The following is a 63587-nucleotide window of genomic DNA, read 5'->3' as shown; positions in this document are numbered from 1 at the left end:
TCTGGGCAAGCCCGGGTGAAGTGGCCCTTTTTACCGCAGTTATAGCAAAGGGGGTCCCTTGATTCAGAGCGGTCCCTGTACGGGGAAGATGATTTACGGGCGGGTCTAGTTTTAGAGGCCGAGCCTTTAGTTGCGACTTCCTCGTCCTGGGTCGGGGTGTTCTTGGCCTTGGCCCCCGCGGCCTTATCAGGGTCACGGGTGGAAGGTTCCTTAACCTTGGCAGGAGTATGCAACCGGGCGTAGGCCTCATGTTCTTTTATCTCATCCATTAACTCCTCCCAGGAAGGGGGATCCCCTCGCATCAGAGAGCGCTTCATCATGATTACAATATGATGTTCGGGTAGAGCTCCTCTCAGAAATTGTTTACGGCAATATTCATCCACTTCGGCAGCCGTAATACTTTTCCTTTTTCGCATCTCCCACAAGACTGCTTGAATCCGTTGTAGGAAATCAGATAGCTCCTCTCCGTCTTTCTGGCAAAGATTGTAATACCGCTTTATCAATTGCCCTATGTCCTCGGTTCGCCCATAGGCCCGCACAAGAGTCTCTAGCATTTCCTGTGCAGTGACGTCCGCGTGCTGATCCTTAGCCATCTGTATGGTGGTGGATGCGGTAGGGCGCAGGCACTCCATTATGCGTTGTCGCTTCACCAGCTCAGGGCACGTCCACTCTTCTAGGACCTGAGAAGTGTATTCTCTCCAGACGTCAAACGCTTCTTCGCCCACCGGGGTCGGCTTGGTTCCTGAAAAGATTTTTAGCTTACGATGACTGAGCTTCGGATCGGTACGACCCCATGTCTAGGAGAGCCTGGGCTAGCTTTCGGATCTCATCCCCAGGTTTTGATGCCGAGTGGACCATACTTAAGGGTGGACTATGGTCGGTGAGGGCGGCCCTGTCGGCCCCGCAATGACTTTCAGAGGGTGAAGGCAATGTATGCATAGCAACCTCTTGTAAATTTGTGCGGGAGCTGCCGGGTTCGGATTTTATGGACAGTTCAGGATAGACAACAATACAGCAAGAACCGGTTGACGTCGTGAGCCACAAGCTGGACGGCCCCTGATCTTCAGTTATATCCTTCCCTACACTCACTAGCACGGAGCAATACTCCCGGTCTGTAGCCTTACGTCGCTCTAACACTCTTATTTTGACAGCATCCCGGATATGTGGGTGCTGCCTCAAGGCCAGTTGTATGGAGGAGGACGGCGTATCAACAGGAACCTGGCTCACCGCGAGCGTGTGAAGCGGCGGCACTTTTAGCTCCACGGCCCAGTCGCGCACTTCGGAGCGAGACGAGGACGGTAATGGGGGTGACATTTTGAGAAAAAAAAATTGGAAAAGGGCACCCCAGGTCTAAGCTCTCAGCAGCGCCTCCAAATGTAACGGGTATTCCCCCACCTTATCGCAGATTATACTATAGGGCGGAGAACATATATTGTTACCATGTGTGCAGTGCGTTACCTGCTGGCTCACAGGAGGTCTGAGCTTCCGCCACGGGAAACCTGGGGCAATTATACTATGAGTGTTCACTTACGATGCAGCGCCTCCACCTGCGATGGCTCCCACCAGAGGGGGAGTGGTTCCTCGCAGGACAATCACAATAACCATGTACACGTATGTGAGATAACCAAAGAGCTTATAGTTGAGAACACAATAAACACAGATATATCACACGTCATATAACACGCGTCCCTCTCTAGAGAAGACACTAATCACAGCGTATCACACCACTCTACCCCTGCGCCACGGCGGACGCCAACACTTTATGCGTCACGGCGGACGCCAATACCTTATGTGCCACGGCGGACGCTAACGCTGGTACAAAGAGTGATCCCATCCCATGCCCAGTAACCCCAACCCAATGTCTCGCACTCCCAAGTCATATACCAATGTGTGTGTGTGACTGCGCAGCCACTATGTCTGGTGATAGGCCTTGTTGGTGCACGTGAGTTTTGTGGGTTACCTGCCCGGGCTCCAGCCACGGGTGCTGCTATACCACTGGGGTTGGATCCGCTGGGATATCCTCCTACGCGTGGGGTGAATTCCGGCGTGGATAATATCACCGCAGCTCTGCACCGTCTGTACCTTGGCGAGGATTTGTCTGCTGCCAGCAGGCCGCAGTCACTGCTTGCTCGGCCTCCGTGAAGGTAGTCCAGCTCTCTTTAAGGCTAGGGCTTGAGCCCAAGCCATGTGGCGGGAAACACAGCGTCCGCTGGATCCCTAACTAGCGAATAGCTAATGGGGCAGGGTCCCTAACCTAGGGCCTATCCCTACAACACTCAAATAGTGTGACTCAGGGCTATCTGGGGCCTAGGGGAATTACTGGCCTAGTGCAAAGAGTCACTGACTCCTGCACCCTACCTCCTTCCATTAGCTGCTCCAGTCACCAACTGTCTGTCTCCAAAACCCCGCGAACTGTATCAATTCAAGCAGGGAGCTCCTGCAGCCCTATTGGCTCCCTGGCGTCACCTGGGGTTCCCTAAGGGTCATGGGATCTGTAGTCCCTGGCCAATACCTTCCCTGGTAGGCTAGGGCTTCGCGGGCTTATTTAGCTCCCTTCTGCGCATGCGCGAGCTCCCTAGGGCTGCCTGACTGTTCCCTATTCTGCTCCGACACTCCAGTGCCTTCCCTGCGCATGCGCGAGTGCTGTGGAATGGCGGCGCCCTACTCACCGGCCGCCGGGACCCTAGCAACGCGATCGCGGCCTTAGCAACGGCCCGATCGCGTCCCCGGCAACCGGCCATAGGCAGGGAAGGACGCGCGGCTCCCTGCGCCTGCCCCCACCCTTGAAAGTAGCCGTCGCAATCTTCGGCGGTGCACGTGACCATGCAGCGCAACCAGGTAAGATGGGTGACCTGGCTACACAGTACATAAATAATAACAATAAAAATTTATCATTTACCCATGTGGATAATGAAAGGGAAATAAGCTTCTTAGATCAGAGTTTGGCGGTCTCAAATGAAGGGAAGCTTATAACTAGAACACATTTTAAGGATGTGGATTCCAATAATCTGTTACTGGCCACGAGTAACCACAAGAAAACGTGGATTAAAAATATACTGAGTGGCCAGTTTTACAGGTTAAGGAAGAACTGCAGCTTGGATAGGGACTTTGAAGAACAGGCAAAACAACTGACTTCTAGATTTTTAGAAAGAGGATACTCTTTGGATAACTTAAAAAATGATTTAGATAAAATAAGAAAACTTGACAGGAGTACAATGCTAATTCCTAAGGTAAAGAAACAAGAGGGCCGACAGGAAAATGAGGGAAAATGCAATGTGGCATTTATCACCAGTTATAGGGCCTCATGCAGAGAGCATCGTTATTTCGAAATTCGCCATTTTTTGTACAATTTCGCGCAGAAACCGGCAGAAAATGTCGAGTTACGAAAAACGCGCCATTTTGTTTTTTCTATTGCTAAAACTCGCCTCGCGGCTGGCGAGAACCTCCATCTCGCCATTTTTAAAACTCTCCGAATGCAGAGAGGTGCGAACGGCATGTAGCGGCTGTTCGCGCCAAGAAAATGGCGCGATTCTCGCATTTTTGCCGCGCCAGGAAAAGATGGCAAGATGGCGCTCGCCGCCTATAGTAAAGGGGAAAAAAAGGCGCAAATTTGTTTTTACACGTTTCTGAAGCGCGCATCTAGCCAATTTAAACTCGCCACACACATCCATGTTAAACATAGCAGAATTCGCACTTTTCTGCATATGGAGAATAAAACTCTCCAAAAAAGCTACTTTTTATGAAATTCGCCAATTTTTAAATTCTATGCTCTCTGCATGAGGCCCTTAATTCTATGACGATGCAAATAGAACAAATTGTAAAAAAAACACTGGGCCATTCTTTCTAATGATCCAATATTAGGTGCACACATTTCAAAGTTCCCTAAATTCATATACAGGACAGCAAAAAATGTAAAGAATATGCTATCCCCCAGTGATATAAAAATCAAAGAAAATCTGACTGGGGAAAAACGATGGCTAAATGCTAAACCTGTAGGGAACTTTAAATGTGGTAAGTGCTCAGTGTGCAAACACATGCACCCAAATAAAAAATCTTTTAAATGTAATTCCACAGGAGAAGACTATGAGATCACTGATTTTATGTTGTGCAACTCAGACCATATTGTTTATATAATTGAATGTCCGTGTGGCCTACAATATGTGGGGCGCACGAAGCGCCCACTTAAGGTGCGGATTCAGGAACACCTGCGAAATATTAAAATTGGGTATATGGAACATAGCTTGTCCAAACATTATGCACTACATCAGGGGAGCGCAAACTTTTTGAGCTGCGCCCCCCTGTCTCTCTGCCCTGGCTCTCGCGCCCCCCTGCCTTCCTTCAGCTGCGTCAGATGACGCTGCGTGGGCGTGTGACGTCAGGTCAAATGGTGCTGCGGCGTCTATTGACGCCGCATTGCCATGGTGACGCAACACAGACGGCTGAATCCCGGTAAGTAAACAGTTGCAGGGGCCTCACGCGATCCCCCGGCATTTAATTTAAATGCCTGGGGGAAGAGCGCGGGGCCTCTGCAACTGCCCGCGCCCCCCCAGCACAATCTCCCGCCCCCCCTGGGGGTCGCGCCCCCCACTTTGCGCACCGCTGCACTACATCATAATGGGGACCCCTCCTCTCTATTGTTTAAAGGTATTAAATATATACCAAGAAATAGAAGGGGGGGGGGGGACAGGGTTAAAGATCTTTCTATGCAAGAAACCTTTTGGATACATAAATTGAGCACTTTGTATCCGGGGGGTTTAAATGAGGACATCGATATTTGGTCCCTCTATTGAATGTCCTCTGAGACTTATAAGTGGTTATATTGGATTATACTTGATTCTTTTGTCCTTTTATATGTTTTTATATATATATTTTTATACTTTAAAAAAAAAATGTACCATGTTTTTTAGCTTAATACGGGACATTTGCTATTGGGTTTATTCTTAGGAGTGGCCCTTTACCCATGTCTATTTTTGCTTTCGTGCTTCTTCTATCAGATTTGTTGTTTACAACTCTCTTCAGGTCCTGTTGATTCTGGGTGTGTTAATTTATACCAATCTTTCATTGTTTTTATATATGATATTGTGATTCATTGCTATGAGAATGCACTAACATCTCTCTCTTTGTTTTAGAGTCACCACTTCTCTACATTTGTAATTTTGTTTTATGATGTTAAGAAAGTTGTTGTAGAAATGTTGCCAATGGCAACTGTATAGTGTTGTGCACTGGGTAATTGACTCCTCCATCCTATTGGCTGGAACGTCCGTCTGACGGGCCAATGGGGTACCGGCGAGGGGTATTTCAATGCCTGTTATATGACCATTCATTATTCCCTGATGAAGAAACCTTTACGGTTTCGAAACGCGTTGGAAGAGTGCTTCTGTTCTACCTTTACTTTCTGTCCCATTATTGTGGGCTAATCCGGCCACCGGAGGAGGATTGCGACGCGAGTCTCGGTGCAACCCTCCAGTGACGTCACTACCCGGAAGTACCGGAACGGAGGACAGCAAGAGGAATCCAGCCGTCGTGGAGATCTGCGGGATACGGCCGTTCTCACGTGAGCCGCGGGTGTGCTGGACTCTGATCTTATGCGAGTGGGGACTTCAAAGGACTCCATACTTACCCATCCGGAACCTGGAAATCACGGAACAGCTCCTAATACCTTCTGATGACATCTGATCCGGTCCACAGTCTGGTGTATGGGTAACTTACCCCTGACATGCTTATTTGAATTTTCCTTGATGTATGCACATAACTTATCTAACCAGTGTACTAACACTCCACGGGATAGCGCTATCTCCAGCACATTTGGGTGAGCCTTGACATTGGGACACGGACATCAGGGAATTGGTGCCTGGCACCCATGGTACTTTGGGACACTCACTGTGATATCAAGTGCGGAATATATATCTTACTGTGGGGTACAGAGTATCTATGTTACTGTGTATTAGTAAAGGTCATACAGGTTATTGTTATATTCTGTGTGGTATTATTATTTGTTCCTACACGGGGGTTATGCCGATCAGTTGGGATCCCGTGCAGGTGGAGGCGCTGTCATCTAGTATCGCAGGTATACCCCAGGCTCCCAGTGGTGGAGGCTCAGGTCTCTGTGAGCCAACAGGTAATGCCAGCACCAGTAGACTCTTCTCATAAAGGAAAAGAGGGCTATATATATGTAGCCAGGTCTCCCCAGCGCTACCGCACCCCCCTCACCTGACTGCCGATCGCGGGGGCCGCCGCGTCCAATGGCGGCTCCGTTCGGCAGTGGCAGGGGAGAGGGCGGTCAGGTCCCAGCTCGGGGGTTGCCGGGGACGCGTGCGGCCGGTTGCCAAGGCCGCACGCGCATCTCAGGGCTCCCGGCGCTCCCGGAGCCGGGCGGATAGGGCGCCGCCATTGCGCTTCAGTTCGCGCATGCGCAGTAGGCCCCCGGCGGCCCAGATAGCTCGCGCATGCGCAGGGAGAACTCTAGCGCCAGGGAGCAGTTGCGTGAGGGCAGGGAAAGCGCAGGAGAGTCGCGCGAGAGTAGGGATAGATAGGGGGATGTTGTGGCGGCCATTAGGAGCTAGTGCAGGCATAGGAAAGGCGCGCAGGCGGTCCCTATGTGCTGTTAGGCTCCATGGGACTACAACTCCCATGGGGCATAGCGAGGCAGGCACCAGGTGCCTGATAGGAGCCAATAGGGCTGTAGGACTGCCCTGGAGGGAGATAGATACATTTGGCGGGCTGGAGCTACGTGTCAGTCAGGAAGAAGCAGAGCAAGGAGGCAGACAAGGGAAGGAGGTAGGGTGCAGGAGAGAGGGACTCCCCTGTATTAGGCCAGCACCCCCTTGGTCAGAGATAGCTCAGCTCCCCAGTAAGGTGAGTGTTACCAGGGGCAGCCCTCAGGTTAGGGACCCTGCCACTTACATTAGTGGGAGCTGGGAGAAGGAAGTCTGCAGTTAAGACAGTTGGAGTCAGGGAGCTGTAGGGAAGGAAGGGTGCGGGGAGCGAGTGCAGCTCCTGCCCCACATAGGTACTGTGACAAACGCCCCTCTTTTGTAGTGCTGACGTCTGTCTGGGTTCTTCCCGACACAGTCTTCTAGGGTTAATTATACAACAAACAGGATCATGCAAAGTATTATGCTGCTTAACTCAGGCTTCTGCCTGCTTTATTTTCATCCAAGTAAGGTACTGCAGCTTTAACATGTGAAGGTTAGAGGTACTCAGATACTTTCATTCAGCAGTTCACATATTTCAGTGTTACAATATTTCCCACACTGTTATTTCAAGAAATAAAACCAAAATCATATAAGCAAAATCCTATCCCTTTCAGGGATCTAACTACACATCAGAATCAGTCTCTCTAACAGCTGCTGGCCAACTAAACTGGTTCCCCAGCTTAAAACAATGCTCTCTCATTTAGGGTCACAAGATACAGCACAGTCTTTTAGCAACAGCAGTAACCATTTGTTTTGTCTTATCTGCTTGTGGTGTCCAGGCAAATCCTCTGGTACTGTGATATGTGGAGGGGCCGTCAACCCCGACACTGGAAACAGGGGAGCAGCGATACCCCCAGCCTCCAGGCTCTAAGGAGAGAGAGTGAAAAGCAAAACCTCTCTGCTCTAAATACCTGTGCATGTGATTAGAAGAGCAGGTGAGGGAGAACTAGAGCCATTGTAATCTGTGGTCTGGATTTTCCATCCAGCTGCCTGAGTTAATGGGAAGCTGTGGAATGGATCATTTTTAACTATTCCTGCACTTTCTGCTCTAAAATGGGGCAGAAAGCTGCCTAACATCTTTGGACTATGTCACATATCCCCCTCCCCAGCTCACACCTACTGGGGTGAGCGGCCATGGACCTCACTGGGGTGAGCGTCCTACCTGAAATACTTGAGCTAACTCCTCAGTACAACATTAAGTATTCACATGATACGAATATGAACTTTTTCCATGGCAATTATGGACAATAGGTTTCGTCATAAGAGACTATACTTGGCAAACATATTTTGTTGCTCTCTATTAGGGAACTATTTTGAAAAATAAGTGTCTAGCACACATTCTTACAACCCAGGATATGCTAAATATATTCACAAAACCAAACAATTTCTATTATCTCCCTGGGTTTTTCTACTGTAGAATATGAACCTCATTATATATTTACCAACCGAAAGGGCCATCAACCCTGTATATTAATTTGTAGTTTAGCTACATTTTCAACACAGAGAACCAATATAACACTGTAACATTGACAAAATGCTTATTCTAGAGGCCTAATATACCTTAACTACAATAGCTTATTTGCATAGTTAAGTGTCCGTGACATAGTCCACACGTGTAATAACAAAAAAAATATCGGTCAATTCCCCAAACACATTTTTTTTTTCTTCTTTGACTTCCAGTCCATTACATTTCCTGACTTTATTTCATAGGCCGCTGCAAACTGCAAATGACTGGACTGTTTCTTTAGCTTCTGACGGAACTCTGGGGCCGGATAGTCTTTGTCTTTATATTGTGGCCCAGAGTGGCGAGATCCGGAAAAATTCAAGGCCAGCGTTGACCTTCGTCGCTTTTGATTTGCGACCTTTGAACCTTTATGGTACTTAGAAGATGAAGCACTGATTACCTGGAGCACCTTCACCTTGATGGGGCTCTCACTACCTCCGGCTGTACCCTGTGGTATTTTATCTTTGCAGCCGGCAGGCATGTAGTCTTGGACCTCTCTTTCCTGAGGTCTACATTTATTCAGGCGGAAGTACCGCTGGATAACCAGTGACGCATTTCTCAGGGTTTGATAGCGAATCCTGTTCTGTGTCATCCTAGTCAGAGACTGGATTTTTATAGTTGCTCCTTTCATAATGAGGAACCTGTTTCGTACCATGCGGGCACGGTAGAATGATTGAAGAACACAGGCTGCTTTATTCCGGTGATTGAACCGACGAATTTTCATCCCTCTGTAGGCAGCCTGTAGGATGATAGTTGCGGCGCGTTTCCGCCGATAATTTTCTCTTTCCCTTCTTCCTTGGACAAGAGCTTTGCAGTGCTTCTGAATTATTCTAATGCTTTTCTCCTTTTTCAAAATGTTAAGTTCCTCCACGAGAGAATTCTGTTTCGTGCATACATGTCGCAATTCTGTTCTCAGAGCGTCCATTTCTTCCTGGTGCTGGCTCTGAGTGTGCATCAGTGCTTCCTGCACTTCTAATTTTTCCTGAGTCAACTGTTTCTTTACTTTTTCTGCTTGGTCAGTCAAATCTGAATTTTCCAATTTCAGAGTCTCATTTTCTTGCTTTACAGTCTCTAACTCACTTAGGGCATTCTCATGGGTTTGCTTCAACATTCCCAGCTCTGTGTTCAGACCGTGGCCCTCCAGGCATAAGTGTTGCACCTCTGTGCTGAGCGCATGAACCTCTTGTAGAGCCTTCCCGTATTTCTGTTTTAGGATAGCAATCAATTTGTCAGACTTAATCTGTTTTTCATCCATGGTGGCAATTACGGTGTTGGCCTTTTCCAGATTAGTCGTCACCTCTTCCAGCTCACTCCGTAAGAGAGACTCTGTTTTCTTCAAAGCCTCGTGCTCTTGTAAAGCTGGAAGTATACACCTCTGTAACTCGGCGTTCGCTTCTCGCTCCTTGTTCCAACATTCTCGCCCCTTATTGTTAGATTCTTGCTCCTTCTTCCAACATTCTCGCTCCTTCATCAATCCCTGCCGCAGGACTTCATAATCATGGCGGGCAGCTTGGAGTGCAGAAACCAAAGCCTCTTTATCCTGGTTCAAGGATTCAGCTTCCCTTTGCTCCTCCTTTCCCTTTGCCACTGTTCCCGTGACAATTCTGCCGGTCACTCCGGTCTGCAGCACATCTTGGCGCCTTTCTGACGCATGTCCTGACAGCGCAGGTTGAAGTGGCTCGGTCACTTCCCCTGTGACTTGAGGAACAGTTTTCTTTTTCTTCTTTCTTTTTGCTTTATTAGCTCCAGAGATATCAGTGGTACTGGGCACACGCTCACTGGTATCAGCTTCCACATCTTGCTTGCACTCATAGGGCGTTGCTTGTTTTTGCAGCTGTTTGTCTTTGAAAATTTTGGGGCACACATCTTCCATGTGACCTACTTTATGACAGGCCCAGCATACTAAATTCATCTGTGGGTACGGCTCTCCTCCAGGGGCCACATACGAGTCGCCATCATCATCATCGTATGGCCTGAAGGGACACTGTTTTTCATGATTATGTACATTACAAAACAAACATTTCACGTCGGCCATTTTAGAAACCCGGCAGGGACAATCTGCTAGCTGCAATTTCACTCACTTCAGCAACTTGCATACAGCACTTGCTAGCTGCAAATTCACTCACTTCAGCAAAAGGCATTAGCTTTACAAACAGCACTGGCTAGATGCAATTTTTTTTTTTTTTTTTTTTTCTTCAGCAAAACATTTTGGTTTTCTGTTTGGGTTCAAGGTGCTATTGCATCCACACTTCGCACATTCTCTGTGTATGCTAGAAGCACAACTGATATACACAGTGGGACAGACTTCACTCATAGCCTCTGTACTTTAGTTCAGCTGGGCGGCCATTTTAAACCCCCGCATTTATTTACAAACCCACAGACTTTTTAGTGTCGACCCGCATTCTCCACCATATGTGACAAACGCCCCTCTTTTGTAGTGCTGACGTCTGTCTGGGTTCTTCCCGACACAGTCTTCTAGGGTTAATTATACAACAAACAGGATCATGCAAAGTATTATGCTGCTTAACTCAGGCTTCTGCCTGCTTTATTTTCATCCAAGTAAGGTACTGCAGCTTTAACATGTGAAGGTTAGAGGTACTCAGATACTTTCATTCAGCAGTTCACATATTTCAGTGTTACAATATTTCCCACACTGTTATTTCAAGAAATAAAACCAAAATCATATAAGCAAAATCCTATCCCTTTCAGGGATCTAACTACACATCAGAATCAGTCTCTCTAACAGCTGCTGGCCAACTAAACTGGTTCCCCAGCTTAAAACAATACTCTCTCATTTAGGGTCACAAGATACAGCACAGTCTTTTAGCAACAGCAGTAACCATTTGTTTTGTCTTATCTGCTTGTGGTGTCCAGGCAAATCCTCTGGTACTGTGATATGTGGAGGGGCCGTCAACCCCGACACTGGAAACAGGGGAGCAGCGATACCCCCAGCCTCCAGGCTCTAAGGAGAGAGAGTGAAAAGCAAAACCTCTCTGCTCTAAATACCTGTGCATGTGATTAGAAGAGCAGGTGAGGGAGAACTAGAGCCATTGTAATCTGTGGTCTGGATTTTCCATCCAGCTGCCTGAGTTAATGGGAAGCTGTGGAATGGATCATTTTTAACTATTCCTGCACTTTCTGCTCTAAAATGGGGCAGAAAGCTGCCTAACATCTTTGGACTATGTCACATATCCCCCTCCCCAGCTCACACCTACTGGGGTGAGCGGCCATGGACCTCACTGGGGTGAGCGTCCTACCTGAAATACTTGAGCTAACTCCTCAGTACAACATTAAGTATTCACATGATACGAATATGAACTTTTTCCATGGCAATTATGGACAATAGGTTTCGTCATAAGAGACTATACTTGGCAAACATATTTTGTTGCTCTCTATTAGGGAACTATTTTGAAAAATAAGTGTCTAGCACACATTCTTACAACCCAGGATATGCTAAATATATTCACAAAACCAAACAATTTCTATTATCTCCCTGGGTTTTTCTACTGTAGAATATGAACCTCATTATATATTTACCAACCGAAAGGGCCATCAACCCTGTATATTAATTTGTAGTTTAGCTACATTTTCAACACAGAGAACCAATATAACACTGTAACATTGACAAAATGCTTATTCTAGAGGCCTAATATACCTTAACTACAATAGCTTATTTGCATAGTTAAGTGTCCGTGACATAGTCCACACGTGTAATAACAAAAAAAATATCGGTCAATTCCCCAAACACATTTTTTTTTTCTTCTTTGACTTCCAGTCCATTACATTTCCTGACTTTATTTCATAGGCCGCTGCAAACTGCAAATGACTGGACTGTTTCTTTAGCTTCTGACGGAACTCTGGGGCCGGATAGTCTTTGTCTTTATATTGTGGCCCAGAGTGGCGAGATCCGGAAAAATTCAAGGCCAGCGTTGACCTTCGTCGCTTTTGATTTGCGACCTTTGAACCTTTATGGTACTTAGAAGATGAAGCACTGATTACCTGGAGCACCTTCACCTTGATGGGGCTCTCACTACCTCCGGCTGTACCCTGTGGTATTTTATCTTTGCAGCCGGCAGGCATGTAGTCTTGGACCTCTCTTTCCTGAGGTCTACATTTATTCAGGCGGAAGTACCGCTGGATAACCAGTGACGCATTTCTCAGGGTTTGATAGCGAATCCTGTTCTGTGTCATCCTAGTCAGAGACTGGATTTTTATAGTTGCTCCTTTCATAATGAGGAACCTGTTTCGTACCATGCGGGCACGGTAGAATGATTGAAGAACACAGGCTGCTTTATTCCGGTGATTGAACCGACGAATTTTCATCCCTCTGTAGGCAGCCTGTAGGATGATAGTTGCGGCGCGTTTACGCCGATAATTTTCTCTTTCCCTTCTTCCTTGGACAAGAGCTTTGCAGTGCTTCTGAATTATTCTAATGCTTTTCTCCTTTTTCAAAATGTTAAGTTCCTCCACGAGAGAATTCTGTTTCGTGCATACATGTCGCAATTCTGTTCTCAGAGCGTCCATTTCTTCCTGGTGCTGGCTCTGAGTGTGCATCAGTGCTTCCTGCACTTCTAATTTTTCCTGAGTCAACTGTTTCTTTACTTTTTCTGCTTGGTCAGTCAAATCTGAATTTTCCAATTTCAGAGTCTCATTTTCTTGCTTTACAGTCTCTAACTCACTTAGGGCATTCTCATGGGTTTGCTTCAACATTCCCAGCTCTGTGTTCAGACCGTGGCCCTCCAGGCATAAGTGTTGCACCTCTGTGCTGAGCGCATGAACCTCTTGTAGAGCCTTCCCGTATTTCTGTTTTAGGATAGCAATCAATTTGTCAGACTTAATCTGTTTTTCATCCATGGTGGCAATTACGGTGTTGGCCTTTTCCAGATTAGTCGTCACCTCTTCCAGCTCACTCCGTAAGAGAGACTCTGTTTTCTTCAAAGCCTCGTGCTCTTGTAAAGCTGGAAGTATACACCTCTGTAACTCGGCGTTCGCTTCTCGCTCCTTGTTCCAACATTCTCGCCCCTTATTGTTAGATTCTTGCTCCTTCTTCCAACATTCTCGCTCCTTCATCAATCCCTGCCGCAGGACTTCATAATCATGGCGGGCAGCTTGGAGTGCAGAAACCAAAGCCTCTTTATCCTGGTTCAAGGATTCAGCTTCCCTTTGCTCCTCCTTTCCCTTTGCCACTGTTCCCGTGACAATTCTGCCGGTCACTCCGGTCTGCAGCACATCTTGGCGCCTTTCTGACGCATGTCCTGACAGCGCAGGTTGAAGTGGCTCGGTCACTTCCCCTGTGACTTGAGGAACAGTTTTCTTTTTCTTCTTTCTTTTTGCTTTATTAGCTCCAGAGATATCAGTGGTACTGGGCACACGCTCACTGGTATCAGCTTCCACATCTTGCTTGCACTCATAGGGCGTTGCTTGTTTTTGCAGCTGTTTGTCTTTGAAAATTTTGGGGCACACATCTTCCATGTGACCTACTTTATGACAGGCCCAGCATACTAAATTCATCTGTGGGTACGGCTCTCCTCCAGGGGCCACATACGAGTCGCCATCATCATCATCGTATGGCCTGAAGGGACACTGTTTTTCATGATTATGTACATTACAAAACAAACATTTCACGTCGGCCATTTTAGAAACCCGGCAGGGACAATCTGCTAGCTGCAATTTCACTCACTTCAGCAACTTGCATACAGCACTTGCTAGCTGCAAATTCACTCACTTCAGCAAAAGGCATTAGCTTTACAAACAGCACTGGCTAGATGCAATTTTTTTTTTTTTTTTTTTTTCTTCAGCAAAACATTTTGGTTTTCTGTTTGGGTTCAAGGTGCTATTGCATCCACACTTCGCACATTCTCTGTGTATGCTAGAAGCACAACTGATATACACAGTGGGACAGACTTCACTCATAGCCTCTGTACTTTAGTTCAGCTGGGCGGCCATTTTAAACCCCCGCATTTATTTACAAACCCACAGACTTTTTAGTGTCGACCCGCATTCTCCACCATATGTGACAAACGCCCCTCTTTTGTAGTGCTGACGTCTGTCTGGGTTCTTCCCGACACAGTCTTCTAGGGTTAATTATACAACAAACAGGATCATGCAAAGTATTATGCTGCTTAACTCAGGCTTCTGCCTGCTTTATTTTCATCCAAGTAAGGTACTGCAGCTTTAACATGTGAAGGTTAGAGGTACTCAGATACTTTCATTCAGCAGTTCACATATTTCAGTGTTACAATATTTCCCACACTGTTATTTCAAGAAATAAAACCAAAATCATATAAGCAAAATCCTATCCCTTTCAGGGATCTAACTACACATCAGAATCAGTCTCTCTAACAGCTGCTGGCCAACTAAACTGGTTCCCCAGCTTAAAACAATACTCTCTCATTTAGGGTCACAAGATACAGCACAGTCTTTTAGCAACAGCAGTAACCATTTGTTTTGTCTTATCTGCTTGTGGTGTCCAGGCAAATCCTCTGGTACTGTGATATGTGGAGGGGCCGTCAACCCCGACACTGGAAACAGGGGAGCAGCGATACCCCCAGCCTCCAGGCTCTAAGGAGAGAGAGTGAAAAGCAAAACCTCTCTGCTCTAAATACCTGTGCATGTGATTAGAAGAGCAGGTGAGGGAGAACTAGAGCCATTGTAATCTGTGGTCTGGATTTTCCATCCAGCTGCCTGAGTTAATGGGAAGCTGTGGAATGGATCATTTTTAACTATTCCTGCACTTTCTGCTCTAAAATGGGGCAGAAAGCTGCCTAACATCTTTGGACTATGTCACATATCCCCCTCCCCAGCTCACACCTACTGGGGTGAGCGGCCATGGACCTCACTGGGGTGAGCGTCCTACCTGAAATACTTGAGCTAACTCCTCAGTACAACATTAAGTATTCACATGATACGAATATGAACTTTTTCCATGGCAATTATGGACAATAGGTTTCGTCATAAGAGACTATACTTGGCAAACATATTTTGTTGCTCTCTATTAGGGAACTATTTTGAAAAATAAGTGTCTAGCACACATTCTTACAACCCAGGATATGCTAAATATATTCACAAAACCAAACAATTTCTATTATCTCCCTGGGTTTTTCTACTGTAGAATATGAACCTCATTATATATTTACCAACCGAAAGGGCCATCAACCCTGTATATTAATTTGTAGTTTAGCTACATTTTCAACACAGAGAACCAATATAACACTGTAACATTGACAAAATGCTTATTCTAAAGGCCTAATATACCTTAACTACAATAGCTTATTTGCATAGTTAAGTGTCCGTGACATAGTCCACACGTGTAATAACAAAAAAAATATCGGTCAATTCCCCAAACACATTTTTTTTTTCTTCTTTGACTTCCAGTCCATTACATTTCCTGACTTTATTTCATAGGCCGCTGCAAACTGCAAATGACTGGACTGTTTCTTTAGCTTCTGACAGAACTCTGGGGCCGGATAGTCTTTGTCTTTATATTGTGGCCCAGAGTGGCGAGATCCGGAAAAATTCAAGGCCAGCGTTGACCTTCGTCGCTTTTGATTTGCGACCTTTGAACCTTTATGGTACTTAGAAGATGAAGCACTGATTACCTGGAGCACCTTCACCTTGATGGGGCTCTCACTACCTCCGGCTGTACCCTGTGGTATTTTATCTTTGCAGCCGGCAGGCATGTAGTCTTGGACCTCTCTTTCCTGAGGTCTACATTTATTCAGGCGGAAGTACCGCTGGATAACCAGTGACGCATTTCTCAGGGTTTGATAGCGAATCCTGTTCTGTGTCATCCTAGTCAGAGACTGGATTTTTATAGTTGCTCCTTTCATAATGAGGAACCTGTTTCGTACCATGCGGGCACGGTAGAATGATTGAAGAACACAGGCTGCTTTATTCCGGTGATTGAACCGACGAATTTTCATCCCTCTGTAGGCAGCCTGTAGGATGATAGTTGCGGCGCGTTTACGCCGATAATTTTCTCTTTCCCTTCTTCCTTGGACAAGAGCTTTGCAGTGCTTCTGAATTATTCTAATGCTTTTCTCCTTTTTCAAAATGTTAAGTTCCTCCACGAGAGAATTCTGTTTCGTGCATACATGTCGCAATTCTGTTCTCAGAGCGTCCATTTCTTCCTGGTGCTGGCTCTGAGTGTGCATCAGTGCTTCCTGCACTTCTAATTTTTCCTGAGTCAACTGTTTCTTTACTTTTTCTGCTTGGTCAGTCAAATCTGAATTTTCCAATTTCAGAGTCTCATTTTCTTGCTTTACAGTCTCTAACTCACTTAGGGCATTCTCATGGGTTTGCTTCAACATTCCCAGCTCTGTGTTCAGACCGTGGCCCTCCAGGCATAAGTGTTGCACCTCTGTGCTGAGCGCATGAACCTCTTGTAGAGCCTTCCCGTATTTCTGTTTTAGGATAGCAATCAATTTGTCAGACTTAATCTGTTTTTCATCCATGGTGGCAATTACGGTGTTGGCCTTTTCCAGATTAGTCGTCACCTCTTCCAGCTCACTCCGTAAGAGAGACTCTGTTTTCTTCAAAGCCTCGTGCTCTTGTAAAGCTGGAAGTATACACCTCTGTAACTCGGCGTTCGCTTCTCGCTCCTTGTTCCAACATTCTCGCCCCTTATTGTTAGATTCTTGCTCCTTCTTCCAACATTCTCGCTCCTTCATCAATCCCTGCCGCAGGACTTCATAATCATGGCGGGCAGCTTGGAGTGCAGAAACCAAAGCCTCTTTATCCTGGTTCAAGGATTCAGCTTCCCTTTGCTCCTCCTTTCCCTTTGCCACTGTTCCCGTGACAATTCTGCCGGTCACTCCGGTCTGCAGCACATCTTGGCGCCTTTCTGACGCATGTCCTGACAGCGCAGGTTGAAGTGGCTCGGTCACTTCCCCTGTGACTTGAGGAACAGTTTTCTTTTTCTTCTTTCTTTTTGCTTTATTAGCTCCAGAGATATCAGTGGTACTGGGCACACGCTCACTGGTATCAGCTTCCACATCTTGCTTGCACTCATAGGGCGTTGCTTGTTTTTGCAGCTGTTTGTCTTTGAAAATTTTGGGGCACACATCTTCCATGTGACCTACTTTATGACAGGCCCAGCATACTAAATTCATCTGTGGGTACGGCTCTCCTCCAGGGGCCACATACGAGTCGCCATCATCATCATCGTATGGCCTGAAGGGACACTGTTTTTCATGATTATGTACATTACAAAACAAACATTTCACGTCGGCCATTTTAGAAACCCGGCAGGGACAATCTGCTAGCTGCAATTTCACTCACTTCAGCAACTTGCATACAGCACTTGCTAGCTGCAAATTCACTCACTTCAGCAAAAGGCATTAGCTTTACAAACAGCACTGGCTAGATGCAATTTTTTTTTTTTTTTTTTTTCTTCAGCAAAACATTTTGGTTTTCTGTTTGGGTTCAAGGTGCTATTGCATCCACACTTCGCACATTCTCTGTGTATGCTAGAAGCACAACTGATATACACAGTGGGACAGACTTCACTCATAGCCTCTGTACTTTAGTTCAGCTGGGCGGCCATTTTAAACCCCCGCATTTATTTACAAACCCACAGACTTTTTAGTGTCGACCCGCATTCTCCACCATATGTGACAAACGCCCCTCTTTTGTAGTGCTGACGTCTGTCTGGGTTCTTCCCGACACAGTCTTCTAGGGTTAATTATACAACAAACAGGATCATGCAAAGTATTATGCTGCTTAACTCAGGCTTCTGCCTGCTTTATTTTCATCCAAGTAAGGTACTGCAGCTTTAACATGTGAAGGTTAGAGGTACTCAGATACTTTCATTCAGCAGTTCACATATTTCAGTGTTACAATATTTCCCACACTGTTATTTCAAGAAATAAAACCAAAATCATATAAGCAAAATCCTATCCCTTTCAGGGATCTAACTACACATCAGAATCAGTCTCTCTAACAGCTGCTGGCCAACTAAACTGGTTCCCCAGCTTAAAACAATGCTCTCTCATTTAGGGTCACAAGATACAGCACAGTCTTTTAGCAACAGCAGTAACCATTTGTTTTGTCTTATCTGCTTGTGGTGTCCAGGCAAATCCTCTGGTACTGTGATATGTGGAGGGGCCGTCAACCCCGACACTGGAAACAGGGGAGCAGCGATACCCCCAGCCTCCAGGCTCTAAGGAGAGAGAGTGAAAAGCAAAACCTCTCTGCTCTAAATACCTGTGCATGTGATTAGAAGAGCAGGTGAGGGAGAACTAGAGCCATTGTAATCTGTGGTCTGGATTTTCCATCCAGCTGCCTGAGTTAATGGGAAGCTGTGGAATGGATCATTTTTAACTATTCCTGCACTTTCTGCTCTAAAATGGGGCAGAAAGCTGCCTAACATCTTTGGACTATGTCACAGTACCCACACTCCAGGTAGGCCCCAACTCCCCACTAGTTGGGTGGGTAACTGCTTAGGGAGGTCCTAGATAGGGACGCGGCCCCTAGTTTGGAGTGCTGCCTTGTCAGAGTCACAGCGGGCAGTGCTGTGAGGTCTGACAGGCAGGCACCGTAGTTAGCAGCACGTTGGCTGTTAGAGTAGTGAGGCTTAGGGACGAGGGTAGTTAGGGGAATGGGACAGGTCCTGACCCCTTAGGCCCATAGGAGTATCCCAAGCCACCATAGGTTGCTGTATTTATAGGGACGGCCTATAGTGCAGCACGTGTCCCTTATGTAGGTAGGGACACAGAGAAATATCGTTGTTCCCGTGAAGCGGTTGGACCCACGTTGGGGTCCACAGAGACTGTTCCGGAGTGGGACCGCTCGAGCGGTCCACGTACAAGGAGTGCAGTGGAGGATCAGAAGGAGGCATCGCTCGACTGATCCTTTTAGAAGCTTGTTGCTGACCCGAGCACCGGAGTGCTCGGCAGGTATTATGTCATCACATGTGCACCAACAGGCCTAGAGGTTTTAGTGACTGCGCAGTCACCCAGTGACTATCTCTGTAGGAGTACGGGACATTGGGTGGGGTTCTTGGGACACTGGGTGGGATCACCTGGTGTCGGGGAATCGTCCTGCGAGACGTCACTGTCAGTGTCCCCTCGTGAGAGGGACACAGGTTATTATTATTCTTTGTAGTAAAGTCATTAGTTATAATATAAATCACTGTGTGTGTGGTTTCTGAGTGGGTTCCTATGTAGGGTCATTCTACACTTCCCTAGAATCCTACATAGGTGGAGGCGCTGAAAGAAGACCCGTTCCAGAGGATTCACCCCAGGCTCTCATTAGCGGAGGCTCAGACCTCCTGTGAGCCTGCAGGTATACGCACCACACTGGTAACACCACATGTTCTACTCACCCACACTATACTGCACCGACACACTTTATTCGAGCAAATACCCGGTATGTACCTGGCAGATACCTGGAATGCGCCGCTCCTCACCTCTGACAAGCCCCGTTGCGTTTGCCTTCCCAGCCTGGGTTCATGCCTGGCTGATGGGCGGCTGATCTGTTAAATGATAATGATTAGGATTTAATAGGCTGCAATGCTTCGCGTGTCTACCAGATGGCATAAATTCATGAATTGTAATGCAGTATATATATATGTACTGTGCAGTATTGCAGCCAGCGGAAATAAAATAATTCAATCCCTGCCGGAAAATAACTCAATGCACTCGGGCAGAAAACAGTCAGAAACCTCAATACACCCGGGTATACCCGAATTCGTGGGACTAGCCGAGCTCGAATAAAGTGTGTCGCCAGTGTATATGAGATTGGGTGGGGTGGAATACCCGTTACATATATTTTTCTGTTTATATACACGAGTGCATATTGCCTGCTCTGTTTGTGCTATTAGCACTTTTCACCACGAGGTGGTGCTGTTGCACTGTTGTTACATTTGGGGGAAGCGCTGAACAGTTTATTTCTTCTATAACTCCCATAATCCCCGGGAGTCTCTGCCTCCTGACACACCTCTGATTCTGCATGCAGCCCCTCCATGTGCTTGGAAGCCATCTTGGTGAGCTCTGACTTTCTCCCAGCTCTCACCTGCTTTTGCTGATATTTGGGGGCGTCTGTGTCGGCCTGGAGAGAGATTTCTCCATATGAAAGCTTCTCCTTACTTTCCAAGTTGCTGTGGATCTATTCCTGCTTTTCCACCTCTGTTCAGATGGATTGAAACTGAGGGTTATATTCAGCCTGATGTCTCTGCAGAGACTGCCTGCACATGTATCTCCCCCTCACAGGAGCATGCAAAGTCTCCCTGCTTTTTGCTGCTCACAGGATCATCCAGTGAGTTTTTATCTACTGCCTTAAATCATTTGTTCTGCTTGTTTGTGTGTGTGTGTGTGTGTGTGTGTGTACGTGTGTGTACGTGTGTGTACGTGTGTGTGTGTGTGTGTGTGTGTGTGTGTGTGTACAATGTTATTAAAACATTTATTAAAGTATTTATTTCAAAACACACACACACACACACACACACACACACACTACATATACATACACACATACAGTACCTCACTCGCGAACAGCATATACACAAAAAGCTTGCGGCATGTACGTGCACGTCTGCACACAGTATAGAATGAGCCTTACAGCGGCAGGCTCTACAGTTAAGACATCTATAGAAACCCTTAGATCAGGGGTGGGTTACCTTTTTTCTGCCAATGGCCATTTTGATATTTATAAAATCATTCGAGGGCCATCCAAAATTATCAACTTAAAAATTAGCCTGCTGTATTTGGTCAAACATTTAATGAACTCACCACTAATGTTATGGCTGGAACTGCTTCTCTTTGGGTGACTGACTGACTCTTGGGTGGTGGGTGACTATGACTGACTGTGGGTTGGTGTCTGTGCACACGCATGCACACGCGCACACACAGAAATCGGGCAGGGGGTAGGGAAATCAGACTCAGACCCACTCTCTCGCTCAGACTCTCAGACCCACGCTCTCGCTCAGGCTCTCAGACCCACTCTCTCGCTCAGGCTCTCAGACCCACTCACAGACTCAGACCCACTCTCTCTCACTCACTCTCAGACCCACTCTCACTCACTCTCAGACCCACTCTCACTCACTCTCAGACCCACTCTCACTCACTCTCAGACCCACTCTCATTCACTCTCAGACCCACTCTCACTCACTCTCAGACCCACTCTCACTCAGACTGTCAGACCGATCTCACTCAGACTGTCAGACCCATCTCACTCAGACTGTCAGACCCATCTCACTCAGACAGTCAGACCCATCTCACTCAGACTGGCAGACCCACTCAGTCAGACTGTCAGACCTACTCACTCAGACTGTCAGACACACACTCTCTCGGACGCGCACTCTCTCTCTCGGACGCGCACTCTCTCTCTCAGACGCGCACTCTCTCTCTCAGACGCGCACTCTCTCTCAGACGTGCACTCTCTCTCTCAGACGCGCACTCTCTCTCTCTGATGCGCACTCTCTCTCAGACGCGCACTCTCTCTCAGACGCGTAGTCTCTCTCAGACGCGCACTCTCTCTCTCAGACGCCACACTCTCTCTCAGACGCACACACTCTCTCAGACGCACACACTCTCTCAGACACGCACACACTCTGACACGCACACTCTCTCTCAGACACGCACACTCTCTCTCTGACACACACACTGACACACACACTCACACACACTCACTCTCTCAGACACACACAGGGGGAGGGAAATCTGATCGGGGGGGGATCGGAGCATGTGCCCTCCGCAACTGCTGCTCGTGTGGGGAGAAGGAGGACCGTGTAAGTGCGCAAGGGGGGGGGGGGAATCTGAGCAGGTGCCCTCCTCAGTAACTGCTACCCGGTGTGGGGATGAGGGCCGTGTAAGTGCACGGGGGGGATCGGAGCAGGTACCCTCCACAACTGCTGCCCGGTGTGGGGAGGAGGAGAGACGGTAGTGAGGTGTCTCTCCCACCGCAGACTCGTTCTTCTATCCCCCTAGCCTCTTATACCCCCTTCCCCCCCATCCGCCACTCCTCTTATACCCTCCCCCCCCGGAGCGCTGCTTACCCGTGCCGCCCTGGTGATACTCAGGTCTGACCGTGACACAGACAGTGAGACACACACACACAGATAGTGACAGTGAGACACACACACACACACACACAGACCGTGAGACACACAGAGACCGTGAGACACACAGAGAGACAGTGAGACACACAGAGAGACAGTGAGACACACACACACAGAGACAGTGACACACACACACACACAGTGACAGTGAGACACACAGTGCCAGACACACACAGTGCCAGTGCCAGACACACACAGTGACAGTGTCAGACACACACAGTGACAGTGCCAGTGCCAGACACACACAGTGCCAGTGCCAGAAACACACACACACACACACACAGTGACACACACACACACAGTGACACACACACACACAGTGACACACACACACAGTGACACACACACACACAATAAGCCCACCTCTGCAAACACACACAAAAATAAGGCCTCTCCCCCCTTGGGGTGGGTAAGGTGCCTGGGAGGGAGTATAAGGGGGCATGTGGGTTACCTGGGGCCCGTGGATGGGCTGCTGGAGCTGCATAGGTAGCCTGTGCAGCTGAGAGACTGGCAGGAGCCTAAAGGGAGGGACAGAGGGGCGGAGCCTAAGGAGCCCGACATTACTGGAGAAGAGAAGGGAGGGGGGCAGTGCTGTAGGAAGAGGCGGGCCAAAAAAAAAATCTTGGCAGAGTGACAGCACGGGCAGCCAATCAGGAAAGGGGGAGTTTAAATTTTTTTTTTAAACCATTCTTGCAGGCTTCCCGGGGGCCGGACCAAATGACTTTGCGGGCCTTACACGGCCCCCGGGCCGGACGTTCCCCACCCCTGCCTTAGATCCTTTCTCCAACCAATTGTCGTCTTTCTTTTCTTTGAGGATACTTGGTGTGACGGATTAAACCGGCTCCCTTAGTAAAAGAAGGCTAAGGCCAGTCTGCTGTCTCCTTGCCATGCCAGGTCCCTTCATTGTAATGCAGAATATCAGGGAAAGGTATATTGCTGGGTTACAGCTGTATGATCTACTGATTCCCTCCCCCCTCTAGCAGACAGAGACCCCCCTGTGGTTCCTCTGTGTGTCCCAGGCAGCCATTTGCTGCATGACCCCTGCTGAGATCAGCTCCTTAGGGTGAGGTCCCAGTCAGCACTGTGGCACGCGCCCGGGAGGGGTGGGGGCTCGAGCACAGCGCTGGGGGGGAGAGGGAGCGTTTGCGGCAGGAGGGGGCGTGGTGGTGGTGGGTTTGCAGGGGCGTGGCTGGCTGGTTCGTCCTCATTGGCTGAACCGCCGGCGGGGGCGTGGCCTCCGTTGCAAACTTGCAAACGTTGACTAAATAACTCCTCGTGTTCCTTAAAGCATATCGGTATTATCCATTGTACTCTCTACTGTTTACATCTAAGTACAAATTAAAAGATTAGGTTATTACTGGTTCATTATAATACTATAAATTGATATTCCATATATGATGTTTCTATGTTTGATTAATCCTTTCTTATTAGGGTATATATATATATGTTTTAGAAATTAATATATGTATGTTCAAATTATATCACACTATATCATACTGTGTTCTTTCTTCTAATCTAATACAGAATTAAGGGTAGATAGGATTTCTTTAGAACTATTACAATAAAATCATTAATGAATACATAAGTAATAGGTTGGAGATATAATTTTTTTATTTTCAAATACATATACTACAGTTTCTTTGGTGATTTAGGTATGTCTGTTGACAGGTTTTATTTATATCATACTAGCTGATAAACCCGGCGTTGCCCGTGATTGCTGGGGCGGCGGGCGTGGAGGGGTGGGGAAGGGCAGGGAGGGGGGCGAGGGGGCGAAGGGCAGGGAAGGGGGAGAGGGGGTGAAGGGCAGGGACGGGGGAGAGGGGGCGAAGGGCAGGGAGGGGGGAAGGGCGGGGAGGGGGAGAGGGGCAGGGAGGGGGGACGGAGGGAGGGGCAGGGAGCGGGAGGGTCGGGGAGGGGGGGGCAGGGAGGGGGGAGAGGGAACGGGCAGGGAGGGGGATAGGGAATAGGCAGGGAGGGTCGGGGGGAGGGAGGAGGGAGGGGCAGGGAAGGGGCGAAGGGCAGGGAGCAAAGGGGCGAAGGGCAGGGAGCAAAGGGGCGAAGGGCAGGGAGGGGGTGAAGGGGCGAAGGGCAGGGAGGGGGTGAAGGGCAGGGAGGGGGTGAAGGGCAGGGAGGGGGCGAAGGGCAGGGAGGGTGGGTGTGGGGGCGAAGGGCAGGGAGGGGGCGAAGGGCAGGCAGGGGGCGAAGGGCAGGGAGGGTGGGGGAGGGGGCGAAGGGCAGGGAGGGTGGGTGTGGGGGCGAAGGGCAGGGAGGGTGGGGGTGGGGGCGAAGGGCAGTGGGGGTAGGAGCGAAGGGCAGTGGGGGTGGGGGTGAAGGGCAGTGGGGGTAGGAGCGAAGGGCAGGGAGGGTGGCGGCGAAGGGCAGTGAGGGTGGGAGCGAAGGGCAGGGAGGGTGGGGGTGGGGGCGAAGGGCAGAGGGGGTGGGGGCGAAGGGCAGAGGGGGTGGGGGTGGGGGCAAAGGGCAGAGGGGGTGGGGGCGAAGGGCAGAGGGGGTGGGGGCGAAGGGCAGAGGGGGTGGGGGCGAAGGGCAGAGGGGGTGGGGGCGAAGGGCAGGGAGGGGGCGAAGGGCAGGGAGGGGGTGAAGGGCAGAAGGGGCGAAGGGCAGGGAGGGGGCGAACGGCAGGGAGGGTGGGTGTGGGGGCAAAGGGCAGGGAGGGTGGGGGCGGGGGCGAAGGGCAGTGGGGGTAGGAGCAAAGGGCAGTGGGGGTGGGGGCGAAGGGCAGTGGGGGTAGGAGCGAAGGGCAGGGGGGGTGGGGGCGAAGGGCAGGGAGGGTGGGGGCGAAGGGCAGGGAGGGTGGGGGCGAAGGGCAGGGAGGGTGGGTGTGGGGGCAAAGGGCAGGGAGGGTGGGTGTGGGGGCAAAGGGCAGGGAGGGTGGGGGCGGGGGCGAAGGGCAGTGGGGGTAGGAGCAAAGGGCAGTGGGGGTGGGGGCGAAGGGCAGTGGGGGTAGGAGCGAAGGGCAGGGGGGGTGGGGGCGAAGGGCAGGGAGGGTGGGGGCGAAGGGCAGGGAGGGTGGGGGCAAAGGGCAGGGAGGGTGGGGGTGGGAGCGAAGGGCAGGGAGGGGGGGGCGATGGGCATGGGGGGGGGCAAAGGGCAGGGGGGGGCGAAGGGTAGGGAGGGGGCAAAAGGCAGGGAGGGGGTGAAGGGCAGGGAGGGGGTGAAGGGTAGGGAGGGTGGGTGTGGGGGCGAAGGGCAGGGAGGGTCGGTGTGGGGGCGAAAGGCAGGGAGGGTGGGGGCGAAGGGGGGTGGGGGCGAAGGGCAGTGGGGGTGGGGGCGAAGGGCAGGGAGGGTGGGGGCGAAGGGCAGGGGGAGGTGGGGCGAAGGGCAGGGAGGGTGGGAGTGGGGGCGAAGGGCAGGGGGTGTGGGGGCGAAGGGCAGGGGGGGTGGGTGTGGGGGCGAAGGGCAGGGAGGGTGGGTGTGGGGGCGAAGGGCAGGGAGGGTGGGGGTGGGGGCGAAGGGCAGTGGGGGTAGGAGCGAAGGGCAGGGAGGGTGGGGTGGGGGCGAAGGGCAGGGAGGGTGGGGGCAAAAGGCATGGAGGGTGGGGGGGCGGTGAAGGGCAGGGCCAGTGGGGGGGCGGTGAAGAGTAGGGCCGGGGTGAAGGGCAGGGCGGGGGGGGAGTGTGAAGGGCAGGGCCGGGAGGGGGGTGAAGGGCAGGGCCGGGGGGGGGGTGAAGGGCAGGGCCGGGGGGGGGGTGAAGGGCAGGGCCGGGGGGGTGTGAAAGGCCGAGGCGGGGGGTGAAGGGCCGGGCCGGGCATGGGTGAAAGATCTCTTCCCCTGCGTTAACTTACCTCGCACCGGGCCGGTGGGGGGTAAAGGGCCGGGCCGGGGGAGGGGGTGAAGGGCCGGGCCAGGGGGGCTGAAAGATGCCTTCCCCTGCGTTTACTTAGCTCGCACCGGGCCGCGCTCCTCCTCTTCCTCGGCGGTCTCCGTTCCCCCCGGCGAGGCAGAGCTGAGACGCTCAGGGGAGGAGGTGGTGTGGGCAGCCGGCCCGTACAGCTCCCGACTGAGAGAGCCGGAGGACTGCTCTCGGGGATGGTGAGCTGGGGGCGCGGCCTCTAGACCTTAAGGTGAGAGCGGAGAGAGCGTGCTCTTGGGGGGGGGAGCGGTCTGTGAGAGGGAGCACCGGGGGAGAGGGTGAGCGCCGGGGGAGAGGGTGAGCGCCGGGGGAGAGGGTGAGCGCCGGGGGAGAGGGTGAGCGCCGGGAGAGAGGGTGAGCGCCGGGAGAGAGGGTGAGCGCCGGGAGAGAGGGTGAGCGCCGAGAGAGAGGGTGAGCGCCGGGAGAGACGGTGATGTTTGTGAGGTCCCGCGGAGTGGTGATAGGGGCTGGTTCAGTTGTTGCGGGCCAGCCGCCGGGAAGGGCGGAGGGGAGAGAGGGTGGATGGGCGAGGGTGGGTGGTCAAGGCCGGGCAGCCGTTGAGGAGGGCCAGGGGGTGTGTGTGTGTGACCGGCCAATGAGAGGTGTGCGGGGGCGGGCGGGCCAAGGGAGCCAATGTGATTGTCCCGAGACACATACAGACAGACAGGCAACGACACATAGAACGGTTTGAGAAATATATAGATAGATATGATCATTAAAGCTGCAGTTCAGTCAATATCCTGCATGTGTGTTTTTTTTTAATAAATCAGTTCTGTAGTAAGAAAAAATACTTTTAGCATTTTCTGTTTTTAAAAAAACAACTTTGAAAGACCAATTTTCTTGTATTCTATTTTAACAAGCATTTGCTAAGGCATTGGCCCTTCGTGTCCTGTCACAAGCCCTGGCACACCCCTTTGTCAGCCCTGCCCTCCCTCTAGCACATGTCAGTGCAGGAGTGCTCATGAATATTCATGAGCTTCCACTGATGGACTGAAGCAGAAGAAAAACATATGCCAGCTCTAATGATGTCACCAAATTTCACCGATCAATACATGGAGAACGAATTGACCTGCAGCTATATAGTTCTTTAGGTAATTAGAGATTGCCCACATAAAAATATTGAAGTAAAAAAAAAAAAAAAAAAAAGACTGAACTGCAGCTTTAATGTGACTTATGACAATAGGAGATTCTTTTAACAATATTGTATAATAAAGTTTGTAGTTGTAATTGATTTTTGTACACCAGGTTTTCTACCTAGCAACAGGTGATGACGTGGGGCGGTGCTTGCCCCTTGTGGCGTGCTCCCATTGGCAATCGTGTTTTTATGGGAGTGCACTTTCCCCGTCCCTCACCAGGTCCCGGAGACGGGGGGAGGTCTAGCCTGGGACCTGCTGGGAAGCCGCTTACGGCGATGACGCGGTGAACGGTATCTTCCGCTCCCGTGCTCGCCGTGGGTTTGACTGGCCACGGGGGGCAGGGACTTTGGTCTCCGGCTTCTAGACGCTGTGGGATAGGTGGGAGCCGTCCCGACGGGCTGGTCGTCACTACCTTTTGGCGCGAAATCGGGTATTTAGATTTGTGTATGTAAACCTTGAATGTTTGTCATTGTATATGCTCCTTGATAAAGTGTTTTACACGAAACGCGTAGGAGGCTGTTCACCTCCATTTTTTAGATGGTTCAATAAAGAAGAAGATTTTATTACATCTTTGGGACCCATTCTTGGCTGTGCGCCAGTTTTTTTCTTGTTTGTCTGATCTTAAATTCCCCTGCCTGCCTGAAAACCTGTCCCGCACCGCTGGGGAAAAGTGCGCGACAAGGTAGGGACTGGGACCGGCCTGACTGGGGGGGGCGGAGTTTGAACGCACAGCGCACGCCCGTAGAAGTTACTGGGGCTGCCCCTTTAGGCTGAATCCATAGAACGTGGAGCAGCGCTGAGCCGCGAGGACGCTGATGCTCACCTGATCAAGCATGAGCGATTTCATGCCCATGCAGGCGAGCCAGCGTCCGCGATCGGGAGGCGGGGTAGTGACGTCGCTGGGCCAATCGTCCGCGACGCACCGTCAACTTCACGGCGCCGTGACGCTGGAGCTGCTTCTCGCTGATTGTATGTTTTCAGCCGACAGCGCGCTGAAAAACAGGCTGGCTGTCGGCTGAAAAATCCAGTTCGTCCGCACGCCTGCGGACGCTCGCGGGAGCCCCCTCTAAAGACATCCTCATTGTCCTCATCCTTAGGCTGCGGCGCCGCTGAGCGCGCTCATGCTTGAGAGTGGTGATGTCACCAGCTCTCCAAGCATGAGCGATCGGTGTCCTGCTAATTTTTTAGAGCAGGAGTAGGGGGCGTGGCTATTACAGGAGGTCTCTCTCTCTCTTCTCCCTCCCCCCCCCCCTCAGCACTTAACGTGGATTAATGTGACAAAACATAATCCAATTGCCTTCAAATTTGGCAGGAGACATACTTTGCACAGCCTGCAACTATCCTGAACATTCCTTGGCTTTTGCTGACATACACTGCAAATTATTCACGTTAAGCACTTTCTGAATAAAGGGTAATAAAGGGATTAACCCAACCGCTTCCCACCCACAAGGTCTAGACACCCATCCTTAGGGCTAATACCCCCTTCACCCACCCGAGAGGCCTGGTGACAGATGAAGATAGAAGAAGGTGATTAAAGAAAGTAAAAAGAAGATTTGGGTACCTGATCCGGATCTTCATCCCGGATGGCATCGGATGCTGTTGGAGGCCTTCAAAGTACGTGAGCTTCCTGTTACCCCGGAAGTCGGAGGGCCAGCGCTTCTAATGGTAAGTAATATATTGAATGTTTGTAAATGTCTTTTTTACAGGTTTTTTCATTGGATGTGTTTTTTGATTTTTTGGGGGAGGCACTGTGACGATAGCCTATGACAGAGCAGGAAGGAAGAAAGCCTCTAGAGAGGAATGTGGAGCACAGCACAAGGACGGACAGCAGGACCAGCACATCAAGGGTTAACTAATTTATTAGTATAGGGGGGGGACACCATAAAACCGGACAATCACCACTCTGACGCGTTTCGGGCTATGCCCTTTGTCAAAGATTATGCCCCAGACTTAACAAACACATATTTATACATTGTTTAATTACCTTAATCGCGTGTACCTGTGTCGATGACGTCAGCAATCCCGGTGAAACTCTCGCAAGATCTTACTCATGAGCAGGGCTCTGAGAGACTATTCACCAAGATGCATTGCGCCATCGTACAGGAAAAATGCTACATACTGTAATAGGACAAAAAACAAACAACTCACAAATATCTAGTGCCATCCTTCATCTAGACCGGAAGTGACGTCGCGGGACCTAATCCTGTATCTCACGAGACATCCAGACTCACTGGTGCCTCAGAGAAACAGGAGCAGGCACCACAGCGCTCTCCTCCATGGTGGAGATGAAGGGACATTACAAGCTATATATATGTAAATAAGCCAGCAGCTATGCTTCACAGTGAATAATTAATATAATAAATATTACAACAAATACAATACAATAGTGGAAGGCATGAAACTTTTGTATGTATGATAAGTTTAAAATAAACAGTAGATGCTGACAAGACCTATATATAGACTATCTCAAACACTAATTGTTCGAATTAAAAAAAAAAAGGATAAAATTAAGAACATGGGGGAACATAAGGTTGGCAATCAACAGAGAGATCTATTCATTATAAAGTTCTTAAACATTTATTATACATTTATTTAATATTTATTATTCATGTGTGACATATATCCTCACTGTACTGTATATCTATATGGAAAAAGATAATTAACCATTTACTCAATGACAATTTTATGTTAATCAGTACTATTATTATGACAATATTTTGGATCTAGGAGACCTGATAGTGGGAGGGCCTTTGATAGTACATCTATTAATACTATCAAATACAATAGCAGATATCTATGGACCGCACTTTTTCTATGGACCGCACTTTTTCATGAGAAATTGAAAGACATATAGGTACAACTATGGTCAGCGAGGGCGCAATGCATCTTGGTGAATAGTCTCTCAGAGCCCTGCTCATGAGTAAGATCTTGCGAGAGTTTCACCGGGATTGCTGACGTCATCGACAAAGGTACACGTGATTAAGGTTATTAAACAATGTATAAATATGTGTTTGTTATGTCTGGGGCATACTCTTTGACAAAGGGCATAGCCCGAAACGCGTCAGAGTGGTGATTGTCCGGTTTTATGGTGTCCCCCCTATACTAATAAATTAGTTAACCCTTGATGTGCTGGTCCTGCTGTCCGTCCTTGTGCTGTGCTCCACATTCCTCTCTAGAGGCTTTTTTCCTTCCTGCTCTGCAATCAAGTTGGAGGCACGCCTGCATGGATCCCCTGCTGATATATACTACTCTTCAATCAAAAAAGTGAGTGGACTTTGATATACCTACTGCTCTCTGATATTGTCACCATTTCTGTTCTGTGACTCACCTTAGTGTGGTAGGAGAACAGGGAACTTTCAGCCTATGGCGCTATGTTCGCCTAATACCCTATAAATCCCACTATTGGAAGCCACATAGGCAGTCATATACTTATGAACAGTCTTTAAGGTTGTCTGGGATATATATCCTTAAGAAGCAGTTTGTTCTCACTAATAATTCAAGCAAAGAATTATGTATCCATGACATATGGGACCTGTTATACAATATACCTGTTCTTATATCTGTTGCACCTTTTTGGACGGAAGTCCTGTTTTTCTATATATAGCCTATGACAGGTTGCAATTTACACCAAAAATATATATATAACTGGGTTTGAACTGGGATGAGACTTAGATATGATAAAATATAATTTATTCCTTGATAAAGGTGAACACAACAGATTATACAAATAACAGGCAAAATATGGACACTTACTTAAAGATGGGAATGATGAAACAGTCACATCTGGACTGGCAGTTCATACAGCAATCATCCCAAGACATTGCATAGGATTTCTCTCAGCAATCAAGATGGTATAGAAGAACGAACTCAGATGATATCAGAAGACAATGGATATCTGGGTTACCACAAGTTATATACCTTTTGTAACTCTATCCTTAACATTTAAGTACAGGTGATTGGTTTGCAATTACCTCCAGCCACTCTCTAACGTGGGAATACATTTTGATACATGCCCCCCTGCTAGTTGGCACAGGCGCAGTAGCACTCTGGGGTCTCATTTCTGCAGCCCCACATTTGCATCAGGAATGCCAGCCAGTCTACTAAACGAAATTCCTGGCAGGAAACCCTTTGTTGAAAGGTGTGAAATGGGACACTTAAAGCCTGCTCTGGTTTGAGTCCCCTCCGCCCTCCTGTAAACAGTGTAGGTGACAAAATCCTTTGAACAATACTTAAGTCCTAGACATTGGGTTGCCTCTCGGACCATATGCTGCCCTGGTATGCAAAGGAATTTCCTCTGGGTTCTGTCCATACCTTGGGACACAGTTTTAAAGATAAAACATAAACATATTAAAATATCCGGTTCTGTTGGGTCCAGCGGGTCCAAACTTCCCAGTTCTCAATGCCGGAACTGGGACACCCTATGGTCCATTTTGAGACTTGCTACGACCTTCGGAACCGGAGTTACACAAATACACCTTAAACCGTTTCCTATTTTAATACAAGAACTCCGCTGTAAATTAAATCACGGTTTTTCACTAAATCCCCATTGAAAACAACGGGCTCCGCCGCCGTGGGTTTCAATGGAGCAACTTCGACGTTGTAGTCAATGGAGTTTCCTGCCATAGACTTTCAATGGGGAACCGCCGCCATTGACGTCTATGAGAAAATCCACAAATCTTTACATTCGTCCACGCTCCGTCTGGTTGGTCTGAGGGGATTGGGAATGGGCATGCATTAAAGCCGGAACCTTGGCTACATGTCACCCAAATCCCATCCCTCTGGGCATTCCAGAACTGGAGATGTGGACTTACACATTTCAACATTTTACACCTAGCCGTTTTTTCACCATGCGGCTTTTTCCCATTGGAATCAATGGCAAAAGTCCCGAACTTTCAAGGGGGTCCATACTCCGTTGGGTAGGTCCAAGAGGGTCAAGGATGGTTCTGCAGCGATGCCGGAGCAGTGACTGCAGGTACCCCAAACCCTGGCCCTCCGGAACCGGAGGTATGGATTCCTAAATTTCAGCTTTTGACACTTAGCCGTTTTCTTGAGCTGTTTCTGCCTCCGCCATTGGAACCTATGGCGCGACCCGCTCTTCTCGGTTCGACCCTTATCGGGGGGTCCAGGATTCGGGGACCCGGTTGTGGTCGAGTGGGGGGAGGCCTAGGAACTAGGGGCAAAAAGAATTTTATTTCTAGGTGCTCTAGAACTGTTTATTCCCACGCCACTTGTCGTTGAACTTGGCTAATAAGTGATCAAAGCTCTCTTTTAGAAAAAGTATCCGCTTTGCGGTTTTGCGGTTTGGACGGCAGCCAACTCGTTCCTATAAAGCTCCTTCGAGGACTCTCCATTGAAGTCAATGGGCCCATTAACTTGCAATGGGAAACCGCCGCTCCTCCTCTCGGACGCCACCTGCTGGTCTTCATATGAAACAGGACCAAAACAGCAAGATTCGGCTTTAGAAAGCATTGAGCTCTAATGGCGGCCTATGGGACCCTGCAAAATGGTGCCTGAAAAGGCAGGAAAATTACAGAAAGGGCTATAATCATTAAAGAACTATTAACCCTTGTACTCCCAGATGGATCCTAGTGTGTGTGTGATGCAGACACTGATATAACAATAACACATGGGAACAGGGGAATATACATTTTCATGTTATAACAAGGGTTAAATCACATTTCTGGACCTCAGCCCAGTTAACCCCTTGTCTCCCTGGTGAGGTGAGAGGGTGGCCAATTGGGGTGTAACCCCTTTAATCCCGGGCCAAATCCTCACGACCGTCACAGGCACATTGACTGATAATATATTAATCTGTACCACTTTAGGGTACAGATTAATTCATTATTATGACAATATTTGGGGGGCATTTCTGGCTTGGTATTGCTGTTGTTTTTTTTAATTACAGTTTATTATGTGGATGTCATTGTTTGTTTTTTTCCTGCTTGATGGTAATCAAATGTTTGCGATTGTTGTTCGTTTTTACTTAATGTTGTATTATGTTAGCTAATGCATTTAATGGTTATTTCAGATATTGTTTGAATTTATTTCTTTGTTGTTTAAGGTTTCAATTAATTCATTGATGTTGTATTAAATAATTGGTTTAATTGGTTAATGTTACTATTACTTTTGAGTTGGTTTAGTAATGATTTGGTTTGATTGGTTACTGTTTGAAAGAATTCCGAGTTGTTTTAGGAATTAATTGTTTTGATTGGTTAATGGTTTAATTAATCCATTGTTGATGTTGTTATTGCTTGTATTCATTGGATTAGCTGGCTACTGTTTTTATTTGGTGAAGTGTGTTTTTTTGGAGTTAGGTTTTATTATTGTGTGTCTGGTGCATTAATGTATTGTAATTAGGGTGCCCATTGAGTGCTATAGAGGCTTATCATGCCCATATTATTATTATATGGGTATGATACCACTATACTACTCAATGGGTACAGGGTGGGTGGGTATAGTCAGTCCGGGGTGGGTGCTTAGGCCTCCCGTGTCGGTAGAGGGGCAGGGTGGGTTAACCCCTTAATGACTATAGCGGTTATTAACCGCTAAGGTGATTAAGGGGTTAGGGGCCATTAGAATGTCTTTATTATGTATATATGCTTTCTGGCAACGGAGGACAGAGGGACCTGTTGGTGTGGTAAGTATAACTGTATTTATTTACTTTATTTAGGTATGCTAATGCAGTGTTTAATAATAATGGGCAAATAATGTATTATCCATATCTGGATAATAGTTATTTTGCCCATTACTGTACTGTATGGGTTTGGGCGGAGGGGGCGTGTATTGATGTTTCTTAAATCTTTTTTTAATATACATTTCTTTCATAGTGTAGAGGTGCAGGGGGTCTCCGGAGATGAACCACATTGGTTTTATGACCGGGGACCCCCTGCTTCCCGAGATACAGGCCCCTTTATGGGGTGCCGGTATCCCTCTGCATTTAAATGTCCCGCGTCATGTGACCGGGACATTTCAAAGCATAGGAGATACCGGCACCTCATAAAGGGGCCTGTATCTCGGGAAGCAGGGGGTCCCTGGACCTGAAACCAATGCGGTTCAGCTCCGGAGACCCCCTGCACATCTACACTATGAAAGAAATGTATATTAAAATACATAATTTTCGGGCGACATTTCAGCTCTCTCTGCAGCAGAAATGAATCGCCAGGTTAGGCCTTTTCACAGGGTCCTTCCTATCGCTGGCAGAAAATCGCTCGTTTTGGGAATTTTTTATGATCGGTAATGACGGCTTGCTGAATACCGTGATAACAACGCTCCAAAACACTGCGATTTTAATGCCCTGGCGATAATTTTTATCAAACTTTATAGCATGAGGCCCTTAATGTGAAAAATGCTTAATGTGGATTCATGTGCCAAGACATACACCAATTGCCTGCAAACATTGCACAGTGCACGCTTTGCACTCCCCCAAGCTATCCTGCAAATGTCATGGGTTTTCTTAACATGCACGGCAAGTTATGTGCGTTAAGCACTTTATGGAAGTGGAAAAAGTGCTTAATGTGAATTAAAGTGTCAAAACATAACCCGATTAACTGAAACTTTGGCACATGATGTGCTATATATATATAATGCCCACAACTATCCTGAACATTTCATGGCATTAGCGAACACATACTGCTAATTATACATGTTAAGCACGAGGGCTATATGTACATAATTTTGTTTAATGAACTAACCATTTCCCACAGTCCCTGTGTAAGTGGAGTTATTTGAGTGATGGTTATTTAACCCTCCCCCCTCCCCCCTAAACCAGTGTGTTTGGATGTATGGGGAATGAATGCAACGTATGAGTGCATGCCCCTCCTTTCCCTGATTTGGAGGTATTTATTATGAAAGCTGTTGTAAGGGGTATGTGGATAGGGGAAAATCAGTAGTTACACTCAGGCCAACCCATTAGAGGTACCCTTGTGAGTGACCACCAACCTCCAAAACAGGGTACCTTAAAGGGGGTACTCAACATACAATCCCTCATTCTCAACCTTCACACACACCTCAATCATCGTTCAGAGTATCACCAGGGACCCCAAGTAATTTGGGCTGGACAACTCTGACCTCATACATTCACTTCTAGCTCATCCAGAGTATCACCGGAGAACCCAAAGTCAGTTGGGCTGGACAACTCTCACTTCATGCACTCTCATCTAATTCCATGCTGCCAGGATGTCCCTAACAGTATTGGCAGATGATACTTAAGCCGGGTAGTGGCAGAAACCTGTCCTAGGCCACATTCTATACAGTGCCCTCCATGAAAAGTGTCAATCCCTGCCTCAACACCCTTAGGGGATGCTGATATAGCATAACCTCAGTCACCCGTAGTCTCCCTGTACTTTAAGGAGTCTCCCTGATTGGCGTTAATCTCACTGATCCTGATATTGACCCGAAATCTCCGAGTTGGATAACATTACTCCAGATCTCCCTGGAAAAGGTTAACAATAACCTGATTATTCCTGAAATGGATTAAATTACCCCAAATCTCCATATTCTCGGGTGTAGACCTGTAAGTACCCACCTTGGCACTTACCTAGCACCTTGTGGGTACTGTTTGCCACCTGTGAGGCAATCATGGAGCAGCTAAAGATTTGCCTGGTTGTTCTCAGCACTGGCTTTTCACCTCTGTGGGAGACATATCATGGCAGAAATACCATCCCCAACTCTAACAATGATTCAACTCATAACAGTGCCTCCACCCCGTTAGGGTAAAAGCTATACTCCTCACCAGTATTCAATGGGGATACAACAATCTTTATTTACAATTTTTTTAGATCAAAATACATTAACACTTTCCCAGAGATGGTACTCCTAAGCAGGGCCCCCATGAAACCTCTGAGGGCAGGGTTCTAGGTCACCCACACGACGGCACATTCTCTCCCAACCTCAGGCCACGGATAATACACTTCACTTATTCTGGCCTGAGGCCCCCCAGAACATGGACAGCTTTGCAGCTAACTGCACCCATGCCCCAGAAGTGTCATACCCCAGGCTCGGGGTACCTCACAGGACATCATGGTAAATGGAACTGGCCCAGTCGCTGGCCTACCTCATGCAATTCAGGGATTGGACCACTGTATCCAGGTGTGGCAGGTACGGTAACTCCCTATATTAGATAGGCAATGGATGGAAGGGAAGTAAACATAATTATGCCCCTTTACAAAGCATTAGTAAGACCACACCTTGAATATGGAGTACAATTTGGGGCACTGCTCCTTAGAAAGACTAGAGAGTGCAGAGAAGAGCCACCAAATGAATAAAAGGGATGGACAATCTAACTTATGAGGAGAGGCTAGCTAAATTAGATTTACATTAGAAAAGAGGCATCTAAGAGGGGATGTGATAACTATATACAAATATATTCGGGGACAATACAAGGAGCTTTCAAAAGAACTATTCATCCCACGGGCAGTACAAAGGACCCATCCCTTAAGGTTGGAGGAAAGGAGATTTCACCAGCAACAAAGGAAAGGGTTCTTTACAGTAAGGGCAGTTAAAATGTGGAATTCATTACCCATGGAGACTGTGAAGGCAGATACAATAGATTTGTTCAAAAAAAGATTGGACATCTTTTTAGAAAGGAAAGGTATACAGGGATATACCAAAAAAGTATACATGGTAAGGATGTTGATCCGGGGATTAATCCAATTGCCAGTTCTTGGAGTCAGGAAGGAATTTATTTTTCCCCTTATGAGATATCATTGGATCTTATGACACTGGGGTTTTTGTTTGCCTTCCTCTGGATCAATAAGTAAGCATAGATATAGGATAATGTATCTTTTGTCTAAATTTAGCATAGGTTGAAGTTGATGGACGTACGTCTTTTTTCAACCTCATTTACTATGTAACACACACACACTATGCTCTCCATGCACATACACTCTACGCTCCTCACACCCACACCCTCTGTACACACCCTCACATGGGACAGGCTAAAATGCTTAATGTGGATAAATGTGCCAAGACATACACCAATTGCCTTCAAACTTTGCACAGTACATGCTTTGCACTCCCCCAAGCTATCCTGAAAATGTCATGGCTTTTCATAACATGCACTGCAAATTATGTACACTAAGCACATTCTGAAAGTGGAAAGTGCTTAATTTAAATTAAAGTGTCTAAATAAGTGTTTAAATTAAATTAAATTAAAATTAAATGAAAGGGGGGGTTGCAGACCTGCCTAAGACATGCAAATGAGCATACAGTATATTTACAGTTGCTGTATGCTTTGCTGTGGAGGGTTTTTGTCACTTTTTTTACTCACCATAACTTAACCCAGTATATATCTATATATATATGGGAGTGGGGGTCTTATATGTATTGGGGGGAGTGATATATGTATATGTGTATATATATATATAATCACAAAAAAGAACCCGCACATTAAGCACTCAGACATATTGTACAAAATATGAAAATACATTTATTAGATCAATTAAATCAAAAACTCAAAACAAAACATATCACACATACACATACGCAGACATAAAACTGACTAAAAAAAGCCTACCTACTGAACTCCAAATAATAAGGACAAATGAAAAGGACTGGCTGAATGCAAACCTTAAAGGGACAAAGACCCCCCCCCCCTCCCCTGTATTGAAACAGACCACACTGGGGACAGAGTACCCAGTGCGGTTACAACCGGCCGGTTATAAAGAGGGGAAAGAAATAATCCTTGAACCAAAACTACATAACTGCACACGTGGCTCATGATAAAGCCAAACAAAAATAAATAGTCAGAGAGCGCCCTAGAGGACACAAATGAACATCCATCCATGTAAACATACATATGTCCAATGACATCCAAACACATACATATATTAGATGTCAACACTACCTAAGTAACTGAAGGCTGCAAACATTGCCTGGAAGGGGGAAATAACTCCAATTAAACCCAGATCCAATATCCCTAGGCAATGCAGGTACTGAAAAATAAAGCCCTGAATACAGCTGTACACTTGGAGCCAGCAGATAATGGATATACTCAGCTCTTCGAAGTGAATAGCGGTGGATGAATGAAATGTCCTGCTAGGGGTAACCCCCAACAAAGTGCAGAAATGAGAAACCCAGCAGCAAAGTCCTGATGATATGTATCAAAAGTCCAAAGGAGAGCCGTAGTGCGGCATCAGATTGGAACCACTGGACTTTTGATAAATATCAAGGGGTCTTTTTACTTTGGTGCAACAACAGGACCTACTACAGTTCTTTCCCCTCATACAGAGGTAAAGGGGAGGGTTCAGTGTAGTGTAGGACCTGCATTATTGGTTATACCTTGACATTTGGTATGCAGGCTTACGACGCTTTGGCCAAAGGGTTTAACTAATTAATTTAACAGTTTGATCCCTACGGGATCAGAAGAAGACCCTCCAAAAATGCACTCTATGACTTTTGGACTAGCTGAATTAGGTAAGTACTACGGATAATTAAACCGCTTTGGCTCTCTCCGAAAAATAGGGTCTGTATAAAATCAAAAATAACAAAAATGTTATTACATCAAAAGGAATATCGTGTGACATAGTGCAAAATAATTAAAATATATACTTAAAATCCCCGTAGAGGAGTAAGGTAGTAGGGATTTTCTGAGGTGCAGAAAATAGTTGGGCAAATCTAATTGTACAGTGATATGTTTTAACCCTCGTGGTTAAGTCCCAAAATTCTACTGCGACATTGGAAAAAGACACGTGCATCCAAATTTGTTTCCAAATAGGACCTGGGAATTACCTCTATTAAATTGTTAGGCACTGTATGTGACACCATGTAGTTACTGGGACATATACATAGGTTGTTAACATTTAAGGTCCCTGGTGAGGTGCTATATATCAAAAATGTGTACCTATAGTGTTCCTAGTATAAGGTACAGTGTGTATATTATTCACATTAGGCACGTCTCTATATAGTGTCACAAGGTTTGCCTATAAAATGAGAGAAGCAATACTCCTAGTCTCAGGTGTCTACCATAGATTATTTGCACAACACAATATATTCTATTATGACACACACATTATCTGCTTTCCACAGTCAGGGCGTATTTAGGTAATACATTTAACCCTCTAATTAGCGTCATTTCCGTATCTGCATTGAGTATATTGCATGTGTGTCTGAATACAACCTGGTCAGGAACTACAACTCTGCCTTATCTTCCTCTCTTGATCTTCATGCCCCGCTTTCTCTCTGCCGTCCTCGCCCTTCTAACCCCAGACCCTGGCTAAACTCCCACACGCGCATGCTGCATTCCTCCACTCGTTCCTCTGAACGCCTCTGGAGGAAATCTCATACGCTCGCAGACTTCATTCACTACAAATTTATACTGTCCTGTTTCAACTCTGCCCTCTCTCAGGTTAAACAAACCTACTTTTCATCACTAATCAACACACACAAGTCTAACCCACGCCGACTCTTTTCTGTCTTTGACTCTCTACTCAGACCACCCTCAGCTGCCTCCTCTTCTTCCTCCATCTCACCTCAGGACTTTGCTGACTTTTTAAAGGAAAAGGTGGAATCCATACGTCAGAACATCCCATCTATTGCCTCCTCCCATCCCATACCGCTTCCCAACTCTCCTCCTGCCTTTATTGACTCTTTTTCCGCTATCTCGGAGGAGGATGTGTCACTGCTGATCTCTTCTCCCTCTACCACTTGCCCTCTTGATCCCATTCCCTCCCATCTCCTAAAACCTCTTGCTCCTACTATAATCCCTATGCTCACACAGTGTTAGGAATGTGAGCACACAGCGCCTCAGGCGGAGCTCACGGCTCTCTCCTTACACTGCTCAGACCCTTCCACTACAACCAAGCAAGCCCCCTTCAGCTTCATCACTTACCCCTCGGCATGGTGGGACACTCCACGAGGTACTTCCTCCACGCTTTGCGCCGCAGCCGTCGGCGCGCAATCGCCGCCCCGCGCGCACCCCACGTTGCTTCCCTTCATGCACACGTCGGACTTACAGTGCACACACAAAAGCCCTTGAACTTATCCCCACTCAGGCTCCGCCCCCAAACACCGCACGGTTACAATCTGGCTCTTGCTGAGTGTCACCTGAGCTCTAAGAACAGCAGCCAATGCTATGAAGCTCCCTGGGCTCCTCCAGGCACGCCCCCTCTCCTGGTTGGCTGTTCCAGCTTTATATTCCCTCTCTGTTCTGTGCTTCCTCGCTCGTCATAGTTTTGTATGGGTGTTTCACAGTGCTTGTTCTTTGATTCTCTCGGTTTTGACGCGGCTTGGCAGACTACCCCCTTTGGCTCTCGACTTCGGATTGTTCCTGTTTACGTACCTTCTGGCTCCCTTCAACCACAGCACTCATCTCGATCCTTCCATACGTCTCCTACCCTTGATCACGGCAACGACCATTCTTCTGGGAAAACAGTACCGGCAAGTATTCACGCAATACACCCCATCTGGCCTGGCACCATCTAATACCACAACCCGGACACGTCCCTCGCTCTGTCGGTGTGTGTATTCATACCTGTCACCTCAGTTCTAGGGACAGGTCTGGTCTGCGGGCTACTCCGGCGTAACACAGATCTTTAACTCTTCCCTCTACTCTGGTACCTTTCCATCCTCCTTCAAGCATGCAACCGTTATACCATTACTCAATAACAGCAAGCTTGACCCTACCTGTCCTTCTAATTATCGACCTGTCTCCCTCCTGCCTTTTGCCTCCAAACTCCTTGAACGTCTTGTATTCTCTCGATTGCTCCATTTTCTCAACACCTATTCTCTTCTAGACCCTCTACAATCTGGCTTCCGCACTGCTCACTCTACTGAAACAGCCCTCACTAAAATAACTGACGACCTCCATGCTGCCAAAGACAGAGGTCATTACACTCTGCTCATATTACTCGACCTCTCTGCAGCATTCGACACCGTGGACCACCCTCTTCTCCTTCACATTCTCCATACTCTTGGTATTCGGAATAAAGCTCTATCCTGGATCTCCTCTTACCTCTCCCATCGTACTTTCATTGTCTCTTCTGCTAACACCTCCTCCTCTATTGATCTCTCTGTGGGGGTACCCCAGGGCTCTGTCCTGGGACCCCTTCTCTTTTCTCTTTACACACTCTCTCTAGGTGACCTAATCACATCTTTTGGGTTTAAATATCACCTCTATGCTGACGACACACAAATTTACCTTTCAACCCCTGACCTTACACCTGCTATACAGACCAAAGTTTCTGAATGCCTCTCTGGAATATCATCCTGGATGGCCATCCGCCGACTGAAACTTAACATGGCAAAAACAGAGCTCCTTATACTTCCTCCCAAACCTGGCCCTACTACCTCCTTCCACATTGCTATTGGAAATACGATCATTCACCCAGTAGCCCAAGCACGCTGCCTAGGGGTTACACTTGATTCCTCTCTCTCATTCTCCTCTCATATTCAAAACGTTTCTAAAACTTGTCGCTTTTTCCTCCGCAATATCACAAAGATACGCCCTTTCCTCTGTTACTCGACTGCTAAAACTCTGACTCAGGCCCTCATTCTTTCACGTCTCGATTACTGCAACCTCCTGCTGTCCGGCCTTCCTGCCTCTCATCTGTCTCCCGTACAATCTATCCTAAACGCTGCTGCCAGAATCACTCTACTCTTTCCTAAATCTGTCTCCGCATCTCCCCTCCTGAAATCCCTCTCCAGGCTTACGATCAAATCTCGTATCTCACACTCAATTCTCCTCCTCACTTTTAAAGCTTTACATTCTTCTGCCCCTCCTTACATCTCAGCTCTAATCTCTCGCTATGCAACATCCCGACTCTTGCGTTCTTCTCAAGGATTTCTTCTTTCTACCCCCTTTGTATCTAAAGCTCTCTCCCGCCTTAAACCTTTCTCACTTTCTGCCCCACACCTCTGGAATGCCCTTCCCCTCAATACCCGACTAGCACCCTCTCTATCCACCTTTAAGACCCACCTTAAGACACACTTGCTTAAAGAAGCATATGAATAGCACTGGATAATCATGGACACATGATACATAAAGCTTGGCCCCTTGCAGACGCACTTACTAGAATTCCCTCCTACTGTCTGTACGTTCTCCCTACCTAACAATTAGATTGTAAGCTCCTCGGGGCAGGGACTCCTCTTCCTTAATGTTACTTTTATGTCTGAAGCACTTATTCCCATGATCTGTTATTTATATTATTTGTTATTTATATGATATGTATTACTACTGTGAAGCGCTATGTACATTTATGGCGCTATATAAATAAAGACATACATTACAATAAAGAGTGTGTGTAAGAGCTGGCGCAGGAGTAAATCATGCTGTATTGGAAAACTATCAAGGCAACCATATCCACAAGCTCTGCCACGGCGGGTCAGAGATAGAGAAAGCTAGTATACAAGCCGTATTCCCAGTAGCTGATGTCGCAACTCCAATGACGTCACCGGTCGTGACGCTCTATTCATCGACGTGTGTTTCGCGAGGTCTACTCGCTTCTTCAGGTGGGGACTCCCTGAGAAACCTGAGACTAGGAGTATTGCTTCTCTCATCTCATAGGCAAACCTTGTGACACTATATAGAGAAGTGCCTAATGTGAGTAATATACACACTGTACCTTATACTAGGCACACTAGGGCTACACGTTTTTGACATATAGCACCTCACCAGAGACTTTAAGTGTTAACAACCTAAGTATATGTCCCAGTAACTACGCTCTGCCAGCTTCGCCGTGTTCGAACTCCGGAATCGGTCACAATCACTTTACACTGCCACTGCAACGTGTAGCTCACCACAAACGAAGCGCGAACACGGTACTGAGGTAGGGAATTGGTTAACGCCGACCCACAGCCACGCGGGCGCGCCTAGGATGTAGAGTAGTTGTTCAAGCCAGGTCAGGGTTATAGATTGAAGTGAAGAGTTGCAGATCGTCGGAGTGCGTAGCCAAGTTCGGAATTGGAGAGTAGCGGATCGTCAGGGGACGTAGCCAGGTTCAGGATAGGAGAGTATCGGATCGTTGGAGTACTTAGCCAAGGTCAGGATTGGAGACAGGAGAATGGTCGTTCGTAGACTGATCAGGAGAGGAGAGGTGCTGAATCCAAGAGACAAGCAAGGTCAGGCAACAAGAGGTTAATCAGCAAGGTCACAGGAACTGGAATGCAGCAAGGCATGGCATCACACTAGACTATGCTCAGCAAAGAATGAAGGCAGGGCCTCCAATAGCCAGCCAGGGCGGAACCAGGAAGTAACCATCGATAGGCTGCTGGTGCATAGAGGTGTGCCCTATGATGCAGCCTAATCAGGGATGGGGGCGGAACAGATCGCGCACCGACCTGCACGCGTCACGGAGGTCAGGGGTCGGAGCCTGGAGCGCGCATCACTCCCACACCGGTTCTGGATGTTCTTAGAGCAAGAGGGGGCGGGATCAATCGCACGCCGACTGTCACGGAAATCAGGGCAGAGCCCGAGGCGCGCGTCACTCCCACGCCGGTCCTGTCCATCACCAGAGCGGGAGGTGGAGACAGAATCCGCGGACGGGAATCAGACCGCACAAGATCCGCGCGCGCGTAGTGGGACCATGAGACTGCGCATCCTGAGTGTCCGTCACGGAAGGTTTGTTGAGGTGAGCAGACGGTCTGCAACCGCCAGGATGGCGAATCCTCACAGTACCCCCCACCCCCTTTAGGAGCGCCCTCCTGGTGACTCCATGAATGTTTCCCAGGGAATTTGGCATGAAACATGCAAACCAGTTTGGCTGCGTGGACCCAATGACTTGAAATCCAGGATCTTTCCTCCGGGCCGAAACCTCTCCAATGCACCAGATACTGCAGCGATCCCCTGGAGATCTTAGAGTCAAGAATAGATTGGATCTTGTATTCAGGTTGTCCTTGAACCATGAGAGGAGAAGTGGGAGGCACCGGAACTGAAAAGGCATTCTGGACCACAGGTTTGAGAAGTGAAACATGAAATATGGAAGGGATCCACATGGAAGGCGGGAGAGCGTGGCGATACGCCACCGGATTGATCCTTTCGGAGATAGCAAAGGGTCCAAGAAATCTGGGTGCGAACTTCATTGAGGGGACTTTCAGTCTGATGTTCCTGGATGACAACCAGACCTTGTTGCCAGGTTTAAGGTCAAGAGCAGGTCTGCGGTGGCGATCTGCCTGATTCTTTTGCATATTGACTGCTTGCCTGATGTTGACCTGGATCTTTTTCCACAAGTTTTGTAAAGTTTTTATTCTGTCATCAGCTGCTGAGACCCCTGATGAAGGTAAAACAAGAGGAAGAGTGGATGGGTTGAATCCGTAATTAATGAAGAAAGGAGACTCAAGGGTTGAACTGCTTCGTGTGTTGCTGTGGGCGAATTCTGCCCAGGGTAAGAGTTCAGCCCAGTCATCTTGGGAGTCCGAGGTAAAGCAACGTAAATACTGTTCAAGGGACTGATTGGTCCTCTCCGTTTGACCATCAGTCTGTGGGTGGTATCCCGACGAGAAATGGAGGGCGATACCTAGCTGGAGACAAAACGAGCGCCAGAAACGAGAAATACATTGCGAGCCTCTATCTGAAACAATTACCAAGGGTACTGCATGTAACCGAAAGATCTCCTTGATGAAGATGTCAGCTAATCTGGGAGAATTGGACAGACCCTTGAGGGGTATGAAATGGGCCTGCTTCGAAAATCGGTCCACTACTACAAGAATTGTGTCCATACCCTTGGAACTAGGTTTTTGATGGTGATCTTGTTGAGGGACCGGTAATCTATGCAAGGGTGTACGGTCCCATCCTTCTTCACAAAGAAAAACCCTGCGCCCGCAGGAGAGGTGGACTTACGTATAAACCCCTTCTGTAAGTTCTCTGCAGTATATTATTCATTGCCTTGATTTCCTGCATAGACAATGGATAGGAAGTCCCTCTAGGAGGTGTGGTACTTGGAAGCAGATCGATGGGACAATCAAACAGGTTGTGAGGGGGAAGAATCTCCGATCTGACCTTATCGAAGATGTCCCGAAACTCAGTGTACTCTTCTGGCGATTGTACCTTCTCCTTGGACACAGTGGTACCCCCAATGCTACTTGCTTCCAGGATGCAGTTCTTTTTGGCAAAATGCGCTCCATTGAAGGGGTTCCTTATTGAGCCAATCTACACGAGGGTTGTGTATCTGTAGCCAGGGTAGCCCGAGAATCACGCTGAAGGAAGGAGTATGGATAACATTGAATTGGATCTTTTCCAGGTGTGTGTACCTTGTGTCCAAGGAGATGAACGCCGGCTGCAGATGTCTTTCATCAATGGCTTCAAGAGCGATGGGCTTCTTTCTGGGCCTGGTGGGGACCAGATGACGTTCTGCAAAAGCTTGATCTATGCAGTTTCCTCCGGAACCTGAATCGAGGAAAGCAAGCGTAGATACTTGGAAGCCCTCCCCATAGAGTAATGGGTACAAGAATGCGAGAAGGGTTGTCAGTAGAAATAGGGGAGAAAAAAAGCGTTCCCAATGAGACTCCCACGGGTCTCATGGGAACTTTGCGTTTCCCGACTTTTGGGGACTGAAATATGCAAAATGTCCAGAAACACAGCAGTAAAAACATAGGCTGGCATTCTTGCGTCGTAATTTCTTTGATTTGGAAAGGCTAGTACCCCCTAATTGTATAGGCTTGGACGTATCCAGGGAAGAAACCTCACCTTGGCTCACCTGACCGGGATTGATCCGAGATGGGATGGTACGATGATGAGCCTTCTCTGATCGTCTCTCCAGGAGGCGACGATCCACCTTAATATAGACGGCAATAAGCTCCTCCTTATCGGTGGGACGGTCGTAGGCTGCCAGTTCATCCTTCAAGGCTTCCGATAATCCTTGCCAAAAGGCCGCGGCCAAAGCCTCGTCATTCCAGTCAGTTTCTGCAGCTATAGTCCTAAACTCGAGAGCGTATTTGGCGACTGTACGATTGCGTTGAGAAACATGAAAAGGTGCAGAGGAAGCACATACCTTACGACCGGGTGTATCAAACACTTTCCGGAACTCTCGGGCAAAGGCTCCGATATCCTGTGTGAGGTCGGATCTTCGCTCCCAGATGGGAGAGGCCCAGGCAAGAGCGTCATCTATAAGGAGAGACACAATATACGCCACCTTGGCGCGGGGCGCAGTGAAGCGTGAAGGATTCATTTCAAATTGTATAAAGCATTGATTCAAAACCCCCCGGCATTCATGAGGGTCACCCCCATAATGGTTGGGGGCAGGTAGACGATGTTCTTGGGAGAAAGGCAAAGCTGGATTAGTGGGAAGATCAGGAACAGCAGGCACAAGAGGGGAATGCGGTTCCTGTAGGGTACGAGAAAGAGAGTGCGAAAATCCTCCTGAAGGGAGAGCATGGTTTGCTCGCTACCCACAATTTTTTCCTCTAAGGTAGTCAGGTAGCTTGCGTGTGTGCGCAGGACTCTTCCTACCTCTGTGGGTCGACGTTTGTGTGGCTGAGCATATTGTAATGCGTAGCTCACCACAAACGAAGCGCGATTGCGGTGCTGAGGTATGAAATTGGTTAACGCTGAGCCACGCGGGCGCGCTTAGGATGTAGAGTAGTCGTTCAAGCCAGGTCAGTGTTATAGATTGGAGAATAGCATAAGTACTTGCCAGGTCTGGAGCGGAGAGTTGCGGATCATCAGAGTGCGTAGCCAAGTTCGGGATTGGAGAGTAGCGGATCATCGGGGTACGTAGCCAAGTTCAGGATAGGAGAGTATCAGATCGTTGGAATACTTAGCCAAGGTCAGGACTGGAGACAAGAGAATGGTCGTTCTTAGCCGGATCAGGAGAGGAGACAGGAGAATGGTCGTTCTTAGCCGGATCAGGAGTGGAGAGGTGCGGAATCCAAGAGACAAGCAAGGTCAGGCAACAAGAGGTTAATCAGCAAGGCAAGGTCACAGGAACTGGAATGCAGCAAGGCACGGCATCACACTAGACTATGCTCAGCAAAGATTGAAGGCAGTAGCAAGGTATATAAAGGCAGGGCCTTGAATTGCCAGCCAGGGCGGAACCAGGAAGTAACCATCGATAGGGCACACCCCTGTGCACCAGCAGCCTATGATGCAGCCTAATCAGGGATGGGGGCGGAACCGATCGCGCGCCGACCAGCGCGTGTCACGGAGGTCAGGGGGCGAAGCCTGGAGAGCTTCACTCCCACGCCAGTTCTGGATGTCCTTAGAGAAAGGGGGCAGGATCAATCGCACGCATCACGGAGGTCAGGGGGTGGAGCCCGAGGCGCGCGTCACTCCCACGCCGGTCCTGTCCATCACCAGAGCGGGGGCAGGGCTTGGAACGCGCTGAGCGGGGAGGCTGGACAAGCGCACCCGCCGTGCGTCAGAGCGGGAGGCGGAGATAGAATCCGCTGATGGGGAATCAGACAGCGCAAGATCTGCGTGCGCAGTGGGACCACGAGACCGCGCATCCTGAATGTCCGCCATGGAAGGTTTGTTGAGTTGAGGAGACGGTCTGCGAATCCTCACAGCCATTATTGTTAACCAACATACAGTACCAGGTATGGGCTTGAATTACACTGCCCTGATACTTAATAGCAAAATGCTACAATGTCACTCTGGTAAGTGACACAATTGTTAATGTGAGGGAAGTTGGATACATATTAAGGCTATAAATTGCTGCGGTATCTATAGCCTTGCTTTCAGGTGTCAATATGTACCTGATATGCCCGTCCTCAGCTGTGTTTATAGCACTGATCTGACTTTAACATCGGGCAGTAATACTCACTGCCACTACCAGAATAAGGCGCAGCAGCTATAGGACAAACATCCTGTTCTGTAAACACCTTAAACATGCAGCTGATACAGGCTCCTATGTTCCTATAATATGTCCCCTATCCAAGGAGCCAACTTTATACCTTTTGAAGCACTCTGCATTGAGACTATTTTTTTTATATTAATGAACTATAGCTCAAAACTGGTCATTGGTGACCTCACAGCTAAACACTACTTAGAATGTGGACGCGCTTTATATGTTTTTTATGCAGTTTTTTTTAGATCAACTTTTTGTCTGTATCTCTTTTTGGTTTATCCCCTTTAAGAGATTTAGTGCTCTGGGTTTGCATTGAACATCCTGCAGTTTCAGTATTAACTATAATAATGGGAGTCCGTAGCCCTTATAGGTATATATTACCAGGTCTATATATTCTACTGCAGGGGGGTGCAAATTTTTTCCCTGCGCCCCCCTGCTGGCTTTCCCCCTCTCCTCGCGCCCCCCCCCACCCCACTCCCCCTTACATTGATTTAGATGTCCTGGCGTCATGACAATGTGACGTTATTTGACGCCGCGTTGCCATGGTGACGCATCACCAGGAGCGTCTAAATCAAGGTAAGTCGGGAAGCGTTTGGCGGCCTCTGTAAACCCAGCGCCCCCTCCAGCGAATCTCACGCCCACCCTGGCGGGCGCACTCCCCACTTTGTGCACCGCTGTTCTGCTGAATAGGAGATTACCTCCAAGAGACTCCGTTAAACATCAGTATATGTTTTCCATCAGGGTCAGCAATTGATTCACTGCTATATTATTTTAAAGTATATGTTTATAAGTAATGTGTTTGTTCACTGGGGTTGGCCATGGATCTATTAACACCACTCCTGTTTTCATTATTTTTTATTAATTACCTATAAAAGGTTTTATTGTATCCAACTCATTACACAACACTGATTGTTTGTCCCCCCCTTTTTTTTATGTACAAAGGATTTGACATGATATGACAAGATTTCTGCCACTTTAATTGGTCTTTTCCAGCATGTGAGATTTCTTTTAAAATCTTTAAATATTTTGAGTCACTTTAAATGTATGATTCTGTACATCTGCTCTCCCGGCCCTAATGCTGCACATGCTGTGCTAAACCCTTCCTTTGTACAATGTACATCTACAGTTTACTTTCATCCAGAACTGTTTGTGATATTCCAATTTACCTCGCCTGCATCACCTTCTGTAAGACAGTTTGTGTAACTGTGACTTTTTTGTCTCGTCTAGTACAAAGCCAAGCACCATGTCAAGACTGCAAGGTTGCTTTTAGCAGTCAGGATTACCTCCTCACACATCTGAAGTTCAAACACCCAAATGAGAATATGGAAAAGATGAGGACAGAACAATCTTGCAACATTCCAATGAATATGACAGAAAATGCAACTTTCAACCAGTCAAGGCAATTAATAAACAATGTAACTGCTTCTTATTCAAAAGAATATATATTAGAAGGTGCCACCGGAAAAGATCTTGGAGAAAGTGGGAAGAATCTGACTTGGTTATCAGACAAGTACCTACAGAAGAGGACACACACAGGGAAGAGATGGCATGTATGTGGGGATTGTGGGAAGGGATTTAGTGAGTTAGCCAACCTGAACAAACACAGGAGGACACACACAGGTGAGAGACCGCATGGATGTGGAGAATGTGGGAAGGGATTTAAGGAGTTATCACACCTGAACATACATATGAGGAAGCACACAGGGGAGAGACCGCATGTATGTGGGGAATGTGGGAAGGGATTTAGTGTGTTATCCAGCCTTAAAATGCACATGAGGATACACACAGGGGAGAGACCGCATGTATGTGGGGAATGTGGGAAGGGATTTAGTCGGTTATCCAACCTGAACAAACACAAGAGGGGACACACAGGGGAGAGACCGCATGTATGTGGGGAATGTGGGAAGGGATTTAGTGTGTTATCCAGCCTGAACACACACAGGAGGACACACACAGGGGAGAGACCGCATGTATGTGGGGAATGTGGGAAGGGATTTAATCGGTTATACAGCCTGAACAAACACAAGAGGACACACACAGGGGAGAGACCGCATGTATGTGGGGAATGTGGGAAGGGATTTAGTGCGTTATCCAGCCTGAACACGCACAAGAGGGCACACACAGGGGAGAGACCGCATGTATGTGGGGAATGTGGGAAGGGATTTAGTGTATTGTACAACCTGAACGTACATAAGAGGACGCACACAGGGGAGAGACCGCATGTATGTGGGGAATGTGGGAAGGGATTTAGTGTGTTATCCAGGCTGGATACACACAAGAGGACACACACATGGGAGAGACCACATGTATGTGGGGAATGTGGAAAGGGATTTAGTGTGTTATCCAGACTGGACACACACAAGAGGACACACACAGGGGAGAGACCGCATGTATGTGGGGAATGTGGGAAGGGATTTAGTGTGTTGTACAACCTGAACATACATAAGAGGACGCACACAGGGGAGAGACCGCATGTATGTGGGGAATGTGGGAAGGGATTTAGTCGGTTATCCAGCCTGAACACACACAAGAGGACACACACAGGGGAGAGACCGCATGTATGTGGGGAATGTGGGAAGGGATTTAGCCGGTTATCCAGCCTGGACACACACAAGAGAACACACACAGGGGAGAGACCGTATGTATGTGGGGAATGTGGGAAGGGATTTAGTGACTTATCCAGCCTGAACACACACAAGAGGACACACACAGGGGAGAGACCGCATGTATGTGGGGAATGTGGGAAGGGATTTAGTCACTTATCCAGCCTGAACACACACAAGAGGACACACACAGGGGAGAGACCGCATGTATGTGGGGAATGTGGGAAGGGATTTAGTCAGTTATCCAGCCTGAACACACACAAGAGGACACACAGGGGAGAGACCTATCTCTAAAGCCAGGCCTGTTTAGGGATAACCAGCCACTAAGACGCTCACATAAGTGCACACGTGTGTCTGTGTTACGCTGACTCACAATGCAACGGGACTTTACTTTATGGTGCACAAAAAAAGTTATAACTTTTTAAATGCAGGTTATTTATATCATTCTTATTGTAGGAAAATTTTATTGTTTTATCTTTCCATGCTGTTGGTTATAATAAAATTTGCATTCCCCATTATGCTGAAGCGGTCTGTAGTTTCACTTAACTTCGAAACGGAATAGTTTCGCAGTGACCAATTTGCTGCCGGTGTTTGGCCGCAGACCAACCCTCCGCCACTGGCCGTTTTTTTGTTTGTAACTTGTATTTTTATTAAAGCTTTCGACAATTATATGAGTAGGGAGGGTGGGGGATACAAAAAGAAAAAGGGAAGTTGAAAAAGCCATCATTTGCATATTTAACCCTTCTCCCCTCTCCCCCTAAGGGAGAGCTAGCAGTTGCATAGTGTTGCTGGTGCTATTAGCTCACCTCTGATCTTACAGAAGGACTGAGGGCTCCACGTTGTAGTGGGTAGTAGCATAGGACAGGCTTTTAGATGTTCTCAGGTGCAGCGCCTCCATCCTCCAGGGCCCTATTAGAGAAAGGAGTAGCCCCTGCAGGAACTCTTCAGTCACAGAGACCAGACAGAGCAACAGTTCACTTATATATTGATGCAGGCCAGTCCTGTTGATCCCTTCCCACGCAGGAGAAGTACTTCACAGTATAACACATATTCCCTCGCAACCTGCTGCATCTGTGTCCCTGACTAGACACCCATGGACTTGAGGTCCATGAGCTAAACCTTCTCAACCCCTACCCCCTTATGCGGCTAGGGGAATCCTCACCTACTCCCAAAGGAGCAGGCATTCACAGAGGAACTTCCTAGAATTTGGATTGCAGACCCTTTTTGTTACCAGGGGAGGGTCCCAGGTCTTCGCCCCGGTAGGTGGGCAGTACCTCAGTATTAGGCTCCAATGGTTTCAGGCTACACCTGCAAACAATTATCAATAATATGTAGGTAACAGGAGCTCACATTATTGACTGAAGACAAGGGATTTAACCCTAACACTGCCTGCACTGGTACCAGTGCTTGCATGTTAGGGCCAGGAAAACACATAATCCGGGCACAGGGTTACATGCTCCCCATGGTGGAACCCTCACATCCCTGCATGAGGCACACAATTTATGCACCTTCAATAAATTTGTGAAAACAGAACATACATAACAGTAACAATAACATGACCCTCCCTTCACTGGAGAACCCATACTCTGTGTAGCCCTTCTCATGTTCTGAATATTCTGTAATAATGTGTAGGATTTGGGCTTGCACACCATCCGTCCTACACTATCCAGTACTGTGACCGAATAGCAGCACTTTTGGCCCCTCTCTGAAATGTATTATATTCTATCCAGGTAGACATTCCGGCCTACCTTCCATACTCTTCTTAGATAGGCACTGCAGTGAGCAGACAGGTAGTCTAGAACAGTGTCCCTGAGCCAATCCTCTCTGTAAGCCTCAGCTTCTCGCATTAGGGGTTCCTAAGGATAGTCATACCCATGAGATTTCCTATAGCTCTGTATACCACTATATGATCAGCTCTACTATTCTTTTATAAGATTCTGCCCACAGGCTTGCCCTGGTAATTCCCAAAATAGTGGCTCTGTGGGTATGGCCTCATACTTTACCACCTTCAAGCCTGAAAATGATATAATTCCCAAGCTGATATCTCTGCTACACTCACGGATAATCTCTGCTGTTTTCTCAGGTGTAAACTTTCCCTCCTCCCACCATTGATCTACTGCATCAGGTTATATCAGCTGAAATCTAGGTCTATTCATGTCGGGCATATATCCCTGGAACATTGGGTCCCACCAGTGTACAATTCTCTCCTCACTAGAGCTAGGCACATTGATAGTAGAGTCATCTGTTATAATACTCATAGTGGATGGTGGTCTGGGAGTAGCTGTCACACTCGTGCTGCCCACAAACCTGACAAGACCCCGGTACTGAGGTGGGAAAGGAGAACTTCACACACCCACAGCAGCGGAGGTGTGCCCGGAGTGTGGTATTTCAGCAAAGCCGGGGTACTGTATGGGCCAAAGAAGAAGGTTAGTAGGGTACATGCCGGTCCCGGGTAGTAGAATCAAGAGTAGTTGTGTCCGTAAGCCAAAGGTCTGGGGGTAGAGAGAGCTGTGTAGTAGTTTTCCATTTGCCAAGTCCGTGGGGCAGAGAAGACAGCTTAGTCGTGTTCCTTTTGCCAAGTCCAGCCACACACTAACAGGGGAGGAATGTGACAGGGTGAATGAACGTCACCAGCTATGAGGGGGGGGGAAAGAGAGAGGTGAGGAGGGGGGGGAGAGAGAGAGGAAGGGGGGGAAGAGAGAGGTGAGGGGGGGAAGAGAGGGGGGGAAGAGGTGAGGGGTGGGAGAAGAGAGAGGTGAGGGGGGAAGAGAGAGGTGAGGGGGGAAGAGAGGTAAGGGGGGGGAAGAGAGGTGAGGGGGGGGAAAGAGAGGTGAGGGGGGGAAAGAGAGAGGTGAGGGGGGGAAGAGAGGTGAGGGGGGGAGAAGAGAGAGAGGTGAGGGGGAAGAAAAAGAGGGGGAGAAGAGGGAAGAGAGGTGAGGGGGGGAGAGAGAGCGTGGGGGGAGAGAGGTGAGAGGTGGGGGGGGGAGAGAGGTGGGGGGGAAAGAGAGATGAGGGGGAAAGAGAGAGAGGTGGGGGGAAGAGAGAGGTGAGGTGGGGGAAGAGAGAGGTGAGGGGGTGGAAGAGAGAGGTGAGGGGGGGAAGAAGAGAGAGGTGAGGGTGGGGAAGAGAGAGGTGAGGGGGGGAGAGAGGTGAGGGGCGGGAGAAGAGAGAGAGGTGAGGGGGGGAAGAAAGAGGTGAGGGGGGAAGAGAGAGGTGAGGGGGGGGAGAGAGGTGAAGGGGGGGGAAGAGAGAGATGAGGGGGGAAAGAGATTGAGAGGTGAGGTGGGGGGAAGAGAGAGAGGTGAGGTGGGGGAAGAGAGAGAGAGGTGAGGGGGGCAAGAAGAGAGGTGAGGGGGGGGAAGAAGAGAGAGGTGAGGGTGGGGAAGAAGAGAGAGGTGAGGGGGGGAAGAGAGAGAGGTGAGGGGGGGGAAGAAGAGAGAGGTGAGGGTGGGGAAGAAGAGAGGTGATGGGGGGAAGAGAGAGAGAGGTGAGGGGGGGAAGAGAGAGTTGAGGGGGGATGAGAGAGGTGAGGGGGGGTGAGAGAGGTGAGGGGGGAGAAGAGAGGTGAGGGGGGAAGAGAGAGAGGTGAGGGGGGGAAGAGAGAGGTAAGGGGGGGAAAAGAGGTGAGGGGGGGAAGAGAGGTGAGGGGGGGAAGAGAGAGGTGAGGGGGGGGAAGAGAGAGGTGAAGTCGGGGGGAAGGGGGGGAAGAGAGAGGTGAGGGGGGGGAGAAGAGAGAGCGGTGAGGGGGGGAAGAAAGAGGGTGAGGGGGGGAAGAGACAGGTGAGCGAAGAGAGAGAGGTGAGGAGGGAAGAGAGAGGTGAGGGGGGGAGAGAGGTGAGAGGTGGGGGGAGAGGTGAGAGGTGAGGGGAGGAGAGAGGGGGGGGAAAGAGAGATGAGGGGGGGAAAGAGAGAGGTGGGGGGAAGAGAGAGGTGAGGTGGGGGAAGAGAGAGAGGTGAGGGGGGTGGAAGAGAGAGGTGAGGGGGGGAAGAAGAGAGAGCGGTGAGGGGGGGAAGAAAGAGAGGGTGAGGGGGGGAAGAGAGAGAGGTGAGCGAAGAGAGAGAGGTGAGGGGGAAGAGAGAGAGGTGAGGGGGGGAGAGAGGTGAGAGGTGGGGGGGAGAGGTGAGAGGTGAGGGGAGGAGAGAGGGGGGGGAAAGAGAGAGATGAGGGGGGGAAAGAGAGAGGTGGGGGGAAGAGAGAGGTGAGGGGGGGAAGAAGAGAGAGGTGAGGGTGGGGAAGAGAGAGGTGAGGGGGGGAAGAGAGAGGTGAGGGGGGGAGAGAGGTGAGGGGGGTGGGGAGAGAGGTGAGGGGGGGGAGAAGAGAGAGAGGTGAGGGGGGGAAGAAAGAGGTGAGGGGGGAAGAGAGAGGTGAGGGGGAGAAGAGAGAGGTGAGTGGGGAGAGGTGAGAGAGGTGAAAGGGAGGGGAAAGAGAGAGATGAGGAGGGGATAGAGAGATTGAGAGGTGAGGTGGGGGGAAGAGAGAGAGGTGAGGTGGGGGAAGAGAGAGAGAGAGATGTGAGGGGGGTGGAAGAGAGGGGAGGGGGGGAAGAAGAGAGAGGTGAGGGGGGGGAAGAGAGAGAGGTGAGGGGGGAAGAGAGTGAGGTGAGGGGGAAGAGAGAGGTGAGGGGGGGATGAGAGAGGTGAGGGGGGGGAGAGAGAGATAGGTGAGGGGGGAAGAAAGAGGTGAGGGGGGAAGAGTGAGAGGTGAGGGGGGGAGAGAGAGAGGTGAGGGGGAAGAGAGGTGAGGGGGAAGAGAGGTGAGGGGGGGAAGAGAGGTGAGGTAGGGGGGGAAGAGAGAGTGGTGAGGGGGGAGAGAGAGGGGGGGAGAGAGGTGAGGGGGGGGGAGAGGTGAGGGGAAGAGAGAGTTGAGGGGGGAGAGAGGTGAGGGGGGGGGAAAGAGAGAGAGTTGAGGGGGGGAAAGGGAGAAAGAGGTGAGGTGGGGGGAAGAGAGAGGTGAGGTTGGGGGAAGAGAGAGAGAGGTGAGGGGGGTGGAAGAGAAAGAGAGAGAGGTGAGGGGGGGAAGAGAGAGAGAGAATTGAGGGGGAGGAGAGAGAGAGAGAGGTGAGGTGGTGGGATGAGAGAGAGGAGGGGGGGAAAGAGAGAGAGGTGAGGGGGGGAAGAGAGAGAGAAAGGTGAGGGGGGGAAGAGAGAGGTGAGGGGGGGAAGAGAGAGAGGTGAGGGGGGGAGAGAGATGAGGGGGGAAAAGAGAGGTGAGGGGGAGAAGAGAGGTGGGGGGTGGGAAGAGAGAGGTGAGGGGGGAAGAGAGAGGTGAGGGGGAAGATTGAGGTGAGGGGGGATAAGAGAGAGAGGTGAGGGGGATAAGAGAGAGAGGTGAGGGGGATAAGAGAGAGAGGTGAGGGGGATAAGAGAGAGAGGGAAGGGAGAAGATAGAGAGATGAGGGGGAGAAGAGAGAGATGAGGGGGAGAAGAGAGAGATGAGGTGGAGAAGAGAGAGAGATGAGGGGGAGAAGAGAGAGGTGAGGAGGGGGAAGAGAGAGAGGTTAGGAGGGAGAAGAGAGAGGCTAGGGAGGGAGAAGAGAGAGGTTAGGGAGGGAGTAGAGAGAGGTTAGGGAGGGAGAAGAAGAGAGAGGTTAGGGAGGGAGAAGAGAGAGGTTAGGGAGGTCCAGACAGCCCATCCTGAGGGTGCACTTCTGGAGGGAAAGGAGAGAGAGGAGGAAAGCCCTATACACTACTGAAGTGATCTGCTGTGTGCTGTGTGCTGTGTGCTGCTACTGATCTGCTGTGAGCTTGGACAATAAAGAGACATTGCTGTTTTTACCAAAGAGACTTGTGTGAGACTGAAATCTCTCGCCCTGAGACCGGGGCTTCTGGGAGGATTTCATCCTACCCCTATAGGGCTCGCCAGAGATGGAGGCGCTGCACCGTTGCTAGAGAAGATGGAGGCATATATCACAGAAGCCTGTCCCTGTTATCCCTAATACCAACATGGGAGACTCAGGCCCTCCTGTTCCTCACAGGTATGCACCACCAACATGCATGTAACCAGCCCTCACTACACCCTAGGGGTCCGATCTGCGACCGGGAGGGGGGGAACATGGGTTACATTTGGAGGCGCTGCTGAGAGCTTAGACCTGGGGTGCCCATTAACACACACACCACACCCTGCCCACCATGGCTCTCCCTTTGCATCAGAGAGTGCGCGATTGGGCGCGACAAATGCAAACGCCCGCCCGCCGCTTGGTGGCCGTGAGCCAAGTTCCTATGGCCTTACCCTTAGAGACATTGCAAACGGCCTTACGACAACTACCCGGTTTTGCCAAAGCCCGCCTGGTAGACGTTCTCATAGACCAAGACTCTAAGTGGAACACCTTGCTAGTTGATTGTCGCCAAGATTTGGTGGTCCTCGAGCCCGCCGTTCCCCCCTTACCTGCAGCTTCCCAACACCCCGCCCGGGGGAAGCCCCTTTGTCTACCCACTTCGAGACCCCCCTCTGGAGAGACTGGGTGATGACTGCCCTATCCCCACTTCCGCTCCCTATTCGGCTAGTGAAGTGGGTAGCTGTCAATCGGAATTCAGTTATCAAGGGTCCAGCATATCCGAAGAAGCTGGACTGTGTAGGGAGATGCTGCAGAAGCTCAATGACAAAGTAGGCCAGCTAACCGCACCACCCAGTTTACCACCGTTAGTAGAAGCCCTCACACTGGCCACTCACTCTCAAAATTACCGGAAGTTAAAGGCCTTCTCCGGGACCCTCCCTGTCCCGACGGGGGAAGATGGGATAGACCCATGGAAGGAGCACACCCGAGGTGTGATGGAAGAATGGTCATGTACAGACGCAGTGAAACATCAACGCATCATGGAATGCTTGTGACCCCCAGCATCCACTCTGGAAAGTATTGATCGAGAACAGTATCCTGACCTGACCTCTCGGATGATGGTCGAATTCTTAACAGAGGCCTATGGTGTAACCGAGGATAATGGAGCCCTGTGGGCCAAATATTACGCCATCAACCGAAAGGATGGAGAAGACTTGTCTGCCTACATTCACCGGGTGCAAATAGCGTTAGTACCCTTGCTTCACCATAAGTACTGCTGCGGCACAGTTTATTCGAGCATTTGCCCGTTCTGTGCCGCAGCAGTAGCCTGGCGCGCGCCCGAGTGTGACGGGTGCACGCCGAAGCAGCGGAAGAGCGCCCTCCGATCGGGGCGCTCTCCCTACCGCTGCCGGGTCCGCCGGGTCCCCCGGAACCCCCTGCCGCTGTCCCGCGATCGCGGGACACCAGGGCTCCCTCGGGGAGCCCCTGGACACGCGTGCAGCGGGCGCACGCTCCCGATGACGCGTGACCGCGCGTCATGGGCGGCCACTAGCAAGCCGGGAGATTTCCCGGCTTGCGGTACCGACCACACTTCAATAAAGTGTGTCGGTAGTGTATGTGATGGCCTCGCAAATGGATGAATACCTTCGTAAGCAATACCTGCGGGGATCCAGCCCTAACCACCCTATTGGAAACATGATTCGCGATAATCTCACTCGAGGGGGCCCCCCCTCATTCACCAAGCTGTTACAACAAGTCAAGGAACATGAGGCGCATCTAATGCTTCATTCTCCACAGAAAGCTAAAGTACCAGCCACCCTCAAGAGTAAAGGAGGTAATGAGAAAAAGGAAGACCCCCCGGATAAACCCGGGCCCGAACGACCGAAGTACGCTGGACGGAACTCGCCTCCGTACAATCGCTGCACTCCTCCGAGGGAGCTGTCCTGTTACAAGTGCGACAAGAAAGGGCATATCTCCTATGATTGCCGGATGGGAGAATCTCGTGACCGGAGTCCCTCACCCAAGAAGTTCACGCCTAATAACGCTATGGTCTGTGGCGTCTACGCTGCCAGCGGAGAAGACCCCGTCCCCAGCCAAAGTGGCGAAGGACCCAAGGACGGGAATAATCGAGTGGGACCGGTAGCTCTTATACGGGTACTGGTAGATGGCATCTACTCTTTGGCCTTACTGGACACGGGATCTCAGGTGACCATCATATATCGAGGGTTCTATGATCAACACCTCCAGAATCGGCCCCTGAAGTCGGCCGAACATATCAAAGTAAGAGGGCTAAGCAAAGAAGACTACCCCATCGATGGCATAGTGACAGTGTCCCTGGAAATCCAACAGCTCAACACGGGGAAGTCTCATCCCATGAACATGGATGCTCTCGTATGTCCGGAACCCAAAGATCTACCTAAGTACCCGATCATCCTAGCAACTAATGCAGACATTGTACAAGCAATTATCCGGGCCTATTTAAAAGAAACCAATGAATTGCCCATGTCCAGTCTCCAGCTGCAGCTTGTCCAGACGGACCTGGATCCCTCTCCCTCGGTCTCGGAAGATTATGGACTGTTGTTCTGTGGCAGAGCGGGTTTAACCAAAATTCCGCCTGGGGCAGTACAGCGGATGCCCGCCTGGTGCTCGTACGCTGAGCGAGCAGACACGGAACAGCTCTTTTCACTGGAGAGTACCCCGGAGGAAGACACTAACCGAGGATACCGGCTAGTACCAGAATTTCGGGATTGGCCGACCGCCATCCCTCGCCGCATCTATGTAATGGTCCAGAATTTATCTCCCTTCACCATGGCCATCGACGCGGGGCAAAGAAAAAGGAGAATTTATCCAGTCAGCTCAGTGGACGAGGCTGTTCAAGTCAATGCCACCCGGGTGGAGCGCCCCTCTGTGGGATTGGACTTCGACTTCGGCTCGTCCGGACTACCCGAGGAGTGGAAGGAGAGACTGCGGGTCCAACTGGAAGAGAGGAGGGATGTATTCTCTACCGGAGAGATGGATGTGGGGTGCAGTCGCAGTGCCCAACACACTATCCGGATGAACGATACGACTCCGTTTCGGGAAAGTTCCCGACGACTCGCTCCTAGAGACGTAGATGATGTACGGGCTGTCATTCAAGAGATGGAAGAAGCCGGGATCTTCACGGAGTCAAGAAGCCCTTACGCCTCACCCATAGTGGTGGTGAGGAAGAAGAATGGGACGGTGAGTCTATGTGTGGATTACAGAACACTGAACAATCGTACGATCCCTGACCAGTATAATCTTCCCCGCATAGAGGAAATCTTGAATGCCCTCAATGGGAGTAAAGGGTTCAGTGTGTTGGATCTCCGGTCTGGATACTACCAGGTACCCATGAGCCTTGAGGATCAAGAGAAGACGGCGTTCATTTGTCCATTGGGGTTCTATCAATTTACTTGCATGCCCCAAAGCATATGTGGGGCACCTGCCACCTTCCAACGGCTAATGGAGAAGACCTTAGGGGACTTGAACCCCCGAGTATGTCTGGTGTATTTGGACAACATCATCGTCTTTGGCCGAACATTAGAGGAACACGAGGCTCGGCTCCTGAAGGTACTCGACCGGTTAGATCGAGAGGGACTCAAGCTCTCGTTGGATAAGTGCCAATTGTGTAGGACGTCTGTGACCTACGTGGGACACATCGTGTCCGCGGAGGGGATCGCCACTGACCCCGCTAAAATAGAAGTAGTAGTAAACTGGCCCCGACCAGATAATGTGGTGGAATTGCGCTCGTTCTTGGGGTCTGCGGGTACTATCGCCGGTTTGTGGAGGGATATTCACGTCGAGCCAAAGCCCTCAATGGCCTCCTCAAGATATATCCCGAAGAAACAGGCCGGAAGGCCACCCCTGCCCGACAGCCCTTCGGGGACAAATGGACCTCAGAGTGTGAACAAGCTTTTGTGGACTTGAAGCAGAGTCTGACAGCGGCCCCCGTGTTAGCCTACTCTGACCCCAAACAACCTTATATCCTGCACGTGGACGCTAGTCTCAGTGGACTAGGGGCGGTGTTGCATCAAAAGCATCCCGAAGGATTGCAACCTGTGGCCTATATCAGTCGCAGCCTGACGGCCAGTGAGCAAAATTACCCAGTGCACAAGCTTGAGTTTCTTGCCCTGAAATGGGCCACTGTGGACAAACTCCATGACTACCTCTATGCGATCACCTTCGAGGTGCGTACAGACAACAATCCTCTTACCTATATCATGACTTCAGCTAAACTCGATGCGGCAGGACATCGCTGGCTAGCCGCACTGTTCAACTACAATTTCACCTTGAAATACAAACTGGGTCCCTTGAATGTGGGGGCCGATGCTCTAGCCCGACGACCGGGGCTGGCTGCAACCCCCGATGACGATCAATGGGAAGAAATCCCGGGACCAGGGATACGGGCCCTGTGCTGCACTGCAGCCATCGTGAACGATCAAGTAGCCTTCTCCGAATTAAGAGTGGCCGATTCCCTAGGGTGCGCGTCCAAAGCCATCCCAGAGGCATACAGGGACCCCAGTGGTATGCACGTCACCCCTGACAAGATCATAGCCTGGAAAGATATGGTGCGTTATCAGGTTCGCGACCCGGTAGCGGGGGCCATCCGCTATGCTATTCAGGAAAACCATCCAGATCTACTCAAACATGCCCCATGCGATGTGGGGGGCATCCTGATGCGGGAAGCAGATAAGTTCGAAATACGGGACAATTTACTATACCGAGTTTTAGAATATTACAACCACCCAAATAGGAGACAGCGGGTACTACCTAAAATGTTACAGTACCTGGTGTTGCGGTCCCTACATGATGAACATAGCCATCTGGGTGTCGATAAGACTTTCGGATTGGTGAGAGATCGGTTCTTCTGACCAAAAATGAGAGAGGCTGTAGAGCATCACTGTCGGCGGTGTGCTCGGTGCATTCAACGAAAGACACTGCCTACCAAGGCCGCCCCAATGGGCCATTTGAAAAGTACTGGGCCCATGGACTTAGTATGCATGGACTTCCTATGTATCGAACCGGATAGCCGGGGTATCTGCAATGTGCTGGTCATCACTGATCATTACACGAGATATGCGCAAGCCTTCCCGACAAAAGACCAGAAAGCCATCACTGTCTCCAAGGTGCTCTGGGAAAAATATTTTATACATTATGGGCTTCCGCAACGACTACATTCTGACCAGGGCAGAGACTTTGAAAGCAAATTAATAAGGGAACTGCTAAAAATTCTACACATCACTAAGTCCCGAACCACTCCCTACCACCCGGAAGGGGATGCATTACCTGAACGATTCAATCGCACGTTACTGGACATGCTGGGTACCTTGACGGGGGTGCAGAAGGCTGAGTGGAGCAGACATGTGGAAATGCTAGTGCACGCATACAACTGTACTAGACATGATTCTACCGGTTTCTCCCCCTATTTCCTGATGTTCGGGCGAGAGGCTCGACTGCCCGTAGACATACGTCTGAGAGTCTCCACTGACGGATTTCATAATGCCACTCACTTCAAATATGTGCAACGGTTACAAGAGAACCTACAACAGGCCTATCAGCAAGCAGAAAAATCTACAGAAAAACTGAATGCGGTAAATAAGAGACGTTATGACCACAAGGTCAAACATAGAGACATTCAGCCGGGAGACGCAGTACTTCTTCGCAATTTGAGAGTACCTGGGAAACATAAGTGGCTGACCGGTGGAGAGAAGAGGTGTATGAGGTAGCGTCACAAATGTCAGGCCTTCCAGTCTATCGTATCAAAGACTTAGAGGGCCGGGTGAAGGTATGGCATAGAAATCATTTACTTCCTATCCCACAAGTAGAGGAGGGGGAAGTAGAATGACCTGCAACCTCATTGGATGGTGAAATGACACGAGATGAGAACGGTCCCGAGACAGACAATACAATACATCACGAAGACCCTCAAGAGGGATCCTCTCAAAGGGGCCCTCAACCGGCGAGCATCTCCCAGTGGAGCTACGGGTAAAGGGCTCGGGGAGCAAACGCCCCAGGTGGTGGCTCCGGAAGATTCTACATTGGACCCGCAGAGTCCCTGTTTTGTACCTTGTAATGACCATGTAGAGACTGTAACTCCCACAAGGGAAGAGGCCGAGCCTCAGGACCATGATAGTCATTCCTCCGAGGGAGTGACTGAAGAACAGTTAGGGTGGAGTCAGAGAAGCGGGCAGCCTCCAATGAGGATGACCTATGATCAGTTCAGGGCAACCCATTATGAGGCTCAGCAGTGGGCTCACAAGCGAGTAAAGTCAGTAATCGTGATGTTCAGTGAGATGTATAATCTGATCTAGAGTGTGGAGAGTGTCGTTATATCTGTATGCATTTTTCATTATATAATTGTTGTACCAGTTAAAGGTATCGTCCAAGCGGGGCCGTTGGAATCCACAGGGGGGAGGATGTAGCCGGGCTCCCCTCTCTCGCATTGTTGTTGAATGGGAGGGTTGCAGTAGGGTAGGAAATGCTCCGATATATCGGAGGTTCCGCGACGTCAGGGCGCTGCCATATTGATTTGCACCCAGGCGCAGAGGTTGCAGCGCTGGTTAGGGAGCAGAGGTCGTGCATGCGTGGGCATAGCTACCAAAGCCCGCGAAGGAGGAATAGTTCTGATAGGGCGGAGCGTAGGGGACTACGAGTCCCAGGAACCACCGCGAGACCAGGTGACACAAGAGAGCCAACCGGGTGGTTGGGATAGCGGGAGATAGGGGTCGCACGGCGAGCACGTTGCTCAGAGCTAGTGGGAGGAGGAAGGAGACGGAGCTCCAGGTGTAGGGAGGCATTCAGCCCCTACCTAGGCCTTATACCCCGGCCCAGTTAGGCCCTGAGTCCCCGTAGAGTGGAGCAGAGATAGAGATTGGTCCTAGACAGGTTCCGGTTCCCTTATTGTGCCGTTCAGTGATCAAGCAAAGAGATAGTGTATATCTAGCAGGAGGTCTGGGCTCAGACTCTGCTACTGCTGCTGCAGTTCATCTGGGTGGGATCGCCCGGACGCCTATTGCTGGAGCATATCGCATCTGACCCATTGTGAAGACCCTTGGCAAGCCCGGGTACTGGAGTGCCCGGCAGGTAACCATCACCAAGTGCACCAACTATACCATATATTCATACGGGACATAGTGGCTGCGCAGTCACACATTGTCACAGTAGCTTATGACAAGATATAATGAACACCAAATATCTGGGTTGAACTGAACGAGGC

The 63587-nt window shown here is 49.2% G+C and overlaps 1 protein-coding gene across 1 annotated transcript; it reads left to right on the top strand.

The window, feature by feature from the left end:
* The first annotated feature begins 20142 nt into the window (after window positions 1–20142).
* Window positions 20143–51088, top strand: LOC142483858 (uncharacterized). Its single transcript, XM_075583779.1, has 2 exons — window positions 20143–20454; window positions 49204–51088. Exons 1-2 carry the CDS (start codon window positions 20268–20270, stop codon window positions 50871–50873), a joined length of 1857 nt encoding a protein of 618 aa, XP_075439894.1. The 5' UTR covers window positions 20143–20267; the 3' UTR covers window positions 50874–51088.
* The last annotated feature ends 12499 nt before the right edge of the window (window positions 51089–63587 follow it).

The sequence above is a fragment of the Ascaphus truei genome, unplaced genomic scaffold (assembly GCF_040206685.1).
Source record: "Ascaphus truei isolate aAscTru1 unplaced genomic scaffold, aAscTru1.hap1 HAP1_SCAFFOLD_372, whole genome shotgun sequence".
Taxonomy (NCBI): domain Eukaryota; kingdom Metazoa; phylum Chordata; class Amphibia; order Anura; family Ascaphidae; genus Ascaphus; species Ascaphus truei.
Note: the sequence above shows the minus strand (reverse complement) of the source record. Positions and strands in the feature narration are given on the sequence as shown.

What these genes read in the sequence shown, in the direction of transcription:
- LOC142483858 (XM_075583779.1), top strand. Translation starts at nt 20,268, where the DNA reads ATGAAAGCTTCTCCTTACTTTCCAAGTTGCTGTGGATCTATTCCTGCT. An exon ending in GCTGCTCACAGGATCATCCA is followed by an intron (nt 20,455 to 49,203) that starts GTGAGTTTTTAT and finishes TGTCTCGTCTAG; the next exon opens with TACAAAGCCAAGCACCATGT.